This window comes from Peromyscus californicus, unplaced genomic scaffold, assembly GCF_007827085.1.
Source record: "Peromyscus californicus insignis strain IS unplaced genomic scaffold, ASM782708v3 Scaffold_8__1_contigs__length_139910024, whole genome shotgun sequence".
Classification (NCBI taxonomy): domain Eukaryota; kingdom Metazoa; phylum Chordata; class Mammalia; order Rodentia; family Cricetidae; genus Peromyscus; species Peromyscus californicus.
This window is the reverse complement of record NW_026294606.1, coordinates 60,593,824-60,665,912: the sequence shown is the minus strand read 5'-3', so window position 1 is coordinate 60,665,912 and position 72,089 is coordinate 60,593,824. Positions and strand designations below refer to the sequence as shown.

Sequence of the window (72,089 nt, the reverse complement as noted above, 5' to 3'; positions counted from 1 at the left end):
AAGAAAAAACACACTCCATTTTAAGACTTTTAGTTAACGCTTATATTTTTGTCTCTGGATCATTTTGAGTTTATTTTTACATATGATGAAATTAAGGAAGACTGGCTATTCTTTCATATATGATATTCAATTTACACAGCATTACCTGTTCAAAGAACTGCTCTTTTCTGTTGAATTTTCTCAACACTCTGATCCAAAGTCACTTGATAATTAATTAAAAGCCAATTTTCTAAAAACTAAGTTCCATTTCTTTGTGCCCATACTCCACCATCACACCATCTTAATTACTTCAAATATTCATTAAATTGTACAGTCACCAAGTATAAGATATCCAACTTTGCTCTTTTTAAAGATTGTATTGGTTTTTCTTAATTTCTCTCATTTTCATATAAATCTTGCACATTTCTTGTAAAATTCCATTTTTACAAAAAACTTTAGATTTTGATAGAAATTACATTGAGTCTGGAAGTCAATTTGTGAAATATAGGCTCCTTTAACTCGTCCTCGATTCCAAAATTATGAGTGCCAATTTTTGCTTTTTAAAAATTTAACATTTCAGCCGGGCGGTGGTGGCGCACGCCTTTAATCCCAGCACTCGGGAGGCAGAGCCAGGCGGATCTCTGTGAGTTCGAGGCCAGCCTGGTCTCCAAAGCGAGTTCCAGGAAAGGCGCAAAGCTACACAGAGAAACCCTGTCTCGAAAAAAAAAAAAAAAAAAAAAAAATTAACATTTTTTATAATAATAATTAGGTTTGTCTTAATGCCTTTCAGTTATTTGTCTAAAGTTGTTTCTATATATTTCCTTTCTGTTCTATTGTAAATAAGAATTTCTTGAGTTCTATTTTGGATTGTCCATTGCTGCCTTCTAAATCAAACTTAAATTTGTGTGTGTTGAACTTTGACCTGGGAACCCTGCCACATCCATTTAGTAGTTTTCCAATGGTTTCTTTATATATGATCATGTCCTTTATAAGTAGAGAAATTTCCAATATGGAATTTTTTTCTTAACTATTATTGTCTATATTTCTTGTGTAGATTTAAATAAAGTGTTGAGTGGAAATTCAGAGGAAACACTTTCTTGCCTTGTTCTTCACTGTGGAGTTCAGCACTGAACAGGATGTTAGAGCCTGGATTGTAGTATGTCAACTCTTTTGCATAGCTGTGATTATAACAGGGAAGAATTGTGGGGGGGGGGGGTGAGGGAGTGCTTATTGAGGGGGATCATGATTTCAGAGGTTTTAGGCCACCTTCATGAGTAGGGTATGGTGAAGTAGATCAGTTTCACAAGGACTCAGAGAAAAAAAAGATCCACATAGGGTAGATAAAAAGTCCAATACATGTCCCCAGTGACCCACGTACACAAACAAGTACTTACTTTTATCTGTCACAACTCCTAATAATATCATTGTATTATGAGCACATTGAGATATTAGCTTGTTGATTATATCAGAGCCCTTAGGGTACAATTCTTCATGGAATCATCACTATAGACATACCGAGTTATACTTTATTGATCTCTTAGGCATTTCTTAATACAGTCAAGTTGACAGTCCAGATTAACAATCATTCTGTTTCCTTTCTGAAGGCCTCATCTCCTGATACCATTACTTTGGGTGAAGACTTTTAATCTAGAAATTCCGAGGAGGGAGTGCACATACATTCTGTTTATAACTCAAGGAATTGCATTCTTCTCAATTAATGTATTCTTTCCAGATTGGTTTTAATAATTTTTTTCTCTTGTTTTTCAGTTCAGATTGGGTCTATTGTTCTAGACCCAAGTGTTCAGAGAATTGGTGGTTCTAATTGTTAAAAAAAAACCACACAGCCTATACCCATGTGTTATCCAGGAAAGAACTTTCCTGAGCACTCAGAACAATCACCAAGGCCGGCTAAGGAGAACTTCATTTCCTTTAACTAAGGCAGGAACTAGAGTTTGAATAAGTCACTTGGGCATGTAGTGATCCAACTAGGGCTTAGCAATAGCTCTTTTGATTCTCTATAAGATTGTTAGCAATCTCATAGCTGTTTATCACAGTAAAGTACTATTAGTATGACATAAATTCTCATAAACTTCTTAAAAGTTTGTGATAATAAATACAATTTCTTTTATTAAACTTTAAAAAATGTATTTTTTAACAATTCACCTATATTTCCTCACTTTCCTTCCCCACATTATTCTTCCTTATTCTCATTCTACTGAATTCATTCTTTGAAAGCCTCTTCCTTAGTTTTTTAATGACTCACTGAGGTTAAACAGAATCTCTTGCATAAGTATGGGTTTAGGGTTATTTAATGGAGGGTGTGCGACTTACCAGCTACTATACAACTGAAGAAAATGACTCCCCTTCTTTAGAAGTGATTAACTCACAGTGGCTCTCCACCTGAGGCAGGGTTTCATAACCTGCCCCCTCACCCATGATGGAATGTTGATAGGCTTACTCTTGTGCAAATCTGGTGCAGATTTTCAGAGCTGCATTGTGAGTCCAGGAATGCAATGGCTACTTCACAACCAGAAGACATTTCCTACAATTTGCTTCCATCCTCTAGCTCTGACATTCTTTCTGTTTCCTCTTCAGCCATGTCCCATGAACTTTAAAGGGCTGATAGAGACATCCCATTTAGGGTTAAGCACTCAGCAGTATTTATTCTCAGCCCTTTTACTAGGTATACGTCTGCGTTACCCATCTACCACTGTGGTATAGAAACTTAAGAGGACTGAATTAAACACACAGGAACAGTCATCAGAATACTTAACATGTGAAGGATATTCGTCATGGAGGTAAGGAGGTACAACAAGAGGTTGTCTTATCTTTATTTCCAACAGAAATGTCATTTGCTTCAGAGATGTAATAAGTACAACACTCAGATAGATATTTAAAACTGGATGTGCTCACTTCCTTAATTTTAGTCCTGTTTCCACAGTGGTATCCATGTGATATAGTAAATGTGTCTTTTATGTTCATCACCTCCAATTTACATTTTTTTCTCCTGTGTTTCAGCTATTTATTTTTTTAGTGCAAGCACTATTCCTTGCTTCATAGTTACCAAATCTTGCTCCGAACCTCCCAAAATATTTGTTGATTTTAAGAAAATAACGTTAGGCATTAATTTTCCAGACATATCTTCATTTTAATAGAGAACTCGTTGGAGAGTAAAAATAATTCAGCCTATGGGAAATGAATTACAATGTGGCATTTCAAGCATCATATCAAATGGTGGAGAAAAGGCTTTGGAAATGAGGACTTTTAAGATGCTAGAAAAGACACAGTATCCAAGCTACTAGTTAGTTGGTTACACCGGTGACTCACTTTGATGCTCACTGGAATTCCAGGATTCTGGATTGGCCATGGCCTTCTCCAATACAGAAAATCTGACAAATAACTAATGAATTAGGAAAAAGGCTTAGAGCCAAAAATATGCATTTTAACACAGAAGAATAATTGAAAAATATCTTGCCCTGTCATCCAGTCTTAAATGAAAATCATTGCCAGTAGTTCTCAAATGTGTGGTAAAATGGGATAAACATAACAAATTTTTTAGACTCTCAACTGTTGTGTCTCTCTCTCTCTCTCTCTCTCTCTCTCTCTCTCTCTCTCTCTCTCTCTCTCTCTGTGTGTGTGTGTGTGTGTCCACCCTACACCCTCTCTGTGTTTGTAGGTGCATGGATATGTGAAAGCCATATTTCAACTTGAGGAGTAATCCATCTTGATTTGTGACACAGAGTCTCTTAAAGTCCTGGGGAACAACTGATTTGTCTAGACTGTCTTGCCAGTGAGCTGTGGGGATCTCCTATCTCAATCTCCCCAGTGCTGGAGTCACAAGCATGTGCCAGAATGCCCAAATTTTTCCACGGGGTCCTGACACCAGGTTCTCATGCTTGCGGAGCAAGAACATTACCACTGTAGCAACTGAACCATTTCCCCAACCCCACCCATCCTTTGCTTTTTGCGACACAGAGTCTTGCTATGCACTAAAGCAGGCCTGGAACATACCTGTAGCTCAGGCTGGTCTCAAACTAGCAATCATCCTCTCTCTGCTCCCCTATTGCTTAATGTTGGGATTGCATACATGCACCACTACATTGGACTAAATTTACTTAAGAGTAAATACTTTGGTGATGTGAGTAGCAGACAATTCATCCTTGTTTCATGTCTAGTATCTTGCTATGAGTGAGTACATACCATGTTTGTCTTTCTGAGTCTGGGTTACCTCACTCAGGATGATTTTTTCTAGATCCATCCATTTGTCTGCAAACCTCATGATGCCATTGTTTTTTTCTGCTGAGTAGTATTCCATTGTGTATATGTACCACATTTTGTTTATCCATTCTTCAGTTGAAGGGCATCTGGGTTGTTTCCATGTTCTGGCTATTACAAACAATGCTGATATGAACATAGCTGAACAAGTGCTCTCATCACCAGGGAGGCTACCCGGACAACAGGACCCCAAGAAAGACACAGGGATCACCCAATGACAGAGAAATGGAATGAGATCTACATGAACAGCCTGGACATGAGTGGGGGTAATGAAAGGCGAGGGTCGAGGGAAAGAGAGCTTGCGGGAGCGGGAGATCCCAGCTGGATCAACAACAGAGAGGGAGAACAAGGAATAGGAGACCATGGTAAATGAAGACCACATGAGAACAGGAAGAAGCAAAGTGCTAGAGAGGCCCACAGAAATCCACAAAGATACCCACACAACAGACTGCCGGCAATGGTCGAGAGACAGCCCGAACTGACCTACTCTGGTGATGGGATGGCCAAACACCCTAATTGTTGTGCTAGAAACCTCATCCAACTACTGAGGGATCTGGATGCAGAGATCCATGACTAGGCCCTGGGTGGATCTCTGGGAGTCCAATCAACGAGAATGAGGAGGGTTTATATGAGCGAGAATTGTTGAGACCAAGGTTGGATAAAGCACAGGGACAAATAGCCAAATGAATGGAAACACATGAACTATGAACCAATGGCTGAGGGGTCCACACTGGATCAGGCCCTCTGAATGGGTGAGACAGTTGATTGGCTTGATCTGTTTGGGAGGCATCCAGGCAGTGGGACCAGATCTTGTGCTCATTGCATGAGTTGGCTGTTTGAAACCTGGGGCCTATGCAGGATTGTTTGGCTCGGCCTGGGAGGAGGGGACTAGACCTACCTGGACTGAGTCTACCAGGTTGACCTCAGTCTGTGGGGAAGGCTTTGCCCTGGAGGAGATGGGAATGGGGGGGGGGGCGTTGGGGGGAAGGTGAGGGGGACGGGAGGGGGGAGAACAAGGGAATCCGTGACTGATATGTAGAACTGAATTGTATTGCAAAATAAATTAAAATAAATTAAAAAAAAAAAGAGTAAATACTTTAACATTTTTGTTTGTTTGTTTTTCAGTGCTGAAGACCAAGATAATCCAAGTCCCAAATTTTAGTTCTTAATACAATTAAGTTTATTTGTTTGTCTTTTGGTTTCATTCCTTGGGAATAAAATCTTTGCCCTTAAGAATAAAATAAGCAGTAGCTCCCGCCAACAATCTAAATTCAAAGACTGTTTCCTTTATGGATTTATTTTGAAGCAGCATCTCATCTATTGCAGGCTGTCCTCCAGCTTTCTATGGAGAGGGGATGACCTTGAACCCGTGTTCCTCCTGCCTCCAGCTCCAAAATGTTGAGACTACTGGTATTTGTGCTAACACAGGATTTTATGAAGTGATAAGGGTCACCTCGGGTCTTTTACATAGTATGTTTTTCTTTCTCAAGACTTAGTACTCTTACAAAGACTGTGATTGTATGACCATGACATTGTGAAGAACTCATCTTTTCCAAAGGCGGCAACAACCTTCACTTAGAGAACGTTCTGGTCAGAGGACTAAGAGTACTTCACACAAGGCTTTCAGACAACAATTTCAAGAAAGCTCAAAACAATGCAACAACCGTGATAAGCTTAGCATGCACCAGTCAATGTAGAGAACTGGAATTCCTTATCAGGATGATAAATCAGTGTCTCAGATTTGTTAAGTTTTACAAGGTAAATGAAAAGCCCAGAACTTTCTGGGTTTAATTAGGAATTTCTCTTTTGAGTCATTGAACAGTTAAGAAACACTAGTTCAATATAGCCTACCATTCTTTGTTTCTGACATAAGGCAAGGATGAGCACTTTAAAAATATAATATATGGGCAACGCCACAATTCTAAAATTGACTATTGTAAACCACCCTATCTATCTAGATGTTAAATCTGTTCAAGTTTTATTTCCTGAAGGGTTTCTGGTTTGTTCTGTAATGATGTTTCTGACTGTCTGGTAGTTTTATTTCCAGACATGACTACTTTTATTAGCTTAGTTGCATCTTCAAAAGTAGGATTGGAGTCCTAAGGGTGTGTGATATTTTAATTCTCATCCAATTTTCAGCCAGAGGCATTGCATCATAGTTTTCCTCATTCTTCTGGCTTTTTCATGCTTTCTTTCAAAGAGCTTGAATTTGTAGTGAACTCATGAGGCCATGTATTCCACCGTGACCTAGCTGTGGAGTCCCCCTTGGCTTCTATGGAAAATACTACTGGAAAAGTGAGAGAAATGTTGGCCTAAAGAAACCCTCATAAATGGACCAGCATGTCCATTTGGTTTTGAGAGCACCATTAGGACCCTTGATAGAGATGTTATTAAATGCAGACAAGAGGGAGCATCAGGAGGATTTTCTTCCCTTAGATGTGGCTAAAACAAGAAAAGAACCAAGCTGCCTGTTTCTTGCTTTAAGGAACGTTAGCAGCAGAATGGGAAAGATTTGAAGGAATTTCTCAGCTGCAAAATTTCACTCCAGGGACTATTTCTTTGACTCAACTCTGGCTACTTAAATTGAAAATGAAATTAAGCATTTTCAGAGAATTTTCTATTCCTCCCCTGCTAGCAGCTCCCAAATGCCTGTACTAGCAAATGAGAAGCCTGGTAAAATATGGCCTTCAAAGGCCTGCTACCATCTCTCCACCCTTCAAGGGACAGTGGCTATATATTAAATTTTACTCAAGTCTGTCACATACACTTTTTCTCCTATGATACAATTCAAATACATAAAAAAATAAAAAAAACACATAATAGTTACTGATGGTGAAGATGACTCAGTTGAAATATTTAATTGCTGATACAGAGGCCTTGGTTAGTGACAAACAATACTTAATTTTAGAACACATTATTATACCTCAGTTTCTATCTAATTGTGATTTGAGTAAATGGTCTCATTTAAGATTTTTTTTCCAGACACCTTCATGGCTCTCAAAGCACCCACTAGTTGACTAGAGATGTTTATCTGTATAGAACAAATGTTTTAAGAAATGGCAGTGTCTAATTTTCCCTTCTAAGCAGAGCTAGAATACCACTATCTTGATGACGTGAATTATTATGTGCAGGAACCCTCTTTTCCCATGAGTTTTCTTTACTTTTAAATTCCTTATCACACTGCTCAGGTCGAGATCGTGGCTTTTTCCTGAAGGTCCCTGGATGGAGCAGGGGAGGAATTTTAGGTTGCTGTTGTTGTGCCCTGCAGAAGAATATTGGAGCCTGCTCTCGTCCTCTCTTTTGCTTCCTGGGCATGAGGTATCATTTTATCCTATCATACTTCTATCATGGCATGCTTTTTCATGACAGCCCCAAGGCAAAGGACCATCTCATCATGGATTGCAATTGTCAAAACATTAAAACAACATTTTCTTTTTAGACAGTGGTTATTTTTGGAATTTTGTTATCATAACAAACAACTTAGTAACACAGATATTATTTGTGGCCTGATTTATGTGACTTGGTTCCTAGTGACCTCACCCAAATATTTTCTACTTCCTTCAGTCTGTTGCAATTAAGTTGACTGTTGGTTGGTCTCTCAGTATGTTGAAGATGCTCAGATTTTATCTTTATGGCTCCATACCATTTATTTTAGATACTTCTTACACATTATTTCACTGGGAGAGAAATTGTGGTCTAATGGTCTAGATTAAGATATTGTGTTCCCACCATCTCATCAGTGTATGTAATATTTTTCAGTAAAGTGATAAGGGAAACTAATACATGAGTTCTGTCTGCACACCCAGGTAGACCCCACACAATATATACATAGTGACTGATATGTAATTTTACAGAGAATGAATTAATAAAAAGAAGTTATCATTCAATTATGTCACAACCTGGATTTGTTCATGTTTTCTTGTAATTCAACTCCTAGTGGGAGCATTTGAGAGGGAGAACCCTAGTTGTTAAGACTGAGTTTTCAATGTATCACAGCAGGTGATAAATGATGCCAGTGACCCAGTGATTATTAAAATGGTGACTGTTAAAACTTTCATGTGGAATGAACTCTTTCAACATTATTAATAACAACAAATGAATGGAATCTGCTTTTGAGGTTGCTTAAATACTGGGTTAACTCAACAATCTCCATCCAAAATATTGGCATCCTTTGATAACCCCTGACTAAACAACTTTAATATTTGTGTTTGCAAAGTATTAATCTATGTAATTTTATATGTTTTAGCTAGGTTTAGAGGCTTTCATCTTCCACATTTTTCTTCTTTTTGATATTTTACCCTTTCCTCTTGAGTTTTTGAAAATTACTGAAGACTAAATTCTTTTTAACATATATATTTAATTTATCCTTCATTCCCTTTACCCTCTTTTCTTTATTTGCACAACTTCCTAGCACAAGTTCCTTGTGTGCTGTCTCTAATGAGGCTCTGGCCTTTGCTTATTGTTCATGGAGCTCCATATTAATATAACACATACATATATTAATATTACTTTCCTTCCCAACCTTCTCTTATTTCCCTCGTATCCCTGTTACTCTGTCCTCCTCGACAATGGTACTTCATAACCAATGTCTGAGAATTTATTGCACTTGCAAGTTGACTATTTCTAGGCAATTTAAATTAATTATTTATGGAATATATAAAATCATACTTGTAGTTAAAATACAGCAAAAAGACTTTTTTCCTTTTCTTCTCATTTTGGCTCATCCATAAACTTAGCAGTATTCATTCATGATGAGATGCCTGTCTCCTTATCAATATCTAAGCACTTACGCAGAAGAGTCCTGCTCCTATGGTGGCCATTTTATTGGCTTCTAGTTTACTGATGAGTCCCTTTGTGAGAAAAAGAAAGTCATGCTCTTAAATATACTCTCATTTCTTTTCTTTGTTAAATTCACTATGCTCTGTTTTCTTATTATGTATCTTTATCAGTCCAATTCAGCAATATCCTCTAGTGTTTACATTCTTACAAATATATCAACAAATTAAAAATATGTTTTTAAAATGCATCATTATTACTGTGTGTTTGTGTTTACACATGCATGTACAGCGTTGTGAGTGAAGGTCAAAGGGCAGCTTTCTCTTCCTCCATTCATGTAGTTATATTTTCCCCCAACCACGATCTGCAGTGGAGCACTAAGGCTGCTTTCTCTAAATTGAGGTGTAAAATATCACGGTAGTGAATAACCTGGTTCTTGTATCCTGTTTTAATAGGGAATGTATATCTTCAAAGTGAACAGCTAGAAATTGAGATAGTATGAACTTTTGTTATGTATCACTAGTAATCTTTTTTTTTGTAAAAGAGTTTACATATTATCAAAACCTATGTGAGAAAAGATTAGATATTGTGTAGTTGAAATACAGTGTCTTCAAGGTCCCATGTTTGATCACAACATTAAAAACTACTGTCATTTTTTTCTTGATCTATTTTCTTCTCATTCTTTTCATTTTGTTTATAAAGTAGTATTTATTTCATGTTTAATACCTCCTGTTTTATAATTATTGTTATATTGTTCTTTATTTATTCACTTCACATATATCCTTTCAACCTGTTGAACTACCATTCATTCTCTCAAAATTATTTTTGTCTATATCCATAACAGCAAATGTTAATCAGAGAACATATGTGTGTTTGGGGTGTCCATTTAGCCATTCCGTTTGATAACAGCAGATCAAGAATTTAGTAGCAATTAAGCATGTGGTTCTGATTTGAATATTCTCTCCATTTTCATCCGTATCTTCCCCAGCACCATGAATGTAAATGACATGTTTAATCTGAAGGTTTTGAAAGGGCTGTACTAGCGAAAATAATAGAACAAATATACCATGTATTGTAAAATGTTCCTTCACTTACTTGACAATATTGTTAAAATCATCCACCCATGAGTGTTTTCTTCTGACACATAGGAATGAAGTAAAAGTCATAAGATAATAAAATATTTTAAACATTGTAACTTTGTCCTTAAGATGACCATGTTCATCATAGTATCACGACCCATTTCTAAGACCAGAATTTAAATATTAAGTTTAAAAATGAGAACATATATTATTATTTAATAAGAATGTATAGTATAATAATACATTCGCATTTAATATTATCATATATATATATATATATATATATATATATATATATATCCAAGATCATACAACAACAATCCAAGAACTTTAATCAGAAATCACCAAAATGAACACTGCTTAAAGCTGTTCATTTTCTAGGCACACAGAAGGATACATATTAAAACAGTGGGGCCCACATCACAAAGCGTTTGCTCTGGGAAGTTAACAGTGATACCACAGCTGGCACTCCTAAAGTAAGCAAAAGAACTATTTTAAAATGGTACTTTTAAACTTCCTTAATGTCTAGACACCAGGGCTCCATACATTGTTGAAGTCCATCTCCTCCAGGAGCTTCCTATACACTTCTCAGATTCTCCTTTGAATCCTAACAGAAAAAAGAAGGCCATTAATAATGTTATCCTAGCTATTGCCAACTGACCAAGACTAAACCAGCATTTATAGCTTTATGGGCTGGGGCTGGCTGCAATGGCCACAGCAATCATGGAATACATATTTATGACAGAGCACTCGAAAGGTCTTTCATGAGAACATTGGTTTAAAAGCTATTTTAAATTTTATCACATAATGTGTCAATCCATGTGACAGTTCACATTTAAATACTAATTGATGGGGTATGCTCTTAGGAAATGTTATTATTCATGTCGGCTAATTCACAACTAACCAGGTGGCACAAATTCAGATTATATGTTCAATTACTTTAGAATGCTGTTTGTCTTCAGTTTCTGTCACAAGCCAAATGTTTCTTTGTCTTATATGTATAATGAATTTTTATGGCGATTATGGGACCATAAATCACCATGATTTTGACCTTCTGCAACAAGATTTCCCTGACTGATATCATTTAAATCATAAATATATAGTGCCCAACCACCACCAAATAATTTTATAAGCCAATACTTTAAAAATAATTTATGTATTTTCTACAGGTATATATAATTCAAATTTAAAGGATGGGGCAAAATTATGTTCTCATCAATAAACTGAATCAGCATGAAAGTGGGTGGTGCAATGCCATGTGAAACAATGCAGAATTATTTCCATCTTCATAAAGATATTTTTGTTTGGGATAATAAAGGACATTTTTTTCCATGAAAAATTTTCTCAGTAAAAAGGCAAGAGATAATTTTTATTATAATTTCCTTCCAAAAATACCAACCTCACTGACATTTTACTTCACATTTTAGCTATGAATTTAGATCTTAGAAGTGAGGCTTTGAAAATATTCTGTTTCAGTGGAAAATATGACTCTAATGCTGAATGGATTACCATGCCTTGGGCAACAGCTCCCTCTATGCTCCATCACCCAGATAATGACTGCATCTTCAGCAATACTGTGGGCACTTTCTTCTGTGACAAATAGTCTTTTAGAAACAATACTAAGGTGATTCAGAACATTAGCAATATTGGTTTGGGGTCACTGTTTTTATTTTTTCCTTCAAAAGTGCCTCATATTGTTTAAACTTGTCTTCTGTTATTTTATTTTTAGTTTTGATCTATTCAATTTTAATTTTAATTGTTTCTCATACATACAACTAAATATTAGCATAATAAAGAACCAGGGCCAAGAAGCAGACAGGGTGACGCATAATCACAAATTGGATAAATTTCTTTTTCTCTGAAATCATGGATTTTCAGTTGTATTGATGTTTCACTAATAGGATAATATTAAGCTAGCTAGAAATTTTGAAATAAAGTACAATAAGGGGAACAGTTTTTAAAAGGGAAACAAAATGTATGTACTAGCAAGAAGAATGAGCTGAGGATTCACTCATGCTGGCAACTTCTAACATAACTAAAAAATTATGAAAGGCTTACAGAGTTGTACGGGGAACTACATGAAAACAGTGGCTCAAAGCAGAGTTCCACAGCTGGCTTTGCTTCTGTTTAGGGAGAGCAGAGCCATAGCAACAGAAGAACCAACATACTCCTTATCTGAGGCCTACGTCATTCATCACTGTGGATTTAAGATATGACTTTGGTATCTTCAAAACTATAGTCCTAGAAGTCACAGGGGCAGCATGTTAGACAGAAGTACTGTCCAATTATGTTACTATTCTTCATTGAGTTACAAGTCCGTAAGTTTCCTGGTAATAGATGGATTCTTTAGACTTGTAATGATTGTGTTGAAGAGTTTCTTATATATAAATGTAGTTTTTCTTGAATTTACAGTTAAATTTTATTTTACTCTGAACCTTTATATCAAATTTATAATTCAAGTTCTAAAAAGAGACTTCTAAAGAACAAATATGAATCAAATATGAATACATGGAGAGAGGGAGAGAGAGAGAGAGAGAGAGAGAGAGAAGGGTGGAAGGAGAGGGAGATAGAAAGACATTATCAGAGAAGAACAAAATTTGAATAAAATTTTATTATAAAACAAATATTTATAACCACACTGAAAGTAAATTAATGCATTCAGTTTCTTATTCAACTTATTTCCACAACCATCTAACTGAATTAAATATGTTCTATCTTACTTTATCATCAGATCCCCTGGAGCTGGAGTTACAGGTGGTTGTGAGTCCCATGTGAGGGTGCTAAGAGCTGAAGTAGGATCCTTTGCAAGAGCTGTATTTGCTCATAACCACTATGTTATCCCTCCAGGCCCATCTCTTTCTCTACTTTTATAACTGAGAAACCATATACATATGCATATATACAAACTATATATATAGTTTGTTCAATTTATAACAAACAAAACTGCAAACAAGAACTGCCTGGCTCCAAAGATTTTGCTATTTCTCTTTTTTTTTTAGGTATTTATTTTTAATTTTTATGTGTGTGAGTGTTTTGTTTGTATGCTCATATGTATATCACATGAATATGTTCCTGGTGACTGCAAAGTCCAGAAAAGGGCATTAAATCCATTAGAACTAGTTCCAGATGATTATTAAGCCATCAGTTGTGTGCTAAGAACCAAACATGGGTCCTCTACAAGTATAACTAGCACTTTTAACTTCTGACCCATGTCTCCAGTCCCAAAGGGATGCTGCTCTCAACCTTCCTGTGACATTGTCTTCTTTTTCTTGTGACACCGCCTCCTTTTCTGTTTGAATTGGCTCCTAAGCAAGGCACTCAGAAAATGCATTGCATATGTTCTATGTGAAATATCACACTTTTATGATGAAAGAGACAGAAAGAAAAGAAGAGAGAGAAATCTTTGGGAATTTGTAAATACATTTTATCTCAATATTTTCCAGTGATTATTAAAGCCTCTCTTTTTGTAAGAACCTATAAAAATTGGTTAAATTTTATAAAAAGTATTTTAAGAGGCACTGATCATCGCTGTCCATGGGAAAGAATAAGTGGAGTCTACAAATTCTGGTGAACAGCCAAAATTTATGTCAGGGAAAAATGAGAGTTCACATCTCATTAAAGAATAGAATATCATTTCATTTTCAAACATTAATTATAATGACTATTGTCAGGTAATAAAAACTACCAATGATAAAAAGAATGAAAAATTTGTTTACTTTAAATTCTATTTCTGTGTTCTTAAATACGTATTTTTTTATTTGTTAAAAATAAGAAAGCAGCTTTTCAAAGAGACAGTACTTTTTTTGACTGGAGAATTGGATTTGGGTAACTTCCATTAAAAATCTAGAGTGGCACTAATGAAAAGAATAGAAAGTCAAAATAAAGTAACAAATTTGATGGAGTTTTCAAGGATTCTAAGTCACATCTGCTTATATGTAAGATTATAACAACAAAACAAAATTAAGTTTAGAAAAAAATTATGTGTGCATGAATTTGAAAAATGTGCTTCTCCGTGATCTGAAACAATTGGCACTGTGTAGTTAAGGACGGTAATTTAATTCAGACCAATTTAAGAAACAGACTTTTTTGCAAGTAGAAACAGTGTCATCTCCCCCACAAGAGAAAACATAGAATCATAGCATTGCAGAGAAATTCAGAAAAAGGTAATTTTTGAGGTACTGTCATTAAAAGTCAAAGCATAACTTCACTGCAAAACACATGAAGGTAGTGCTAGATTTTGTATATCTCTCCTTAGTTTTGTTAATGTCTAACATTCCACTAAAACATGTTTTCACTCACTTAAGTCCCCCAGATTTGCTCAAGAAACTCCCCTGCCCCTAAAAGACCTTTATCCACATTTAATTATTCTATTAGTAGTATCCCAACTCCTCCTGGCTCATAAAAACTCAAAATCTCAAGACATTCTAATAATATTCATTTATTATATATGGTATCATCACATAGCAAGTCTGACTTAACCTAGGAATCATCCTATCTTTGCTCCCAATGTGCTGGGATTATGTATGTGTGCTACTATCTCTAGCTATGTATATGTGGTGGTTTGAATTTTGACTTGCCACATAGGCTCATATGATTGAATACTTGGTCCCCAGTTGGTGGAACTATTTGCCAAGGATAAGGAGGTACGTATTTGTTGGAGGAAATGTATGACTTTGAGATTTCAAAAGATTCATAACATTCCCAGTGTTATCTCTGTCTCCTGCTTATGGTTCAAGATGTAAGTTCTCAATGTTCCTATCATCATCTCTTTCCTCTGCCATCATGGAGTCTACTTCTCTGGAAACTTCAGCCTAATTTAATGTTAATGCTTTCTTTTATAAGTTGACTTGGTTACAGTGTTTTATCACAGCAATAGAAAAGTAAATAAACAAAACCACTCCATGGGGGTAGTGGTTCAACTTCACTTGTTCTGGTACTCTGGATGTTGAGTGTTATAACACAGATGACATAGAATTTCAGCTACTGGACTGTAAGTATTGACACTTTCAGAGAAATGCTCTTTTCAGGGTTGATGGCTAGAGCAAAAAGGTTCCAATTCAGACAATAGAATTTAAAATTTTGCTCTGGTAATGCAAATGATCATTGGATAAAAATTCATCCTATGACCCAAAAAAACATTGAATAGCAAAGTATGAAAGGAATTGAGGACAGTTATAGTTGAAAACATACTAGATAATGTCTTATAGTCAGTGAACTATAATAGAGCAAGCAGGGGCTGAAGAAAGAGCTCAGTTGTCAAGAACAATTTCTCTTACAAATGACTCAAGTTCCCCCTACCCCGCCCCAGGGCCCATATTGTAGAGTTTGCAACTCCCTACAACTCCAGGGAATCCAAAGCACTCTTTAGGACTCTACAGGTACCAGCACACATGTGAGTACACACACACACACACACACACACACAAACACAAAAGCATAAGTAAAATTAAATCTTTAAATAATAGAACAAGCTAATCATATCTTGCTCTCTTACTTTTTTTCAGTCCTCTAATGAAATACATAATCCCAGAGATCAAGGTAATGTTTTAGGCAGATAAATCTCACCAGTATGCATATGCATGTATGCAAATATGCACAGAGTCAATAATCAATTATCAAGAGCCCATTTCCATCTTTAGCATGACAAGTATGTTGAATAGTGAACAGTCAGTTACCTACAAGAAAGTCTTTTATTTAAACTGTTATTAATATTAACTAACCAAACAAGTATTGAATTAGCTTAGTTTATTGTCAGAGGATTTAGAAATCTTTTGAACAGATATTATCTTTCTTGAATCCAAGTTGTTTCAGGCATGGTTGTAAATCCCCAGCTCCAATTATTTTCAAATACATATTTCTTGATAAATATCAGCATTCTTCCATTTTCAGTGTGAAGAAACTTGAATATTCTGTTGATAACTGAATTACAGTTGTTAAATTGAAACCTGTAAATGTAAAAGGTATTGGGGAGAAGTTTATGAATGGTATTCTGGGATTACTATTTTAAGTGACATTTCAGTTGTAAACTTGCATTTCTTCACCTGTTTTACCTAAGCCCAATGACCTGAGAATAGTTATAATTCTAAGAAAAGAGATGTAAAATGGCTCAAACAGGGGATATGGAAAAATTCAACATCTTGAGTTGATAATTAAGTAATAAAAATACTTAAATAAAAAGGAACCATGGAGGCTGCAGAGATAGCTAGCTCATCAGTTCAAAGCACATGGTGCTCTTACAGAGGGCTCAATTTCAGTTTCCAGCACACAAACATATACACATAATCATAAAATAGGAATAAATATAAAGAAAAGAATTATGATAAAAATTTGTAAGTAAAGCTAACTTTTTTATTTGCAGAACTTTAATATTAAAATATATTTACATAATCTCTCCTCCATCTTTTCCCTCCAACCTTCTATATAGTGCTCCTTCAAATTATATGCATAAATATATAAATACAGCCTGGCAGGTCTATTTAGTGTTGTTATATGTATATGATTTCAGAGATGACTATTTAATATCAGATAACCTAATAGAGGGTTCATACCTGGGAAAGACTAGTTCTTCTTCAGTCAGAAGTTGTGAATTGCCTATAACTCTGTCTAAGGGAGGGGCTCCATGACAGTCCCTCTTCTATGTTTGCAAGTCTATTGAGTTGTCATTGCTTAAGTAATGTAGGTATCCATTTTGTTGAAATTTCCATGTCATTTCTAGGAGACACAGTCTCACAGCAAGCCTATTCTGTCCTTTGGCCCTTACAGTCTTTCTGTTCCCTGAGCCTTAAGTGTTTAAGGAGTTAAGCCTTAAGGAGTAGTTTGTAGATTCATCCACTGGGGCTAGGCACTCCATAGTCTGTTGTTCTCTGTATTTTTGACCAGTCATAGTTTTCTGTAATGGTCTCTGACTGCTGAAACTTTTAAAGGAATCTTCCTTTCCCCCCTCTCAGGAAAAACTGCAATGAAAGGGAAGATTTGGGGAATAATGGCAAATCACGGACAATATCAGTCTTCTCTTATTTTTCCCTCAATGGCTTTCTTCTACTATGTTGAGAGTTATTTTTTTATTTATTTATTTAATTTTTTAAATTTTTATTTTGCAATACAATTCAGTTCTACATATCAGCCACAGATTCCCTTGTTCTCCCCCCTCCTGCTCCCCTCACCTTCCCCCCAGCCCACCCCCTATTCCCACCTCCTCCAGAGCAAAGCCTTCCCTGAGGACTGAGATCAACCTGGTAGACTCAGTCCAGGTAGGTCCAGTCCCCTCCTCCCAGGCCGAGCCAAGCGATCCTGCATAGGCCCCAGGTTTCAAAGAACCGACTCATGCAATGAGCACAAGACCCGGTCCCACTGCTTGGATGCCTCCCAAACGGATCAAGCCAATCAGCTGTCTCACCCATTCAGAGGGCCTGATCCAGTTGGGGACCCCTCAGCCATTGGTTCATAGTTCATGTGTTTCCATTCGTTTGGCCATTTGTCCCTGTGCTTTATCCAACCTTGGTCTCATCAATTCTCGCTCATATAAACCCTCCTCATTCTCGCTAATTGGACTCCCAGAGATCCACCCGGGGCCTAGCCATGGATCTCTGCATCCAGATCCCTCAGTAGTTGGATGGGGTTTCTAGCACGACAATTAGGGTGTTTGGCCATCCCATCACCAGAGTAGGTCAGTGGATTTCTGTGGGCCTCTCTAGCACTTTGCTTCTTCCTATTCTCATGTGGTTATAATAAATTTTGTAAGTATTTGGCAGCTTTCTGATATGTATTTTAAATAGAAGTGATTGAATTAAGGTAGCATTAGTTGTCCTAAGGTTTTATTTGATAGTTATTGATCACTGGGAGACAACTAGGAAACTGTCATGGAAATTAGAACGAATGTGCTAGACCCTTCTTAGTGGAGCTGGTGGCAGATATGAGAGGTCTTCAGACTGGTAGATGTAACCACACAGACATGAGCAAGGGAAGCAGCTGAGGCTGGACTTCTCTATGTGTATCTTCAGTTTTGGCCTGCTTGAGAGAGGAGCAAAGTCTTCCTAGATTATAGAGAAAGGGGAAATAAGTGGGCTGCAGTTGACTTCAGTGACTTTATTTTCGGAGTTCTTCCCAAGAAGCACTGTAGTACAGCTGAACCCTTTCCAGATACTTCCTCACACAAGTCTCATGACACAATATGGGTGAAACCAAAGTCAATGGGGCAACCTGAGATTCAAGGGACTTCTTGCATTGCAATTTAATATTCAAATGAAATTAAAGTGTTCAATGTAAATGGCAGAGCCATGCTACTTAAACACCAAAAGCCAGCCTGAAAGAAACCAAAAGAATCCAAAATGGAAGGTTACAGGTAGAACTTTAATGACTGCATGATTTGTGGAAAGTACAGTTCACTTCTCTTGGGCTATTTTTATGAAACATTTCTAAGCCTGAAATACCACCTATAACCAAACAGAAAAGCTATATAAGAATTGTTGAGATTTCCTTTCAACAGTTTAGAAGGGGTGATTCAGATAGGCACAGGCATAAGTGGATTGAAGAACATACTTCACTTTTAAAACTGAAAAAAGGAAATAAAAAAACAAGCATAAAATAAGTGAATGCAGGATGCCTTTCTGGAATTTAAAGAGATAAAAGGAGCCTTTACTCTTCATGTGAGGTTGAAAGCATGCTTTATATTAGACATTTTGTTACAAGAGCTAGGTTTTATAGTAGAAGGGACTTGAAACTTACATCAAGAAGAAATGGATGTTAGAGGAGATTTGGAGGTAAGGTAGTATGTGTGTTGATAGAATGATATCTTTATTTTGTCTTTGCTGCTCTTTAGATCAGAGATCATCAATAGTACTTTACTTGGCATTGCTCTTCTGTCACAATCTAGGACATTTAGTTCATCACTAAATATTATCAAAGCTATCCCCAAAATAGATCCTGCTGCTAGATATGGTGGTACCTGCTTTTAATCTAGTACTAAGGAGGCAGAGGTCAGCAAATTTTTACCTATGAGAGCCTAGCCTGATCTACACAGCAAATCTCAGGCCAATCAGAGCTGCATAGTAAGACCCCATCTCAAAAAACAACCAACCAATACTGTAATGTCTTGTCACAGGTAGAGCTGACATTTCAAGCATGGGAGCATCACTTCACACTAAAGTGATGTTGTAACTTCGTAAATGATGCCCACTGTGGTGATATTGTGTTCCCCCAAATATTGTGCACTCTAATACACTTATCTGGGATCGGAGAACAGAACAGCCACTGGATACAGAGGCCAGAAAATGGTGGCACACACACCTTTAATCCTAGCATTCCGAAGACAGAGATCCATTCAGATCTCTGTGAGTTTAGAGCCACACTAGAAACAGCCAGGCATGGTGACTCACACCTTTAATCCCAAGAAGTGATGACAGAAAGCAGAAAGGTATTTAAGGCATGAGGACCAGGAACTAGAGCTGGTTAAGCTTTTAGACTTTTGAGCAACATAATTCAGCTGAGATTCATTCTGGATGAGGACTCAGAGGCTTCCAGTCTGAGGAAACAGGATCAGCAGAGGAACTGGCAAGGTGAGGGGCTGTGGCTTGTTCTGCTTCTCTGATTTTCCAGCATTCCTGGCACCAGGTTTGATTTTATTAATAAGACGTGTTAAGATTCATGCTACAGCCCACTTCTTCCCAGTCAACTTTCTAAAATCTCTCCTAGCAGGCACTATTCTTAGCTTACAATAGTTCCTGTTATTCTTTTTAAAGGGCACAGTTATCGCTCACTATATTCCCACAAGGGCTGTGAATTCTCATTTCTCTTCTTTTTCTTTCTTTCCATTTTTTCCCCTTCCTTTTTTCTTTCCTTTCCTTCCTTTTCTTTACATAACTTTCTCCATTTTTCTTTTTTTATATTCACATTACTCTCACATGTTATATTCAAGTCTTAGTAGATTTCCTAATGTCCATATCCATTGACTATGTCAACTACATTTACACAGTCCATTCACAACAAACTACCTTCTACTGAATGACTAGAAGCAACAAGAATTTATCCTTCTCAATTACAGAGGCTATGCATTTTGTTCACATATGGAGCCTTCCTGTATCTTCACATGATGTTAGTGCTATGGGAACTCTAAAGCTTCTGTGGTGAGGGGACTGTTACCCTTCTTGAGGACTTCACACCCATGACCTAATTGCCTCTCAAGTGTGCTAACTGCTAATACCATCACATCAGTCATTAGACTTCTGAACATAAATTTTGAGAGAAACAAGGAATCAGAACATAGTGATATCTTAACTCAGATCATTCCAAAACCATGAGTAGACACACAGGTCACTGTCCCACATAATCAGGATTTTAACAAACATTAGGTTTTTCAGAGATTCTTTTTTACAGTCACACAAGTCATTCACAATCACCTTCCACTGTCTTTCTTTTGTTTAATGTTTTATATATATATATATATATATATATATATATATATATATATATATGTATATATATATAGTATATAATAGATATGTAGTATATTACATATGATAGATATAGTAAATATCTATTATGTAGTAAATATAATATATATTATTTTGGTTGATTTTTACTATTTTAGTATTCTATAGTGCCATGATAAGGGAAAGGCAAGGATTTTAGTTTGTTTTGTATTAACAAATGCTTGATAATTTTACATTATTCATTTATAGAAATAACTCTGTGGTTAAGAGTATGGATTGAATTTTTTTTTCTTTTACACAGAGAGGTGCATGGTCTTTATTTTTTTTTCATTTTTCTTTATTAAGAAATTTTCTACTCACTCCATATACCACCCACAGATCCCACCTCCTCCTGTCTCCTACCCCCAGCCACCCCACATTCCCACATCCCCCAAATCAAGGTCTCCCATGGGGAGTCCCCAGAGCCTGACACACTGTGCCTAGGCAGGGCAAAACCCCTTCCCACTGCACCAAGGCTGCGCAAAGTGTTGCATCACAGGCACTGGATTCCCAGAAGCCTGCCCATGCACCAGGGACAGATCCCAATCCCCCTACCTGGGTGCCCCCCAAATATTTCGAGCCAAACAACAGTCTTCTGTATCCAGAGGGCCTAGTCCAGTTCCATGGGGGCTCCACAGCCACCAGTCCACAGTTCATGGGCTTCCACTAGTGTGGCCGGTCATGCACATCCACCCATCATGATCTTGACTTCCCCCGCCTGCAGAATCTCTCCTGTCTCTCATCAACTGGATTCCTGGAGCTCAGCCTGGTGCCTGGCCATGGATCTCTGCATCTGCCTCCATCAGTCACTGGACAAAGACTCTATGATGACAGCTAGGTTATTCGCTAGACCAGTCACCAGAGTAGACCAGTCCAGGCACCCTCTGAACCACTGCCAGCAGACCAAGGTGGGATCATCCTTGTGGATTCCTGGGCTGATTTTCTAAAGGACCTGAGTTCAATCCCTGCAGCCATATGGCAACTCACAATCACCCATAACTCCAGTTCCAGATGATCCAACCATACTTTCTGGCCTCTGAGGGCTCTAGGCATGCAGACTGTGCACAGGCCTTATAAACATTCACACACATAAAATAAGAAAATTAAATAAATAATAAATATCAAATGCTAACTATTAATACAAGTATTAGAAAATGAATATTTCTTTTAAATGAGGATGTAAATAATGCACTTTGATTTTTAGCTATTTTGGTCAACTTTATTGAAATATTGTGTTAGCAACTTAGGTTGCTGTAACAGAATGCCTGGCAAGAAGTGATTTATGGGAAGAAAGGTGTATTCAGCCTACGTTTTGAGAAGGTATAGTGTATCTTGTCAGGAAGGTTTGGCAACAGGAGACTTCTTTATGACAGGGGTGTAGCTAGGTTACCTCACTTCATATCTTGGTAGAAAAGGAAGTGAAGAGTCAATACCAAGTAGACTCAGACTATAAAGACTCAAGTCTCTCTCTTTGATTCATTGCTATCAGTGAGGCTCCACCCACTGAAGCCTCCACACTCTCTCAAAACTCCAGCAGCTGAAGATTACTGTTCAGATGCTTGACCTTATCAGGCACATTGGAAACCACAGAAGTACGTACTTATGAAGTGTGCCTTTTATTTTAAGTGAATTTTGACAGTTGTACAGTCTTACAGTATTAATCACAGTCACAATGTTGGACATATTTATAGCCCACAATGCCCTCTTCTCCATCTGAGGTACAATCATTTCCTTTGTGCTTAGATCATGGCAAAAGTTAACAGCCTCCACTACTGTCTTCATTTCTTTAGAATACAAATGTCTTGAATTTTGTGTCTTTTTTCTTATTTACTTGATATTTACAACATGAATCTGCATTATGCTATGAATCAAATATACTTTCCTTTTTATGGATATGGCCATATGCATGTAGCACTTTTAAGATTCTAGTAGTTGATGAACATCTGAAAACTCTCATTTTGCAACTGTTACAAGTACCATTTCCCATCTATGTATGGGTCTTTGTATGGATTTAAGGCACATTTCCTTTATTGGAGGACCACTACTTTCCTATATGAAAACTTTAAAATTAAAGAATCATAATTGTCCTTCAAAAGATTGTAAGAGTTTGTATCTGTACTAAGATTCAGGAAGTGTTAGAGTTTTTGACACTCCTCAAAATTGAGTATTTTAAGCATTTTCATTTCTGTCTCTATTAAGTATTGCAGTACCTCATGATGAGTTTGCATCAGTATTTTTTTAATGAAAGATGGTGTTAAACCTCTTCCTTTTGAAATTCTCATGCATCTATTGTCTTGTGAGAAGTACTGTTCAAACTTCTTGACATGTTAGTAGTTAGAAATATAATTGGCACATAACTTTACATTTTATTGTAAGTTTCTCTGCTTATGGCTTGCATCTGCCTCAGAAATTTCTTTTTTTAAATGTTTTTTAATTTTATAATTAATTTAATTTTACATATCAGCCACAGATTCCCCTGTCCTCCCTCCTCTCACCCAACCCCCGCCCTCCCCCCAATTCACCCCCTATTCCTACCTCCTCCAAGGCAAGGAATCCCCTGGGGATTCAGCTCAGCCTGGTTGATTCAGTTGAGGCAGGTCCAGTCCCCTCCTCCCTTCACCTAGGCTGAGCAAAGTGTCCCAGCATAGGCCCTAGGTTCCAAAAAGCCAGCTCATGCCCTAAGGACAAGTCCTGGTCCCACTGCCTGGGGGCCTCCTAAATAGTTCAAGCTAATCAACTGTCTCACTTATCCAGAGGGACGGATTCAGTTCCATGGAGGTTCCTCAGCTATTGGTTCATAGTTCATGTATTTCCACTAGTTTGGCTATTTGTCCCTGTGCTTTTTCCAATCATGGTCTCAATATCTCTTGCTCATATAATCCATCCTCTCTCTCACCGATTGGACTCCTGGAGCTCCACATGGGGCTTGGCCATGGATCTCTGCATCCGCTTCCATCAGTCATTGGATGAGAGTTCTATCATGACAGTTAGGGTGTTTGACCATCTGATCACCAAAGTAGGTCAGTTCAGGCTTTCTCTCGACCATTGCCAGTAGTCTATTGTGGAGGTATCTTTATGGATTTCTGGGGACCTCTCTAGCCCTTTGCTTCTTCCTATTCCCATGGGATCTTCATTTATCCTGGTATCTCTTTCCTTGTTCTCCCTCTCTGTTCTTGTCTCTTTCCCTCTACCCTTGCCCTTCATTAGCCCCCCTCACATCCAGTTTGCTAGTGTAGAACTCATCCATTTCTCTGTCGATGAGCGATCCCTGTGTCTTTCTTAGGGTCCTCTTTACTAGGTAGCCTCCCTGGAGTTGTGAGTAGCAGTCTAGTCATACTTTGCTTTACATCTAGTATCCACCTATGAGTGAGTACATACCATGTTTGTATTTCTGAGTCTGGGTTAGCTCACTCAGGATGATTTTTTCTAGATCTATCCATTTGCCTGCAAAACTCATGATGTCATTGTTTTTCCTCTATTGAGTAGTACTCTGTTGTGTATATGTACCACATTTTATTTATCCATTCTTAAGTTGAAGGGCATTTAGGTTGTTTCCAGGTTCTGGCTATTACAAACAATGCTGCTATGAACATAGCTGAGCATTTGTCCTTGTGGTATGGATTGAGCATTCCTTGAGTATATGCCCAAGAGTGGTATAGCTGGGTCTTGGGGAAGATTGATTCCCAATTTTCTAAGAAAGCGCAATATTGATTTCCAAAGTGGCCGTACAAGTTTGGATTCCCACCAACAGTGTAGGAGTGTTCCCCTTGCTCAACATCCTCTCCAGCATAAGCTGTTTTCAGTGTTTTTGATCTTAGCCATTCTGACAGGTATAAGGTGGTATCTCAGAGTCATTTTGATTTGCATTTCCCTGATGATTAAGGATGTTGAGCAATTCCTTAAATGTCTTTCAGCCATTTGAGCTCCCTCTGTTGAGAATTCTCTGTTTAGCTCTATAGCTTGTTTCTTAATTGGACTGTTGGACATTTTGATGTCTAATTTCTTAAGTTCCTTATATATTCTGGATATCAGCCCTCTGTCAGATGTGGGGTTGGTGAAGATCTTTTCCCATTCTGTACAATGTTGCTTTGTCTTGTTGACCATGTCCTTTGCTCTACAATAGCTTCTCAGTTTCAAGAGGTCCCATTTATTAATTGTTTCTCTCAGTGTCTGTACTACTGGTGTTATATTTAGGAAGTGATCTCCTGTGCCAATGCATTCAAGACATAATTTCTTTTGAAGATATGAAGTTGATAAAGTCAAAGCCATGGTTTTTCTTTTAGAAGTCCGGTCTTTTGTGTCTTATCAAAAAATTTCTCACACAATCTGGTGCTAAAGTAGCTTTGACATTTCCCTGTTTGTTTTAGAATTCTAGTTATATGTATACATATATTTAATATACCTTAATATAAGTACATTTTTAGGTAAAGTGCAGGTTTATTTAATTTTATCTGCTGTGACTATCCACTTTTTACAACACGACTCATTAAAATACTGGTATTTTCTTAAATAATTCCCTAGGAGTTAGTCATGGTTTGCATGTGAAATGTCTGCCCCAAAAGCTAATGTTTTAATGGTTTGATAGCAAGGTGGTAGATCCAGTTACTGAGACACAGTTACATCAGAAGAGCTCTGACATAATGCATTTATAGTTTGGTGTATTGTTGAGAGGTGATAGACTATTTGGGAATTGAAGACTAGCAAGACGCTAGGGGCAAATTCATGCCATCTGGTTCATCTTTGGGCCCATCCCTTTTACTCTGGTTCTTGTCTATTGTGTTTTGTTCTTACACATGCCTGTGATATTCAGCCTGGCCTCAGTGGTAAATGCCTGCAATCAGAGCACTTGAGAGGAAGAGGAAGAAAGATGCTGAGTCTGAAGCCAGCTTAGTAGACTGCAGAGTGAGTTAAAGGCAGCCTGGGGAACATAGTGAGACCTGACTCTGAGAAAGGAAGAAAGAAAGAAAAAAAGAAAGAAAGAAAGAAAGAAAGAAAGAAAGAAAGAAAGAGAGTAAAAAGGAAAGAAAGCCGGGCGGTGGTGGCGCACGCCTTTAATCCCAGCACTCGGGAGGCAGAGCCAGGCGGATCTCTGTGAGTTCGAGGCCAGCCTGGGCTACCAAGTGAGTCCCAGGAAAGGCGCAAAGCTGCACAGAGAAACCCTGTCTCGAAAAACCAAAAAAAAAAAAAAAAAAAAAAAAAAGGAAAGAAAGAGAAAGAGAGGGGAAGAAGACGGAAGGAAGGAAGGAAGGAAGGAAGGGACAAAAAATCAAGGACAAAAACTACAAAGTGTGAAATCACAAGGCTAAAGTAATTATTTCTTCTGTTAGTTGTTTCTCTCAGTGTTTTTCATAGATATGAAAAGTCAACTATTATGATTTTGTTGAAAATCGAGTGTCTTGATAAGCCTATTTCTGGATCTTGTATTCTATTGAGCAATTAATCTGTATTATTATTATTCATACTGTAGTATTCTAGTATTCATTATATAGGAATTCACTCTATAGGAAACTTTGACATTGGTTAGGAAAAACTGACTATCTCCGTCATTTTGAAAGATTTTCTGTTACTATCCATTTAAATTCCAATATTCATTAAAAATCAAGCTGCTCATTATTTGTAATAGCCAGAACCTGGAAACAACCTAGATACCCTTCAACTGAAGAATGGATAAATAAAATGTGGTACATATACACAATGGAGTACTACTCAGCAGAGAAAAACAATGACCTCATGAGGTTTGCAGGCAAATGGATGGATCTAGAAAAAATCATCCTGAGTGAGGTAACCCAGACTCAGAAAGACAAACATGGTATGTACTCACTCATAAGTGGATAATAGATATAAAGCAAAGGATAACCAGACTGCTACTCACAACTCCAGGGAGGATACCTAGAAAAAAGGACCCTAAGAAAGACACAGAGATTGCCCAATGACAGAGAAATGCATGAGTTCTACATGAGCAAACTGGATGTGAGGGGGGCTAATGAAGGGCAAGGGTAGAGGGAAAGAGAGCTTAGGAGAGTGTGAGATCCCAGCTGGATTAAGAACAGAGAGGGAGAACAAGGAAAAAGAGACCATGATAAATGAAGACCCCATGGGAATAGGAAGAAGCAAGGGGCTAGAGAGGTCCCCAGAAATCCACAAAGATACCTTCACAATAGACTACTGGCAATGGTCGAGAGAAAGCCTGAACTGACCTACTCTGGTGATCAGATGGTCAAACACCCTAACTGTCATGATAGAACTCTCATCCAGTGACTGATGGAAGCGGATGCAGAGATCCACGACCAAGCCCCATGTGGAGCTCCGGAAGTCCAATGGGCGAGAAAGAGGAGGGATTGTATGAGCAAGAATTGTTGACACCATGATTGGAAAAAGCACAGGGACAAATAGCCAAACTAGTGGAAACACATGAACTATGAACCAATAGCTGAGGAGTCCCCAACTGGACCAGGCCCTCTGGATAAGTGAGACAGTTGATTAGCTTGAACTGTTTGGGAGGTCCCCAGGCAGTGGGACCAGGACCTGTCCTTAGTGCATGAGTTGGCTTTTTTGAACCTGGGGCCTATGCTGGGACACTTTGCTCAGCCTAGGTGAAGGGAGGAGGGGACTGGACCTGTCTTGACTGCATCTACCAGGCTGAGCTGAATCCCCAGGGGAGTCCTTGCCTTGGAGGAGATGGGAATGGTGGTTGGGCTCGGGGGAGGGGAGGAGCGGGAGGAGGTAGGACAGGGGAATCCATGACTGATATGTAAAATTAAATTAAATTATAAAATAAAAAAAGAATAAAAAAGATCAGGCTGCTGATTTCTAAAAAGAGAAAGAACTGAAGAGTCTGCCAGCATTCTGAAAGGAAGGGCTGTGAATCTCAGGGTTTCTTTAATTATTGAACCTTCCAGTCTGTGATGTAGTACAATAATTTTCCATTTAATTACTACACATTGTTTCATTGTCCATGTAGGGATCACACATGTAGACTAGCAATCTATCATTAAATGTTTAGCAGTCACAAAATTATAAATACTGTTTTAGTTGCATTTTTTTAATTCTTCATTATAAACATCTAGTGACATAATTCACTTTTTCATATTGACTTTATATTCTGTTGGATTCATAGGTTTGTATATTTTATTCTAAATGCCTTCATACTAGGCTTTTCTTTTTAGGATTTTCTACATAAATAGGAAATAAATATAGATTCACTATGCATTAGTTTCCTAGGCTGTCATATCAAAGGACCATAGACCAGATAGCTTAAAACAACAGAAATTTGTCATCTATTTCAGAGTGGAGGACAAAATTAAAAACTTTATTTTGCTCTGTACTTTTTGAAAGTTATGTAGGAGAAATCACCCAGTTCATTCTTGTTACTGCAGTGTATATTTATCTTCACTATTTAAAGGTTTTGATTGGGGGAAGCTAATCAATCCTCCTTGGGATTTAGTATGTCACTAGACATGAAACCTACAATCAGTGTAGAGAAAGGAATAGAAAAGTTTAAAGAATCATTGGCCTGTCCAGTTGTGTACCTAGTGCTAAGTAACATAACGTAAAAGAAGGGAAATAAAAGGAAAACAATGTGTCATTCTAACAATAAGTTTGCTTTTCAAAGGTGTACAAGCATTTGCAGTGTAAACATTTTCTCCCTATAAAACTCAGTCACAGTTTTAAAACGTTGATAAACTCAGTTACAGGAAATATCTAATACCTTATTACAGGCACTGATTCATATGCAGATGCTCACACATTTTATGAAGGATGGAGTTTGTGTTGGCCAGCTTAAGGATATGTAAATGAAATATCAGAATCAATTAATTTATAAAAGGAAAATATTTATTTCAGTTCACAGTTTGGAGGTGGGTGTTTCAGCCCCCTGATTAAATTGTCTCATTGCTTTCTTCCTCTGACAATTGAGACTATGCTAGAAAGAGCTCAAAGGAGAGCAAACTGCCCACCTCATAAACCAGAAATCAAAAGAAGAAAGAGAAGAATCAAGATGCTACAATACCCAGAGAGAGAGAGAATGTTCTGGGTCACCTAGGGGCCTCCAATGGCACTTCAATTACTAAGGTCCATAACATCTCCCAAAGGTACAAATTGCAAACCAAGTTCTTATAACATGTGGACCTCTGGTTGAAACGTATCTAAACCATGAACAGGTCTTACCATTCTAAAAGCCTTTCAGCCTTTGGAAGCATCCCTGCATCATTCTGTCCCAGAATGCATGCATTACAGTATCTTTCACTCTTTGATTGTGAGTCTATTTGTAACATCTCATTCTGTGTTGAGTTTTTAATGTGTTGTTCTCAGTGTATTCGTATTTTAATTTTCTACTCTTTTCCCCTTTATTATATCAGCTGACCTTCATATGTTGGTGGATTGGAACCACTATCCATGCAGAATTCACAGCAATTACTGCTCTGAGTGTTAATAAGTATTTATTTTCATTTTATTAGCAATGATGTTATACTGAGCTACAGAAATGTGTGAATTGATAATGCGCCTCCAAAAAAACAAGCCTTTGAAAAAGTTTCCAAAGGCCCAAATAAATACAGCTAGCTTCTTTTAAAATTCCTTGCTAAAATAAACAAATAGAGGTTGCTAAGGCAATTTTTCAGTTACAGTGACAGAGCATGAAGAATAAAGAAATGTGATACACTGCCTACAATTTGTAGGTGAAGATCATTCTAGGAGATCCTAAATACATTTTTATTGTGTTTACTTTGCTTCAAAAGAATGTCTCAGAGCCCTGACTTAGAATAACTATGATTCTTTTTGTTTTCCCTGGAGATACCAGATAAATGCTTGTAACAGACAGAAGCAGTTTGTCCGATGACCTAAGACCACACTCTGATGTATAGGTTACCAAGAAGGTTATAGTTCTATTCAGGTACAGGCCTTCAAGTCATGTATGTGAATAACAATTGGTCTTGAAAATCAATAAAATGCAGTACTTGTGACAAAGGTGTTGGGACTGTAAGATATCAACATGATGGCTGGCCTTGGAGCACTGAGCTGTTAGATGTGAAAATTTCCTTCCAAATGAACTGCTTGATTATCTAGTCTGTTTTTCCCCCTACTGGCAACAAAGATGCTAAGGTATCAATCAATAAGATGCTTCATGGCCAACGTCCAAAGACTGTGCTAAAAAACACATGATACTTTTTTTGATCATGAAACAGACATTAGTTTTCAAATATAGTTGCTAAGAAATGAAACCTGGAGGGATTTTTGGTTTGCCCTCTGATACCAACTCCTGTGAGGTCATTATTGAGGCTTTTTAACCACATTGCATATTAGTTTTGTAATACACATGATACAAAGGACAATGTTGAACGATTCCTGAGGGGGTGTGATTAACTGACATTTGCGAAATGCTTTAGAGAGAGAGGTGCCATGTGAGAGCCGAGGGTTAAATGTAAACCAACAGGGAACTGATGGGTCCCGCATCTGAGTGCAATGCCGGAGACATGCAAATAGCTCGAAGTGATAACAGTGACAGTTGGAATATAAAAATGAAAGTTCCGTACTCTGGCAACTAATCCAGAACTCTCAGGGCATACACGTAACTAATTATCATAACTTTGTCCTTCAATGCACACTGTAACAAGCTGGAAGCTTTATTTTGATCCTTCTTTTCAGTGGTTTGGCTCCCAACCACAGAGGGAGAGTACAAATCATCCAGTCAATTATCCATAATAAGCACCATACACGGGAACAATTCTTCAAAGCATGTGTTCAAGAGAAACTGAAGGAACACTGGAAACCAATACGAGATAGACTAGACATGCCCCACTTCAAAAGAGAGCAATGGCTTCTTTTTTTTTTTTTTCAAATACTTATTTTTATTTTCCATGAATGAGTGATTTGCCTGCATGTGTATAAGTATACTGCATACATATACCCACAGAGGAAAAAAAAAGGTGCCAGATGCCCTGAACCTGGAACTGGTGGTTGTGAGCTACCATGTGAATGCTGGAAACAGAACCTGGATCCTTGAAAGGACAGCAAGTGCTCTTAATGACTGACCCATCTCTCCCCCTGCCCCCCTTTTTTATGAGACAAGCTTTCTCTGTGAAGCCCTTTCTGTCCTAGAACTCACTCTGTAGACCAGGCTGGCCTTGAACTCAGAGATATGCTTGCCTCTGCCTCCCCAGTGTTGAATTTTAAAGCATGCACCATTGCCACTCAAGCTAATTTTAAGTTTATCTCTGTGTATGTGTGATGAGACATATATATGTGTGTATGATTGTTTGTGTTTGACTGTGGGCACAAACCTGCCATGGCACACCTGTGGAGGTCAGAGGAGAACCAATGTCAGCTGTCATCTTTCTCTCTGAAGCAGAGTCCCTTGCTCACTTCTGTCTATCCCCAGCTAGCTAGCCAGTGAGATTATGAGCTGTTCCTGTCTCTGCCTCCTATTGGCCTGAGGAGCAAGGGCATTTTAGATGAGTGTAACTGTATCTAGCTTTGTGTGGATGTTCTGGGGTTTGAACACAACTCCTTACGATTGTATAGTAAATGATGTGTGTATATCATAGACCTGAAAGCTCTGGAAGTCATTTTTAGATATTAACATAGGCTATAGGTTGGGTATGAAGTATTTCTGAAAAGGTCCTGTATTGAAAGCTTGGCTCTGAGCAGATGGATCTGGTCATAGAGAGGCGATTGAATGGTGAAGGCTCAGACACAATCACTAGACCAGTCCACTAATGCTGTCGTAAGTTAGGGGAATTACTGAGAGGTGAGGGAAAATGTCTGAGGTGCCGGTGGCTTTTACAGTTCAGGACTTAGATCACCAGAGACATATACTCAAGGCTAGATTGCTTGGTGTCCTTCTTCAATGTTTCCATTTTTCTCTGCTTCCTGGAAGCTATGAATTAAACAGTTCTATTCCACCATGTGCTCCCTGACCTACTAATTCTCCTTTACTGCAGGCCCAAAGCAATGGGGCCAGGGAACCATGGACTGCAGTCTCAGAAGCTGTGAGCCACAGTAAACCCTTGCTCACATAAACTCTTGTTTGTCTTAGATATTTGTCATGAAATGTCTAACATAATGAATTAAAAACTGCAACACATTGTCAGTCTGTGTATTAGGTCTAAGTTAGCTAAGGGAGAATAATTTATATGTAGTTCCCAGAGTCTTGAGATAATAACAACTTGTTGCTTTGTCTCTGAGAGAAGAAAGAAGTAGAACAACCCATAGGTCAGTATCATCCCCAGGGAAGCACCATTTGGAAAGTCCATTTGTTGTGGCAGTTAGAGTTAGTTTGTTCGACCTGAGAGTCCCTCCCTCCTGCCTTCTTCCTCGATTTAAAAATGGTTACAGTCATTACAAAACGTAATTCAGGATAGACTGCTTGCCTAAACATATAGGAAGCCCTGTTTAATTCCCAATGCCATAAAAAATATAGTCTGAAATAAAATGGTTTTAAAAAGCACACATGTCAAAATATATGAAATGAATAAAACAACAAAAAGGCTCTCTATAACTTTGGCCATATGCAAAGATGCAGTAAGGAACTGGTTTTGATGAAACAATTCTCCCAAAATTATAGAAGAGACTAAAATATAGAATGACTGAAATACAAAGGACTTGGTAAAGTCAAAGGAGCAAAGTGATTTGTAGACAGGAGATATTTCTAAAATTTTCAAAATACAAAAGACAGTTGCCAACAAAATATATGACTAGGGACATGTCAAGAGAAACCAAAACAATGCAGGAGCAATGAGACAAAGAAGCAAAAATTATGTCGGTTTTAGGTTTCTGATGACCTTGTCACCTGAGCAGAAACTGTATTTTGGACTCAGAGGTTCAGGTGCTACAGCTCTAAACTACTGAAGAAAAAGAACTCGAAGTCTGTATTTTGTACTTCAAGCAAAGTTACTATAGATCCCTTATGCCTGTGTCTCTTTAATGTTCCACTCTGATACCTCCTATTTTACTTTTGTTTTAGATACTCACATTAATATTGATTTTTGATGTATCAGTTTAATGAATATCATAACGGCAATTGTCCTATTGTTACCATATTTATCATTTCACTTCTCCTCAATGTGGGATTCTCTCATAGTAAGTGAACATTCTGTGAACATGATTTTACCTCCTACCTTATCAGTGATTCTTCGATTTACAAATAATTAACGTGTGCTTTAGATATTCTGGTGCACATTTTTACTGACCCAACTTCATTGTGAAATTGGACTACTACATGGCTTCACACTTCGTTTTGTATTTCATTGAATTTAAAACTGACCCATATATTATATTTTTTTCTTTATAAGATTTTGTAATATACTCTGTGGTCATGATAGCTTACTATTAGGTAAAGACCAGTTTTATTTATTTATTTATTTATTTATTTTTATTTATTTATTTTTTTTTTGGTTTTTCGAGACAGGGTTTCTCTGTGTAGCTTTGCGCCTTTCCTGGGACTCACTTGGTAGCCCAGGCTGGCCTCGAACTCACAGAGATCCGCCTGGCTCTGTCTCCCGAGTGCTGGGATTAAAGGCGTGCGCCACCACCACCCGGCCCAGTTTTATTTTTTTCTGAATAATCTACATAGGCATGTCATAATCTTTTATTATTTTTTATACTTTTCTACTAAATCAATTAAAGATGTAATTTATTTTGTGAGACACTAATTTTGATTTGTATATCTATATTTATTACTTATAAATCAGTTCTACTGATATTTACACATATTTTAATTAATTTTAATGAAAGCATTCATTTCATCCAAATCACATGAAAACCAAAGAATATCCTCTTTTTTATTTTGTTTTCTACTTTAGTACTATGAAGTTCAAGTATGTAGTAAAGTCAGATTCTCCTTAGTTGAAAGTTATTTTAATTTTAACAATTGCACTGTAATAACCTGGCACTGTATGACAATTTAATTCACCATTGCATTACACTCACCAAATGAAAGATGATCTGAGATTTATTTACAAATGTACCTTTATTTAAGAAGTTTTAAATGAAGGGGAATGTATACAAAGAGTCTCTCTATTTTTCCTACATGTGTGTTCTAGAGATTAAACTCAAGTCCTTGGGCTTATTGCAAGTGCCAATGTTGCTGAGCAATCTTGCCCATCCTGTCCTCTTCTTACATACCTAGTTTGCTGATAAATCATAATTTAGACACCCCTTTGTTTTGGTCTCATCTCTTTCCTATTTACTTCTTACATTTCCTTTGTTGTGACACAATAACAGCCTAATTCTATGATTTTTTTAACTTAAACTTTGCCACTAATTCAAAGTTAATAGCTAATAAAGAAGAATTTCCAGCAATGTATTGGCATAGCTAACTAGAGAATGTTATTCATTCATACATTTCAGAGAATATTATGTTTGTATAAAAGATAGAAGCATTTCTTCTACCTGCCACAGTCTACTAGATTAGAGATCTACTCATTTTGTTATATTTTAAACTCAAGGCTTACAAGACAGTCCAGTAGATAAAGACAAGTGCTGTCAAGGCTGATGGCATGACTTCATTCTCTTAGACATTCCTTGTGGAAAGAGAGATACAATCTCTACAGATTTTCCTCTCACTCCCATATGACTTCCATGGTATATGTATGGCTACACAAGCACACACATGCACACACACACACACACACACACACACACACACACACACACACACATGCTCACTCACTCACACACACAGTGCAATACAAAATTAGCAAAATTGTTTCCTAGTTGATGATTATTCTCCCTATTGAGAAATAAGTAGCATGTTAATTTTCTTTTCCAAATACACAGATTAGTTGCTCAAGGCACGTTGCTAATTCCCACTCCACCTCATGCTTTTATAACACAATCCAAGAAAAGGAAATATCATTGCCTAATCTCTAGGGGGACTACTTCATGAGAACACAACAAAAATGTGTGGCCTGGCTATTATTAAATATGTATAATAATTTATAAGGTAGAAGCACAAGCTCAAAGAAGTTTTATATAAGCAATAGGGCACCGTTACAATGAGAAAATCTTTAATTATGTTATAAAGGTCTGATATTCCAGGAAAATGTCACTTCAAAATAAACTTCTAACAGTTAATTATCAGTGATATTTAACTTGTACAAAAATTAAATATCACCATATAATCCTGTGATAATTTTATTGCTTTTGTAGACATTTAAGTATTTTAAGCGTTTTCAAGTAACAATGCGGAGGCTAGCCTCTTGCCAGGTTCTTAGTGTTGTATGAAGAACCACATGATGTTCTGGTGGCATGTTTTACAAAAAAAAAGACTTTTCAAAATACATGGGGAATGTGTATATTATTTTCAGTGAACAAATATGAAATTATACAGCATACTTTAAGCTATTCAACCCCTAACACTTAGTTTTATTGAATATGCAATATAGTGCTTACAACAAATAGAAATCTCCAGCTCCTATTACAGCCTTGGAAAGACCATGAACAGTTGTCAGAACTCAGAAAGGCTACTTTAGAAGTAAAACTCAATGACTAACACGGTTGTCAATAGTGCATGTTCTCTTGCTGAAGTGATGGCCTCCACAGATTACTTGAACTTACATGATGGACTTACACTATGCACTGCACTGTCATACTTGAAATGATAGTTGTCTCTCACAGAGGATTTTAATGAAAAGGATGTTCCCATTGTCCAGTAATTCCATGACCAATAGAACATCTCAATGATCACAGGGTCACAGATCTTTTATGTCCAAGAGCCACATCCTTATGCCAATGCTGATGAGAACACTGGTCCACATTTTGAAGGCATAGCTCATAAAACATAGTTCATATGGGTACAGCATACAACTATGCTAAGTATTTGTGTTTAGGTATTTATTGGAGGCCATATGAGGGTCTCTGGACATTATCCTCTATTGCTCTCCATCTTGGTTATTAATTGAAAAATTAGATTTACTTGTTCTCTCTCCCTCCTCTGTGTGTGTGTGCACATGTGCATGTGCTTGCATGCACATACCTATGTGGAGATAAAAAAAATTATCTTTCAGAAGGTGGTTTTCATCTTCCATCATATTCTTCCTGGGAACTGAACTCAGCCCCTTCCTTTCCTGACAATTATGTTTACATGCTGAGTCAGTTCATGAAGGCTTTCTCCATGATATTATTTGTTTATTTATTTTAGTTTTGAAGTTAAAATTTAATTATATAATTTTCCCCATTTATTCCCTCCATCCCCTCCAAAAATGTCTTACTAAACAACCAGATTCCTTATTTTCCTTTACAGCCACGTATAAAGAAATATTTAAAATTATTTTTACAAAGATACATCATACTTCTCATAGAAAATATTGTGGATTAAGAATCATAAAACCTGCTGGGCGGTGGTGGCACACACCTTTAATGCCAGCACTCACGAGGCAGAGCCCAGCGGATCTCTGTGAGTTCAAGGCCAGCCTGGTCTACAGAGCGAGATCCATGATAGGCACCAAAATTATACAGAGAAACACTGCCTCGAAAAAAAAAAATCATAAAACCTAAATATCCCTCATTTTAATATTTATCAATTTCCTTATTTATGTTGAAGATAATTTTTTCCAGCCCTATCCCTATAATTTTGAATATAAATGCAGCAAAGATTAAGAGATAAGCATTCATGACAAGTTAAGCACTATTATTCTTCCAACTACACTGAAATATATTTGACAAACAAATATACTCTATATTTAAGATAAGAAATGATATTTTAACATGAATGAATTCACTAAAATTTTTATTTCTACCATTAAGGATGCCATATGTCCTCACCTCACATAGTTCCCTATCCTGTGATAAGAACATTCACGTTCCTCTCTGAAGATTTTTTTATTTAAAAAACTTTTTTATTCATTTTACATGCCAACCACAGATACCCCTCTCATCCCTCCTCTTGCTCTCCCTACTCCAGCCTAAACCACCCCCCACACCCCTCATCCCCTCCTCCCAAAGAATAAGTTCTCCCATGGGGGGGACAGCAAAGCCTGGTACATTCAGTTGATGTAGGACCAAGCCTGCCCCCACTCCCCGCCTCAAGGGTGAGCAAGGTATTCAACTTGGTAATGGGATCCAGAAAACCAGACCACGCACCAGGGACAGATCCTGATCACACTGCCACCGGCCTCTCAAACAGACCCAGCTACACAACTGTCTCCTATATGCAGAGGATATAGTCTGGTCCCATGCAGGTTCCACAGCTGTTGATATGAAGTTCTTGAGTTCCTATAAACTTGGTTCAGTTGTCTCTGTAGATTTCCCCATCTTGAGCCCCCTTGCTCATATAATCCCTCTTCCTTCTCTTTGACTGGGCTCCCAGAGCTCATCCTAGTGCTTGGTTGCAGATCTCTGCATCTGCTTCCATCAGTTACTGGATGAAGGTTCTACGATGACAGTTCGGATATTCACCAATCTGATTACTGCGGTAGGCCAGTTCAGGCACTCTTACCACTATTGCTAGTTATTTAATCTGGGGTCATTCTTGTGGATTCCTGGGAATTTCCCTAGCACCAGGTTTCTTCCCTTACCCCATAATGTCTTCTTCTATCAAGATCTCTCTTTCATTGCTCTCCCACTCCATCCCTTCCCCAGCTTGACCATCTCCTTCCCTCATGTTCTCATCCCACAACTCCTTCCCTCTATTGCCCCTGCCCATCCTCAGTTTACTCATGGAGATCTTTTCTGTTTCCCCTTCTTGAGGTGATCCCTAAGTCCCTTTTAGGTTTCTCCTTGTTTCCTAGCTTCTCTGGAGCTGTGGGTTGTAGTCTGATTATCCTTTGCTTTACATCTAGTATCCACTAATGAGTGAGTACATACCAAGTTTGTCTTTCTGAGTCTGGATTACCTCACCCAGGATGATATTTTCTAGTCCCACCCATTTGCCTGAAAATTTCATGATATCATTGTTTTGGTTTTTTTTTTTTCTGCTGAGTAGTACTCCTTTGTGTTTATGTACCACATTTTCTTTTTTCATTCTTTGGCTGAGGGGCATCTAGGTTGCTTCCACATTCTGGCTATTATGAATAATGCTGCTATGAACATAGCTGAGCAAGTGTCCATGATTGAGCACCCCTTAGGTATGTGCCCAAGGATGGTATCATTGGGTCTTGAGGAAGATTGATTCCCAATTTTCTTAGAAGTTGCCATACTGATTTCCAGAGTGGCTGTACAAGTTTGCACTCCCACCAACAGTAGAGGAGTGTTCCCCTTGTTCTGCATCCTCTCCAACATAAGTTATCACCAGTGTTTTTTATCTTAGCCATTCTGACAGGTGTAAGTAATAGAAACAGCTTGCTATTGGCATAAAAACCAACATATGGACCAATGGAATTGAATTGAAGTGCCTAACATTAATCCACACACCTATGAACACCTGATTTTTGACAAAGAAGCCAAAACTATACAATGGAAAAAAGAAAACATCTTCAACAAATGTTGCTGGCATAACTGGATGTAGAAGATTACAAATAGATCCATATCTATCACCATGCAAAAACTAAAATCCAAGTGTATCAAGACCTCAATATAAATCCAGCTTCACTGAACCTGACAGAGGAGAAAGTAGGAAGTAGCCTAGAATGCACTGGCACAAGAGGCCGCTTCCTAAATATAATACCAGTAACCCAGGCACTGAGAGCAACAATCAATAAATGGGATCTTCTGAAACTGAGAACCTTCTATAAAGCAAAGGACACAGTAAATAAAACAAAACAACAGCCTAGAGAATGGGAAAACATCTTCACCACCCCTACATCTGACAGTGGGCTGATCACCAAAAGATATAAAGAACTCAAGAAACTAGACAGCAAAATACCAAACAGTCTAATTTAAAAAAAAATGGGCTACAGAGCTAAACAGAGAATTATCAACAGAATAATCCCAAATGGTCGAAAGACATTTAAGGAATTGCTAAACAGCCTTAGTCATCAGGGAAATGCAGATTTTTGATAGTCATTGCAATTTTGTTAGCTATGGTTGTCTTGCTCCTCTTTAGATTGCATTCATAGTTCGGGGATTCTTTAAAGGAAAGCATTTAATTAGAGTGGCTCACTTACATTTCAGCGGTTCAGTCCATTATCATCACGGTGCGACATGTCCACATGCAGGCAGACATGATGCTGGAGAACTAGCAGAGAGGCCTACATCTTGCAGACAACAGGAAGTGGTGGCACTGGGAGTAGCCTGTGCATGGAAGACCTCAAAGCTCAACCCCATGGTGACACAGTTCCTTCAATAAGGCCACATTTACTCCCACAAGCCACAGCTCCTAATAGTGCCACTCCTTTATGAGATTGTGGGGGCCAATTACATTCAAACTACCACATCTGCTGACAATTTTTTTCCCTTTCACTAACATCTTCATGTTTTCCATACCTTCAGGCCCTAGCAAACATTCTCCATTTGTAGAAGTGTGGACCAGTTTTGAAGATTCCACACATAAGTGGTATCAGAGAGCTGTTCTGAGGCCAGCATGTGTACTCTTAGGATATTTCAGTTGTTTCCCTGGCTGCTGTCCCTTCTTCTATTGTGTTTTGCTGCTGCTGCTGCTGCTGCTGCTGCTGTGTGTGTGTGTGTGTGTGTGTTCTGTTTTGTTTTGTTTTTTCTTTTCCAGACAGTGTTTTTCTGTGTAGCCCTGGCTGTCCCTGAACTCACTCTGTAGCCCAAGATGGCCTCAAACTCACAGAGATCCACCTGCCTCTGCCTCCTGAGTGCTGGGTTTATAGGTGTGTGCCACCACTACCCAGCTGTTGTTGTTGTTCTTAAAGAGGCTACTAAAGTAATATGCAGGTTGAATAAAACTAATACTCTTAAATAGTTTGATATTTCTAGATAATAACCAAATTGTACAGAATGTGAAAGACTTAGAGAAATAATTTAATAAGGCAAATGGAAACTATAGACCCAGAATCACATACTGATGATTCAAGAGTACAGATCAAAATTTATATATGTTTCAGACATTTGCTCTTATGAGTCAATCTACATATGACTGATGCCTCAGAACCAAGGGAATGAATAAACATGCTCACTTTTTGGGTATCAGATAACTCTCATATTAGATAAACAAAGTAGATATATTAGGGTGTGGTTCACGGCACAAACAATAAAAATAGCCTATCATACAGAGAAATTATGAAATAATAAAGTTATGCTAACCATGTTGCTGAATTACTATATACAATTAATCTAATAGCCTGTTGAAAAAGATGAAATTGGTTCCGAAACCAAAAACCATTCTCAAGTGCTGTGTAAGAACTAAAACTGATTCCTAAAAGCTATAACCTAGTGAGAATTAAGGAAACACAATTGAAGAATTAGCCTTGAGAACTCGTATAAACAATACTTTGAAAAGAAAATAATGGGAAAAATGATCTGTATAATATGGTTATAACACTAATTTAAGAAATTATATTATACAAATGAATTATATAATACAAGAAAAAACACATAAAAATTTAATGATATCTATGTACCAATAACTACAGTTTTTCATAGTAAGATATATAGTTTTCAATTTTGTAACTTTATTGTAAAATTCTCCACCTCCTGCTATTGTTAGAGGTGTGGAAAATATGTGAATATTTTCCATTTTATTGCTCTACATATATTTGTAGAAGATTCATATAAAATGTATAGGTATATATGTACATATTACATATAATGTACACATACATATATTATATATCATATATAATATGTACATATATATATATATATATATATATACTGCCTAACACTTATAGAGATATTGAATTCTGTTAAAGGCATATTCAACCCTTTTGAATCTCCAAAAACATGGTAAAACTGGCCCATTTATTCTCTCTCAGCTATGAAGCATATTTATGATTTATTAAAAATAATTTCTGTCAGGCAGTGGTGGCACACACCTTTAATCCCAGCATTCTAGGGAAAAGAGGCAAGCAATCTGTGAGTTCAAGGCCAGCCTGGGCTACAGAATGAGTTCCAGGATAGGCTTCAAAACTACACAGAGAAACTCTGTCTTAAAAAACCCAAATAATAATAATAATAATAATAATAATAATAATAATTTCCATGTTGTCAAAACAGAAGGTTTTGTGGTTAAAAAAAAGGGCTGAATATTTGACATCCATTTTGAAAGAGCACAGCAGTACTACTATGCCAAAATACAAAGTAATTCTGTGACGATTGAGACTCACATATTGAAGAGCATAGCCTTGAATATTTTAGAAATGGCACATGGTAAAAATTAAAAGCACTAGTTGAGAAGAGAAGTAGATGTCTGTAGTTCAGGACTCAGGATGCTAAGACAGGAGAATGGCAAATGGAAGGCCAATTAAACTACAACGTGAGATACTATCCTAAAAACAAGTATAGAAAAGTACAAATAATTTTAATTATTTTTGTATTGTATACATGTAGTTGGTATTTCATTTATATCACAAGTTTGCTATTTAAAGCAGAGAAGATATATTCCTGAAAATCCTTTAACATTGTAAAAAGACCAGTATTTTCAAAATGATTTTCATTTTGAATTATCATCAATACCACGTGCAATATGCAATATATTTTTTGATTCTTCAGGCCCTATAAAGCAATGCTTTTCAGAATATATCACCCATCCAACATGCCAATTTTACATATACATTAACACAATCACTTATATCATGGCTCAGTAATATTCTATTTAACTACTATATGAAAGGCCCTGTGTTTCTTCCCATTACCATTAAGAAAAAAATTACTTCTATCTAATTTTTATTTTCCATTCTAACCCCTTTTCCTTCTTCCTCATTTATAATTCTGGTATAGTTAAAGGATGGTATGCATGCAATTTCTGAAAAAATTTATTTAGCCAACATGTTAGATTTACTTGGGAAATTCTGGAATTTATATTTATATTCCAGAAAGTATAGAATGAAGAAATGAGTATCTCAGTATTTAACAGTATTGAAAAGTGGTGTGTGAGTGTGTGTGTGTGTGTGTGTGTGTGTGTGTGTGTGTGTGTGTGTGTGTTATATGATTGAGTATATGGATATACAAAGGCACACATATGGAGGCCAAAATAGAAAGTTTAGCATCTTTTTCCTATTGCTTTCTGGCTTATTCTCTTGATACAGGTTCTGCCACTCAGTCAATCATTCTTTGGGCTAACCCAGTTGGTCAGAAGTTGCTAGTATTCTTCTATGTCCTCTTTCCCAGTGCGGGGATTCAGGTATATGCAGCCATGCACGAGTTGTTTTTTTTTTTTTTTTTTTTTTTTTGTCTTTTTTTTTCGAGACAGGGTTTCTCTGTGTAGCTTTGCGCCTGCCTCTGCCTCCCCAGTGCTGGGATTAAAGACGTGCGCCACCACCGCCTGGCCATGCACGAGTTTTTTTTTTGTTTTTGTTTTTGTTTTTGATTTTTTTCTTCTCATTTTTTTTTAATTTTATTTTTATTTTGCAGTACAATTCAGTTCTACATATCAGCCACAGATTCCCTTGTTCTCCCCCCTCCGACCCCCTTCACCTTCCCCCCAGCCCACCCCCAATTCCCACCTCCTCCAGAGCAAAGCCTTCCCCGCGGACTGAGATCAACCTGGTAGACTCAGTCCAGGTAGGTCCAGTCCCCTCCTCCCAGGCCGAGCCAAGCGACCCTGCATAGGCCCCAGGTTTCAAACAGCCAACTCATGCAATGAGCTCAGGACCCGGTCCAACTGCTTGGGTACCTCCCAAACAGATCAAGCCAATCAACTGTCTCACCCATTCAGAGGGCCTGATCCAGTTGGGGACCCCTAAGCCATTGGTTCATAGTTCATGTGTTTCCATTCGTTTGGCTATTTGTCCCTGTGCTTTATCCAACCTTGGTCTCAACAATTCTCGCTCATATAAACCCTCCTCATTCTCGCTAACTGGACTCCCAGAGATCCACCCAGGGCCTAGTCATGGATCTCTGCATACAGATCCCTCAGTAGTTGGATGGGGTTTCTAGCACGACAATTAGGGTGTTTGGCCATCCCATCACCAGAGTAGGTCAGTTCGGGCTGTCTCTCGACCACTGCCAGCAGTCTGTTGTGGGGGTATCTTTGTGGATTTCTGTGGGCCTCTCTAGCACTTTGCTTCTTCCTAGTTTTTATGTGGTTGCTGGGGATTCCAACACAGGTCGTCATGCTTGCATAATGTGTTTTTACCTCCTGAACCATCTCTCCAGCAGGATTCATAACTTTTTATTTATTTCCACTTTCCAGTCTTCTTCTGAAGAAATCATTCCTATTTTTACACCATGAATCATCTTTCTTTTATTCCTATTTTATCCATTTTTGTCTTCCCTTTATAGCTGTTAGATTTGTCTGTGTTAAAATTCACATAATTTGAATCCTCTGTATATTTTAGTGCATTCTCTGCATTTAAATTTTGTTTGCAAGATTTATTTGTGGTAATACATGTGGTTGTGCATTCTCTTTATCTTTTTCATTTTATAGAACTGAGAATTAACTTAGAGCACTGAGAGTTTACAGCAAGGGCTCCTCACAGGGCTGTATTCTCAGCCTTCTTTCCATCTTAATTTTGGAAAAAACCTCACTCATATCTTTGTGATTCTCTCTGTATATTTATGCAGGCTCATTCTTTTGTATCTGCTTACCTCTTGGAGGATTTACCTCATAATAGCATCACCTAGAATGAGATGCAAGGACAGATTTCAACCATGTCTAAATCAGTGAATTCTTTGCCTATTTGTGCATGCGATATTATTATAACTGGAATGGTGCAGAAGAATTGGATCCACAAATGCATGTCATCCTGACCCTGTCTTGGTCTTGACCTGCACACTGTAGTTAAAGTTCCTGCAAAAAACAAGAGTTAAAAAGTAGGGGACTGCAACATAGCTTTTCCTAAGGAAAGATTAGCATGAGAAGTCCTCCTGTGTACTCATTCTAATATTTATCATCAGAGACATTTTTAGGGAGGCATTATCTTTAAAATGCTATTCAAAAGGGCAATTCCAGTCCCCTTCAATTTCTTATTACAATCAAAGTTTAGATTATGAACGTTGATGTCTACTGATCAACGTAAACAGCAAAGTGCTATTTTTCTCCCCTCATGACAGCCAAAGAAGTGTCAAAGCCTAAGGAAAGAGATCTACCTCCTATCCCTTGTTATGATTATAGCTCAAATTGGAGGCTACATACTGATCTGATAAACTGCCAAATGGTTCTCTCTGGTGTTCCATAAGCTTGCTTCATCATTTCCTGAACAGCCTCCATACTTCCTGGAATTCCACAGCTGCATATGCTCCAGACAAAATTTGGCCTCAGGAAGGCAAACCTTGTACACTAGCCTTCCAACTCCCTGTAATCAAGTTTTCCAACAGGAATTAATTATGACAAGGAAATGCAGCTGTAGCTTATTCAGGCTCCCTGAGATAAAATTTGAAATAGTGTTGGTTTCTTCCATTCAATATAATTCATTCATCCCACAGGACAAAGGTGGATTATTTCCAAACCTTTTTATGATGAAGGATGGTAATATATCAGCAGTTATAAACCAAAACAAGACACAAAATAAAAGCAATCTGAAAATGTAGTTTTATATTTTCAAACAAATGAAAAAAATTAAATGCCTTTGTTTTTATGTCATTTTGGTTTTTTCCCATTATTATAAGATTCATTTTCTTCTATTATATTTTAAGTTCATTTTATCTTTTTGAAAAGAAATGTTGGTATTCTAAATTTCAAGTATAATATTTGTGACTTTATGCAAATTTATTAAGTAAAATAATTATTAGCAAGAGTTTTTTTCTGTATGATATTAGAAGCAAAAATTCTCAACAAAATACTTGCAAATTGACTGCAAGAACCAATTAAGGAGGTCATATATCACATTTAATTTGGTTTTATCCACAGATGCAATGTTGGGTCAATATATACATACTAATAAATATACAACATACAAATGATTTAAGGATATAATTATAATAATAGTTCCAATAGATACAGAAATGCTTTTGATAACATTCATTATCTATTTACAGGAAAATTCTCAAGAACCTAGTAATATAAAAAAAACCATAACATAAAAAGAAATACTATATATGACAAACCTATAATTTATACTATTCTAAGTGGGGGAAAACCAAAGGATTTCCTCTAAAATATGGAATGAGACAGGGTGTCCATTCTCTACTCACATTCAATGTAATGCTTGAAGTCTTATATAGAACAATATGAGAAATAAAAGGCATACAAATGAGGAAGACATCAAATAGTCACAACTTATATATGACATTATTTTGTACTTAAAAGACCTGAAAAATCCCACCATAATACTCTTAGATCTGGTAGCATTTTCGTCAAAGTAGCAGAACAAAAAAATCAACATAGAAAAATCATAAGCTACTACCCATCCCTCCACTGCCCCAGTCTGAAGTTGTTTGGCTTCTGAATCCAGAACTCCAAGGAGTGTTCAGCACTTCACCAATTTGGGTCCACTTTAAACTCAGGGTAGAATCAAAACTGAAGACCAAGCACTTTCAGCTGTCCACAATCTGGCAAATAGTGGCAGCACCAAACAAAGATTTGAACACCCTCAAACAGATATCCACAACAGTAATTACCAAAGATGTTGTGCCTCCAGATGTCTGATCCCATTGCAAAAGCAAACATACAAATAACCAAGACAATATATTTTCTTGAGAAGTCAGTAACCCCATTGCAAAATTCCCTGAGAAAACCAATTTATCTGAAGCACAAGACAAAGACATCAAAATAGAAATTATTAATACATTCAAAGACTTTAAAGAAGCTAAAAATCAATGCTCAAATGAAGACCATGAAAACACAAACAGTTGAAGGAAATAATGAAACCAATTCCAGATACAAATGAAGAACTTAACAAAGAAATAGAATCACAATGGAAAAACCAACTGAAATAAAAACCTAAGTGTGTCAAACAAAAACAGAGAAGAAAACATGAAAGAAACAATTCCAGGTCTTGAAGACAAGGTAGAAGAAATGGATCAATCATTGAAGAAAATGCTAAATCTCAAAGCAAAACAAAACAAAAAGATGCTGACAAAAAACATCCCAGAAATATGGGAAACTATACAAAGACCAATTCTCTCAATAACAGATTTAAAAGGAGGATGAGGAGGAAGAGAGGGAGGAGGAGCAGGAGGAGGAGGAGGAGGAGGAGGAGGAGGAGGAGGAGGAGGAGGAGAAGAAGAAGAAGAAGAAGAAGAAGAAGAAGAAGAAGAAGAAGAAGAAGAAGAAAGAAAAACCCAGGTCAAAGGCATAGAAAATAAGTTTAACATAATCAAAGAAAATAATTTCCCAAATCTAAAGAAAGTGATGTCTATCAAGATGCAAGAAACATTTAGAACACCAAATGGGGCAGAAAATAAATTCTTCATGATGTATAACAATCAAAATACCAATGTAAAAAACAAAGAAGGGATATTAAAGGCTATAGTAGGAAAAGATCAATTCACATATAAAGACAGGCCTATTTAAGTATTCCCTGACTTTTCAATGGAGATTGTGAAAGTCAGGGCCTAGATGGATGTCCTATAAGTTTTGAAAGACCACAAATGCCAACCAGACCACTATAACCAGCAAAACTATCAATCATAACTAAAGGAGAAAGAAACATGTTTCGTGATAAATAGCTTTTCTATGTACAATTATTTAAACCAGGAAAAACTGGGAGAAATCATACATACATAATAGCTTTACAGTACCTAAAAATAAACCTAACCAAAGAGGTGAATGACTTCTAAAATGAAAACTTTAAGACATTGTAAAAAGATCTTAAGGGAGGTACTTGGAAACCTTCCATGCTCACAGAATGCCAGGATAAATGGCTGTATTACTGAAAGCAGTCTAGAGATTTCAAGACATTCCGCTCTCATCTATGAGTGTTTGCCTAGGATATTTGGATATGTATGCTCCATTTGATACATCCATAAAGGTCAGGAAATTAGTAAGGGGTCATAGGAGGAGGAATTTCAGGTAGTATAGATAAAATGCAGCCATATAAAGGGTTAAATGATAATGATGATACATGGAGGGTTTCAATAGCAACAGGAATTGAAGGGCAGGGGAGATAAGGGTACACAGAGACAGATAAATAACACCTTAAACAAATAAACATTATTAATGGTGTTAGACATTTAAAAACCACATGGAAACCTCTTACCATAAAATGTTTCTAAAAATATATGCACACACTAATATAAGAATTTTAAATTGAAGTTTACTATAAGGAGGCAACAATACCCCTCCAGACACTATAGAATAACAAATGAAAATCACAGTGCCAAAAAAGCAGATAAACCTTTTTTGGAATTTTTGGTGAGTTATGTCCTATAGATACTCAAAAATCACATGTTATGGCCAATGATCTTAGTTCCCTTCAGTACTTGATGGCAAGACCTTATTACTGAAGATACCACACACTTGAATCTTTGAACACAGAGGTATCAAACTAGAACCCACCTGGTAACCTCCTGACAAGTTTTAACAGTGGTAGAATGCCTCTGGAAAACAGAAAGAATCACCAGTCTTAATCAGCTGTGATTCCTACAAGCTAAATCAAGATGGCAAGATATGGCCCCTCATGCCAAAATGACAAAAATGACAAAAAAAAAGTAGGTGATCACGACCTTATTGGATTTAGGTTCTGCCCTTCAAATAAAAACCCATACCCAGCACACTTATCAGAGCCAAAAAACTGTGATGAGACAGGTGACTGGTCAGAGGAAGGAACATACTACTATTTCTGTAGTAAAAGTGTAATGGCACTCTTAACAGATTGAATAAAAATATTAAAATTCAGATGAAAACAAAAACAAATAATTGAGAATACCAACCAGAACCAATGCCAAGGGTATCATAATACCTCACCTCAATTTATATAACAGTGCCATAGTGACAAAAATAACTGACACAAAAATATGTTGACCAATGGAATGTGATATAAGATCCAGAAACAAATCTGCAAGGCTAGGCCACCCAATTTGTTTTTGGCAAATGTATCAAAACACACACACACATCTTTTTCAGTAGAAAAGGTACTAGGAAATCTGGGTATTCATACGAAAATGATTGAAATTAGGTCCATATCTCTTACCTATGCTAAAATAAATTCTAATGGTTTAAAGACTTCAATGTAGAAAATGAAGCTTATAGAGAAATATAGTGAAAAGAACTCAAGACACAAGCATAGACAGGACTTTCTGAAAAGATCTCACCACTTCAGGGAATAATCCAAAGAATTCCTATATGGGATTTCATGAAATTTAAAAACTTGTGCATATTATAGGTAACACTCAGCAAAATGGAGACCAAACCTATGGAACTGGAGGAAAAAATGTCATCTATATGTCAAGCAGAATTAATATAGAGAATATAGAAAAAACTACAAAAATTGAACACCAAATCTTAAATTTTTCAATTCAGTAAATGGACTAATGAAATGAAACAAGAGTTCTCAAAAGACAAAGTGGACAAGATATGTGTGTGTGTGTGTGTGTGTGTGTGTTTAACCATTAGCTCTTAGCCTAGGACAATATCTATGTTGATATTGATCTAGAATATAAACAGCATACAGTTCTATGAGGCAGCTACTAGAGTTCACGACAGTATGTGAAGTTGGGATGTTGAAGACATGATCTAAAATATAGGGACAAAGGGAGATTCTTAGAGAGGATGTTCTGGTGCTCCTAATCTAAGTCCAGGAGTTCTTTGAAGGACATCTTAGTTGTTCATCTTCAGGTAAAATGATATAGACTTGATTAATTGGACTGATGGATACTAGAAAACCAACATCATCAAAGACATTTTAGGGGCTGGAGAGTTGCTCAGCTATTGAGAGTGTTTATTGGCTGCTCTTGCAGAAGACCCAAGTTTGGTTCCCAGCATACAAATCAGGCAGTTCACAACATCTGCAACCCCGTTTCAGAAGGATCCAATGCTTCTATTCTCTATAGGCACCTATGCTCATGTGTGTGTTCCCACACAGAGAAAAATGTCCATATGCACAATGAAAAATAATAAAAAAATAAAATGTAGGTGAAAGTTTCTGTCCAACCTGCCAGTTCCCAAATAACTGACAATGAGGCTTAATATTAATTATAAATGCTCGGCCAATAGCTCAGGCTTATTACTAATTGGCTCTTACATTTAAGTTAACCCACATTCCTTATTTATGCCCTGCCACATGGCAGTACCTTTATTAGCGTGGTATGTTCATCTCCTGCTCCCTCTGCAGCTGGCTGGAGACTCCAGACTCTGCCCTTCTTTCTCCCAGCATTTGCCTAGTCTGCCTCTTCTGCCTAACTTTATTCTGTTCACTCATTGGCCAGTCAGATTCATTTTTTAAACCAATCACAATAACATATGAATATATATTACAGTGTAAAGGAATATTCAACATCAATAAAATCCTTCCTAAAAGGAACTTAGGACTTCAAACTACCTGTGGTAGTTTGAAAAAAAAAAAATGGTCCCCATAGACCAATAGGGAGTGACACTTTTAGGAGGTGTGACATTGTTGGAGTAGGTGTGCAATGTTGGAGGAAGTATCACACACCAGGGGTAAGCTTAGAGGACTCAGATGCTCAAGCCATCCCCCAAAAAACTTTCACTTCCTACTGCCTATGGATCCAGAAGTAGAACTCTCAGCTACCTCTCTAGCATCATGTCTTTCTGCATGCTACCTTTCTTCTCTCCATGACAATGATGGACTAAACTTCTGAATTGTAAGCCAGGCCCAATTTAATGCTTTCCTTTATAAGAGTTGCCATGGTAATGGTGTTTCTTCATAACAATAGAAACCTTAACTAAGACAGAAGTTGGTACTAGGAGTGGCATATTGATGTGATCCTGCCTTTGTTTGGAGGAATGTGACTTTGGGACTTTGTATTAGAAGAGCAGTTGAATGATTTAAGTGGGTCTTAATGGGCCATCTTATGAGGAACATGGAAGACAGTGGTGCTGAGTGTGATTTGAGCTGTAGAGACCTTGCTCAAAGGGTTTCAGAGGAGAAGGAAGTTATTATGTAGTCTAAAGACTATTCTTGTGATATTTTGGTAAAGAATGTGGCTGCATTTTGCCCTTGTCCAAAAAGTTTACCTGAGGCTAAATTTTTAATTAATTGCATTGGCGGAGGAAATTTCAAAACTAGAAATTCAAAACTAGCCCAGTATTGACTCTTATAGTTATTAATACTCACTCTTTTGAAGATCTATAATGAAAAGGAGCAAGCACAGAAAGGAAAGTTACAAAATGTACAATTTGAGGAGAAAAGGAGCACTAGGAAGTAGAAAGGAACTAAGTCCTATATACAAGGACATGTACAGAATAAAGTAAATCCTGATGCTAAATGGAATAAAGGTAATACTGACACAGGACAAGATCCCAGCCAGCTAAGCTTCCAACTTGTGGAAAGGAATTAAAGAAAAGCTGAGAGCTGGGTGTGGTAGTATATGCCTTTAATCTCAACACTAAGAAGGCAGAAGTGGGAACATCTCTGAGTTTGAGGTCAGCCTGGTCTAAAAATTGAGTTTCAGTACAGTCAAACTTAGGCAGAAAAGGAAACTATCAAGAAGAGAAAGCTGGTAAAGATGTAATTGAGTGAGGGGACCATGTTACAACCCCAGTAAGCAGGAAAACTTGGCAACATTGGCCACATAGTTCTGGCTTTAGAGTCAAGGATAGAAAAAAACTGGTTATGAGGTCCTCCTCTGTGACTCAGGAAAGCCACTGAGGCCAAGTATATGCCAGGGGTGTCCCTGCATGGAAGTCTAGAGAGGCCACTATGTGAAGCTGTGAAAGTGAAGGCTGGATTGCCTTGGAGACCCCAAGATGTTAGAGATGCCAGAGTCATGGGATACCAGCCAAGGAAAGCTGCTAACAAGATCTCGAACCAGCCCAAGAGAAAGAAGTGTGTTGCATTTAACAAAGCTGAAAGTAGTTGTAGATCTGAAGAACATTTTGACATAAAACATGAAGATGTAGTTTGGAGTTTGCCCAGCTCATGCTTTCTTTGGAATTTCTTCACTTGCTTTGGTATTTCCTCACTAAGCTCCCTTTTGGAATGGTAATATATATCCTGTGCCATTATATGTTTGAAGTATGAAATCAGCTTTACATTATAATTTTACACAGGATCACAGTTAAGAGATAACATGAGTCTCAAAAGGGACTTTGAACTTTGGACTATTAAACAGAGATGATACTGTGATAGGCTATGAAGACTTTTGAAGTTGGACTTAATCATTTCTTCACTATAATATGACAATAAGCCTATGGGGTCAGGAAGTGGAATATGGTGGTTTGGAAAAAAATGGCCCAATAGGGAGTGGTACTATTAGGAGGTGTGGCATTGTTGATGTAGGTGTGACACTGTTGTAGGAAGTATGTCATTGAGGGCAGGCTTTGAGGTCTCAGATGCTCAAGCTATACTCAGAGTGGCAGCCACTTACTTCATGCTGCCTATGGATCTAGATGTAGACCCCCAGCTACCTCACTAGTACCATATGGGTCTGCATGCCATCATGTATCTCTCCATGACAATAGTGGACTAAACCTCTGAACTGTAACCAGGCCAAATTTGATGTTTTTTTTAAAAGAGTTGCTCTGGTCATGGTGCCTCTTCACAGCAACATAAACCCTAACTAAGACACTACTTAAAGTAGAGACAGCATCTTAAATCCACTCCATACATTATAGACATCCAGGTGAGACATCAGGAAGAATGAACTGGAGAGAGCCAATGCTACCAAGTAAGACCTCCTGTAGACCATCCTTAACAAAGTCCTAAACTAAACCTCTACAAATGCCACAAGGAAGCAGAACTTAGACATTAATTCTAAAGTAAAAAGATCACCTTAAAGAATCTAAACCCAGGCACATAGAAAATGAACATTTTTAAGTACAAGAAGAGCCACACTTAGGGAATTGAGGGATTAGAAAAGTTATAAAGTTATGTTTGCAGCCAGTCTTCATAGAAGAATTTCCCAAGAGACTCTGATGAAAGCAAGAGAAAGCAAGAGAAAACCTTGAAGGAGAAATGAGAATAAGTATATATTACATATGGGAGGAAACATTCAAATATTATGTCTGCTCTCTCATCATAGACAGAGAGACTAGGAGAAATTTTATGAAAAACTTAAGTACTAACAGAAAAAGATGGAAATTAGTGACAACTATAATCAGCTATCATAATGAGTGAAAAAGACATTCTGGGATGAGCAAATGTTCAGAGAATTAATTGTTAACAAAATTCACTACAAGAAGTGCTAAAGGATATTCTTCAGGCAGAAAGCTAATGGTAGCAGATGGTAAGTTGTATAATAAGACAGGATGAGGAGAATAAGTAAATAAAAACTGTCATGATTTTTCCTACTTTCAACTCTTTGAAAAAGACAACAGACTATTTAAAGATAAAGCGAAATTAAAAAGTGGATTGTATGACATAAAGAGAAAATATATGATAAAATAAAAATTATAGATGTTAAGGTAAGACACCATCATAGTTTGTTGTGTTTGTGATGGGGTATGAAGTTGACTGTAGGAAATGTCAAATAAGTTGCAAAATGTGTCAAATGTGAAGCAAGCAGTAGGTAGTATGCAGTGTGGAGCAATAACTGAAACAGTATTGACTGTAATAAATCCTAGCAAGTTAAAAAAATGTGTTAGTCTTGAAACACATAGTAATGGAATTAGCTCCACAATGTGCAATTGATAATGAGACTGGGGAGATAGATGCTGAGGATAAGACCACTTCCTGTACTTGCAGAGGACCTTACTAGGGCAGTCTGTGTGATCACTGGATTGAAATCATCTGTTGGAGCATGGCAGGGTCACCAGTGGGTACATAAATGAGGCAATGACTCCCCATCTTCCTGAATTTATTGGTAGCAAATATTTCAACAGGGAAGAATAGAAATCTCTAAATCCCTCTCCAAAACTGTCCCTTTCTTGAGAGTCTCATACCTATGTAGACTCAGGGCAGGTATCCAAAGCTGCTATGAATTCATTGTTTCAGTAGCTGTGACTTGCCCAGAAGATGACATTTTGTAGACCTTTGTAGCATGAATCTTAAAAGTTCTTATTAATAAAATCAAACCCGAGGCCAGTTATTGGGGTCAATGCTGGTAGATCAGAGAGACAGAACAAGACACAGCTATCTCACCTTGCCAGTTCCTCAGCTGGTCCCGTTTCCTCAGACTGGAAGCCTCTGAGTCCTCATCCAGAATGAATCTCAGCTGAACTGTGTTGCTCCAAAGCCTGAAAGCTTAACCAGCCAAAATGCTTAACCTGGCAAATGTTTCTAGTTTCTGGTCCTCACGCCTTATAAACCTTTCTGCTTTCTACCACCACTCCCTGGGATTAAAGGCTGCTTTCTGGGATTAAAGGCGTGAGTCACCATGCCTGGCTGTTTCCAATGCGGCCTTGAACTCACAGAGATCCAGAGGGATTTCTGTCTCTGGAATGCTAGGATTAAAGGCGTGTGCTAACATTTTCTAGCCTAAGTATCTTGTGGCTTTTCTGTTCTCTGACCCCAGATAAGTTTATTAAGGTACACAATATTTTGGGGAACACAATACCACCACAGACCTTCCATTCTATTTTTGTATACTTTCTGCCCTGTCTTCCACACTGTTCCCTGAGACAAAGATGGGGTGGTTCAAATGTTTTCCTTAGGAGTGAGTTCTTAGAAATCACTTATTCTCAGCACCTTGTGAACCCATGAGTTTCTGCATTCAATGCTTTTTATTGCAAAGAGAAGCATCTCTGATTATGAGTGAGAGTAGCATTTGTCTATGACTAGAAACCCAAATATTTAGAAAGCAATTTGATGCTATGTCAACTTAGACAAATAGAGTATTCAGTATACTCCTAAAGGCCTATGGTCTCTCTGCCATTGTATTTTGAGCAGGTATATAGTACCAGGCATGGGATATCTCCTATGGAACTGGTCTCAAATTCAATCACAGCAGTTGATTAACCCCATAACCATAGTGCAACTGTTTGCACAAGTGGGCATGTCTTGCCTGGCAGTTTGTTTGCATAGTTCGTAAGGTTCACAAGTGGGTAAGAACATTAATGCTTTTTCTCCCTTGGTTGCCTGAATAATGTTTTCCAAGTCTATGAACCTAACCAATAAGAAGAGGCTTTCAGCTCAGTTTTAGCTTGATTTCCTAATATCATGCAACAAAAGTGTGTCCTATCTTCATTAATAGGATCTTATCACCTAGTTGTGGTGAGCAACCAATAGGAATTGCAAGAGCCTATTTTATTTAAGAACCTCTGCTTATAATAAAAATGTGATATCTATACACAATAAATTATTATTCAGCTATACAAAAGTGAAATTATGAATATTCTGGTGAATTTCTGGTGAAAATTATATTGGGTAGGGTAACCTAGGTGCACACACACACACACACACACACACACACACACACACACACAAAAAGCCACATTCTTCTTCATAGGTAGATGTTGCCTATAATTTTCTAATTTTGTATGGTCAACTTGGAGTTTCCATAGAAACCAAAGAGACTGGGGGTGGGAAGTTAGAAAGGAGAAGGCAGAGAGGTAATGGGGGTGGGAGAAAGATAAGACAGTATTGAGATGAAAGAATAATCGGCATGCATTATATACAGGAATGAAATTTTAAAAAATGAATAAAAAAGTAAAAACTGGACATGGTTGTTCATTCTAGTAGCCTCAACCTGTGGAGGCTAAGGCTGGACTGTCTGAAGGGAAATTAAGGCCAGCCTGGATTACACAATGAGACTGTATCAGAAACAAAACACCCTTGGGGGGGGGACAGGCTTCTAAGGGATGATAGAATGATATAATATGATAAAACAAAAAACTAACACGTCAGAATTAGACAAAAGAAGTGAACAGAAGAAAGAGTCCAAGAGAAGACATCAGAATCAGAGGTCCAATCATTTGCACACTCAGAAACCTCATAGAAATGCTAAACTGGAAACCATAACATATGCACAGAAGACCTAATGCAGAGAACTCTGCTGGTCTGTGCATGCTGCCGAATAGGAGAAGAGGTGGGAAGGAACTAGGAGAGATGGACGGAGGGGGAACTGTAATCAGGACATATTATGTGAGACAAAACATTTTCAATATAAGTAAAAGAGAAAAAAATACAATTTAAAATATTTTAATATATAAAAATTATAAAATGTGACTGACACAATTTTTTAAAAATTTTTATTGAAAATAGATTCTCTCATACAATACATTCCAACCATAGTTTTCTCTCCCTCCACTCCTCCCAGCTACCCCTCCACTTCTCCTCTCCCCCAGATCCACTCCTGCTCTGTTACCTCTTCAGAAAAGAGCAGGTTCCAAGAGCTACCTGACAGACAGACAGACAAAAGCATGATACAAAAAGACAAGGTGAAAGCCCTGCTATTGAAGGTAGATCGGGCAACCCAACAGGAGTCTCAAGAACAGGCAGAGGAGTCAGAGACACACTCACTCCCACTGTCAGGAGTCCCACAAAAACATCAAGCCAACAGCCATAACATACACACAGAGGACCTGGTGCAGAGCCATGCAGGCCCGGTGCTTGCTGCTTCGGTCTCTGTGAACTCATGTTAGTCCTGTTTAGTCCATTCAGCTGGCGGTGTTCTCCTGGTGTCCTTCACCCCTTCCGACTCCTGCAATCTTTCTTCCCCCTCTTCTGCAGTGTTCCCTGATCTCCAAGGGGAGGGACCTGATGGAGACTTCCAATTTAGACTCTCTCTCAGCATAATGTCTGACTGTGGGTCTTTGCACCTGCTCCCATCTTCTGAGGGAGGAAGCCTCTGTGATGACACCTAGACCAAGCAATGATCTACAACTCCGAGTAATGGAAGATGTGAGTCTGAACGGGCTGTCTTTGGCAGCCAGGTAAGGCTTCCTGCGGTGGGACTGGATTACCTTCATTTGAGTTGCTGATCAAGGTGAGGGGGGTGTCTCATAGAGATCCATAAACCACCGAGGCTGATGCTAGGACAGAAGGTTGCTCTCTGAAAACTGACAATGGGGCCCCACTGCTGAGGACAACATCCACAGAGTTTACTGAATGCAGAGAGGTTGAGATGTGAGGCATGAAGCCTTTCCCCCTATGTTCTAGTCTCTTTGGCAAGAAAAAGCCTCTGCTATGGAAAGAGAAACCTGGACACCACCACAGCCACAAAACCCTCCACCTACAATTTGCCCTGCCTGCAAGATGTGCTGGGGGAAATGGTGGCGAAGAACTTGTGGAATGGCCAACCAATGTTTGGTTTAACTTGAGGTCCATGCCAGGCTCACCCACGGTGAGGGAGCTACCCAAGATGAGGGAGCCTACATCTAACACGTCCTGGATGGCCAGGAACTGGAGACTGGCTAGCCCAGAGACTAGGGTAGAACACAAATGGAAAAAGAAATCAATAAAATGATTATTAAAGATCGTCTATTATACTACAGATCTTCCTAGCCACTAACACAGGTGGAAGAGAATATACCCATTTCAGCTTCTAACCATATGAGGTTAAGGAGGCTGTGTCTGAGGCAGAAACATATTGATCGGTGTTAATATCAAGTTATAGATTGTCTAGGATCTCTGACCTAGTTTTCATTAAAATTAAAAAATAATAATCATTTTTTAAAAAAAAACACCAGAAAAAGAGAACAACAGAAGGAGGAAGCAAGATCACATCCCAGCATGCAGTCTCTCATGATTCATGTAAACTTTCTTGAAAACGAAGACTGTCCAAGGAGATAGTAGCAAAGAGTTTAGTTCCAAATTGCTTTGTGTCAAAGACAAGAAAGAGGGTGTCTCTCTATGAAGCATCCTATCCTTGTAAATCAGAGTGCTGACTCAGGGAAAGGAGTTTAAATGATAAGTGACTCCGTAAATGACATTTTTTGACAGGGACAGCTGTAGGATAAACAGCCAAAAGGAAAGAAAATGACATATTTTCGGTTGTTGGTGAATCAGACAACACAGCCCAGGTGATGAATCCGAAGTCTTTCTGGTGCTTATTCTCCCCAGTAGTTGTGAGCTCTGACATCTCCTCTCACAAACACAAACAAAACCGGGCCTTACTTCTGAGAGGACGGTGTATCAAGACAAATCATGGTATCTTATCAATCTCCTTTTACCCAGAAAATGAGCAAAAGAAATAAGATAAACTTGCCCAAAATTCTTACAGAAAACAACCAGTCCATGAGACTCCTCACATTTCAGTGTCTCCATTCCACTTACATCATTCCCAAAACAATGCAGAAAAACAACAAAAACAAAACCCACAACCAACTTGAATGACAAACTTTTGAAGTAGGAAGATTAATGTACACATTTGAAGAAATGATACTTTATAAGTCAATAAATATGACACAGATTTGAAGCATGAAATAAGGAAGATAAGATAATTTAGAAATGTAACATGATATGGAATTAATATATTAAAATAAATGGACTTCTAGTGAACAGTTGTCAGACATGAGTAAACCCCATTAACAGGAATAAAGTTGAGCAAATACTAACAGGAACTCTGGCAAGTCTCTGAAAGGAAAACTCCTGAACAATGAGTACAGTATCAGATTTGAGCAGGTGGATGGACATCCTTCCTGAACAGGATGACTCATCACCATCAATATGCTAGCCCCTCTTGAAACCAATTAATTTATTTAGCAAAATTCCAACCATAGAAATGCCAATAGCCTTTCTTAATGGAGCTCAGTAAGTTGGTATTAATTAGTTCATGTGGAAAACAATGTACAAGAAGAACCAGAAAATCATTGACAGAGACTAAAATTAAATAGATAGATAGATAGATAGATAGATAGATAGATAGACAGATAGATAGATGTTCCTAAATAAATAAATAAATGTTCCAAAGGGAAATAGTTTGCTTCAAGGCTTTTAAATAGTAAATAGTCTCATACTTAGAACAGAGTTCTATTGGATCATGAATGGACTGATGACCAATGTTATAGAAGAGAGATTCAGAAATAGATCTACACACATATGTATGTGTATACTACATACTACAGGTGGCATGTGATATCAAGGAGGCAAAGACCTTTAGTGAACAGTGTGAAAACATTAAATAACCAGTTTTTAAAGATAAATTTGGATGCTCAATAATTTGTAACAAAGATAAATTCCTGACTCTGCCTTTTGTTATTAGCTCAACATTGGCTTCATTTCTTTTTTCTCTACCTGTGCTGTTGTGTAATCTTTTGGAGTTCTCCCTGTCCCACTTCCAGTGGTTACTTTTCAGTAACAGATGAAATTTCGGTGGTCACTTTTCAGTAACAGCTGTTCCACTTTCAGTGGTCATTTTTTTTATTTACAATATTTGAAACCCTTTTGATTTTCTCCTGGTGTTTTACTTGCCTTGTGAGCATCAACTTTAGATAGTCTGCAGCCAGGCGGTGGTGGCACACACCTTTAATCCCAGCACAAGGAAGGCAGAGCCAGGCAGATCTCTGTGAGTTCAAGGCCAGCTTGGTGTACAGAGCAAGATCCAGGACAGGCACCAAAACTGCACAGAGAAACCCAGTCTTGAAAAAAACAAAAAAACAAAAAAAAAAAATGGGTAAGGGATGACATCGTTCTATTGATAGCCGTTTTGAAAGTCAGTTGCCTCAGTCCTGCATATTCGATCATCCACAAAGATCCCAACATTTCCCTCCCAGTTGCTATTTATTGTCTGTCACCCTATATCTCCAGGCTCTGCTCATTTTTGTTAAACAGATTTTTAGTTTAGGCTCTTCTTTGCAAACCTATTCAATATAGCTTTCCTAACAGAGTATGGTTTGACAGTTTCGTATTATAACATAGAACAGCAGTTGCTAAGCAAATGCTAAGGATAGATGAATATTTTGAAATCTTATATTAGTGTCTATTACTTTTGAGCAGACACTAACTTCAAAAACATTCGATACCTGATATCTTCAGCTAGGCTCAGGTCACAGGATCCTTTACATGGGAATTAATGTCCCTATAATTCCCATCCTCGGCTTTTCTGTAGTCTCAGAATCAACGCATTTGACTCTAGTCAGTTTCACTTGTAACCAGCAACAGGCTCATGGTTTCCCAGGAGCCTCTTTATCTCTTCCTAATGAACACATGTAAAGCTGTATATTTTGTTCCTGGAAGCAAAATAGCATGGTATCAATAATGATCTCCAGATGTAAAATGATATACTTTACAGCTTTTGAGGCAACTGTCTCCATATAGATGCACTCAATTTGTATGATTTCAGAGATTAATGATATTTTAAGTTATTAAGATTTATCTTCAGATGAAAACTTATTATGTGGTGTCATTTGAGAACAGGAAGAGCATGGTGGTGCCTACCCATGATCCCAGCACTTGGGAGACTGAAGTAGAAAGATCACAAGTTCATGGCCATGCTGCTGATTTATAGTAAGACCTAGTCTCAAAATAAAACACACACACACACACACACACACACACACACACGTGCACGCACACACACACACCCCTTAGGAGAGAGAAAATGAACATGAATATAGAATGGGAAGTCTCTGTCTAGATTTCTTAAAAAATAAAAGGTCAAAGAATAACGAAAATGAGGAAAAGGTTTTAAGGAGAACCAAGCTCAATAATATAACTATTTAAGTTAGACTTTTTAATGTGTTTGGAGAATACTGTATATTATGTCTAGCTAATGTGAGGTTTTTCTTTTTAATAAAATAGGTTTTACATATAATTTGAATGTCATTTGTAACACATAGACAGGTGCTACTCAGATAAATAACATGTTAGATTTATACATAGATGGTAGACAGACAGACAGACAAATAGAGACAACAGATGCTTCTGTCTTTAAAATAGGTGATGTCAAACAGTCACTAGTATACTATCATAGTGTAAAGAAGTGATTTTAGGTCACCTTATAAATATAAGGGAGGCAATAATATGGTTCTAATGTGAGACAAGAACAAATTATAAAGCAAGTACAAAGTGTGATACAAATATTTAATATGTCAGGAACTGAGTCCTGCAGGAGTTCTGAGGTAAACAAAAAAATTTCAAATAAATGTGCAGGCTTAGGAAGCAGCCCCTTAGAGTTCCACTGTCTTGACTGGAGGCATGAAATATGCTGCCTCTTAACGTTAACTTGGAAAACCACACCTGCTGTGATTGCTCCTTAATGAACCAACCCTTAAAAAGCTCAGCCCAGTGATTCACAGTTGACTAGGAACCTGGTGTAGAATAGCCCCTCTAATTCTGTCTAAATTTAACAGCCACTAATTGCTCTGTGAGACCCCCTTCCTTTGCTGATTACCTTTAAGTGCTCCATGAGATAAGGTGCTAATGAGATTTTCCTCCTTTCTTTCCTTTTTATTTTTTTAAAATAATTTTAGCAGCACTATTAAGGATGATGCATTATGCAAGGCCTACTCCACTAACTCCAGGTCGGTCTCCGTATGTTTTCATACATATGTGGAAGGTGATTTTGTTTTATGGCACATACCCTCAAGTGAGGATGCTGTATTTATATCATTAACTAACAAATTGCTTTTTTACAAGGCTTGGTTGTATGAGATTAGCTATTCCTTTCTGGTTATTTAGAGGCCCTTCAGGCTTACTTTTGGGATCTCATTACTTTCTACAGCGCTTCAAAAAGAGATTAAAGACTCCTAACGGGCTGTGAACATATACATAAACCTGAATATGTTATTCTTCTTCGAAAGAGAATAGGGAAAGAAAGTGGAGGTGTGTTGTTTGGGGGCCAAATAAAAATGCAATATATTTTGTTGCTGTGGGATTATGGTACCTAATTTTACAATTAAACCCATGTGGATATTTTGCTTCATTTATTGAACTTTTGAGAGCTACTGGAACACAGTAGATGTCACAGAAAATGATTTTGATGCAATTTTATTCAGTCTCAAGTTATGAATGACTATACATCATGCTTCTGTTAATCATCATCTGAATTCTTCCCATGATGATGATGATGGTTAACATTCAATGAGCAATCACTATATCCCTAGAACTACACTAAGTAATTTACACTCTTCATTTTAATTAACATATTGAATAATCTCATAGGTTTAGCCTTTTCGTCCCCATTTATGAAGGAAGAAACTATAGTTCACACAGTAAACACTCAAGGTACCAACGGAAAATTCTGCCTGAGCAGGGCAGCTGTTCTCAACTTTTTGAGATTTAAAACACAAGAATGGGAGACTCTGACGTTAATCTACTAGAAAACATTGATGAAGACTAAAGTCTGCCATTAAACCATCCATTTACATGTCAATTAGTCACAGTTCATGGCAACCTGTTACTGCATTGGTTGAGCAAACACACAGCTTAATTAACCGGGAAGTATTTTCGGTGGTTTCATTTTGCTCAGTTTTAGTGATTCCCTAGCCTGTCAACTGTGACATCAGAACTCCATACTTCACAGTAGATCCACTTGCTCTATAAAGGTGTCTGAAACAGTAGATCCACTTGCTCTATAAAGGTGTCTGAAACAGTCTATGATCTCAGGATGAATCTAGGAAATTATTAGAGAAGATCACTTATTGAGTACTTACTGCGGATAATTTGCTGTACAAAATTACCTAGGTATATTATCTCATTGATTCAGCAACTTCATATGATAATATCAACCCTTTTGATGCAGGTGCTATCTTTTTCTTCTTATTTCTCTCGTGTCTCACATTCAAACCCACAAAAGCACGTATCTGGAGCATCTCTATAACCCTTTCTTACTGTCTCTTCTGACATCATCCTGATTAAAGTTCCACCATCCTCAACTAGGTTGATGTATTAGCTGCAGCGGAGAAGAGGAGGAAGGGGGAACTGGTTGGTATGTAATGGGAAAGAAAAAGAATTTAAGTCAATAATTATATAAAAATACATGAAGGAGTCCATTCCATATCTGGTCTAAAATGTATATCTCTAGTCACATACAGATGAGACCACATTGTCCAACTGTGATGCTAAATTGTTCTGGAAAAGACATAACAAAATTAAATGAGGATTTTCTGCTTAGTGTCAACCTGTTTGACTCTTACCTCACAGAGTGTCCTTTCAAAAGCACTCTCCATATTCAGTCAAAAATCAAAAATCAGAATGCCTTTGAAGGATTTTTGTAATGGCTGAATGCGGGCCATAATGACTGCTCTATATCACCACCAACTAGGGCAATAGTCAGAATACGATGGCGTAATTCCTAATCAAAATTTCATGATATTAGTTCAGCTTGACTCTCTTGTTTGGGGTAGTGCTCTGGTTAAATTATTAGTTTTATGTGAAACAAAAATAATCATTCAAATTTAAAAACCAACCACAGTGTCCAGGGAAATTATATACGGATTATGAATATTTATTTCCTTAAAGTTATATTCCTATTAGCATATTCTTTAGGAAATGAATTGCATCCAATTGACTCCTTTTGGGACCAGGACACCTGCTTTTAAAGATCTGATTCTAATATTTGTCCTATTTCTGCTTCTTCCTGCTTCATTTTCCCAATATGCTCATCACCTTCTATGTTTTAGTCTTTAGAGGTTTCATCTCACAAGGAGTTGTCCACAAAAAATTAGCACATTACCTTGAAGTTTATGATCATGTGATCTATTAGAAACCAGATTACCTAGACCTTTATTAGAAGTCCATAATGAGAGAAATGGGCTTCTGAGCAATTTTTTTCTATTATGTGGGAAAAAACATGGATCTATCAAACAAAGCATATTGTACCTGACATATTCTAAAGTATGAAACTCTCATTTTCAAATTACTTGCTATTGAATTTGATTGTGAATGAGATATTAATGGATGCTTACAGCAATAACAGCATTGTAAAAGGTTTAGATTTCATATATTACTTTAATTTTATATGATTTACTTATGTATTTCCTTCCATTTTCACATTCTATAAGATATTGTTATGTATATCATACATGCTAATTTTTTTAGATAAATATTTTCAGTTAAATGTTTAAATTCTATATTCTTTAATTTGCTTAATACTTATTTTAGACTTTAATGAATCAAATTTAGTGGTAAGACTTTTGCCTTTGTGGTCCTGTTTACAAAATCCTTTTCTGTCTAAATATGATGATATTAATATATTTTTAAACATTCAGTTTTTGCCTTGTATTTTTCAATTTGTATCCTTTCAGAAAATGTTTTATGATATAAACATGAGCTTATCTATTCTTTCATGGACACCAATTTCTAAATTTTCATTTATTAAGTGGTTATTCCTTTTTTATGCTTTCATATATGTACATATCTCCTTATAAGCTTGCTGTTTTACTTCACTAGTAATGGTTTTATTATGTCTATGCTAAATTCTGATGAGTCCACTTGGAAGGTGACTATCTTGTCATGGTCATTATTCTGTATGAATTAAATGGTTGCTTTGTCAAGTTCAACTAACTCCACTCAGTACTGGGAAGCAAGTAATCTTTGTCTTCACTGGATACAACAATCATAGGAGAAGCCATATGTTTTAAATATGCATAAACCAATGTTACATTTTTATTATTTGGAGTAATTTGGATGTTTAAAATATATACATAATGTATGATGATTTTGACCAAGTCTCATCTATCTTTTATCAGTTGTTGCCTTGACTTCTTTTCTAGGTTATATGGCAATATGCTCTGAAAAAAGCAACTTAAGGAAATAAGGGTTTGTTTTCACTCAAAGTTCATGCTAGATTCCATCATGGCAAGGAAGAGAAGTGGTCAAGAGCTTAAAGCAACTGGCTGTATCACATGTACAATCCAAGAGCAGTGAGGGGTGAGTGCATGCATGCCACTGCTCAGTTTCCCTTCTCTATTTATGTAGTCCAGTATCCCAGCCACAGTTAAGACAATGTATACAAATGACCACTTTTTCCTTCTTTTTAACTTAACATTGCATTCAGATTCCTCAGATTTATTGTACCATTCTGCAATGTTAGGTGTTTCCTTTTTTCCAGAATTTTACAAATTATAGTAAGGGAATGTAATCCCTCAGTTGAAACAGACCCAATATCATGCAGTCATCTAGTTTGTTTCACCTGCAAAACTCCAATATATATGGCATCTCATTAAATTCTGTTGATTAAATATCTTTTTCTGATTTCTGTCACAGTTTTACTTAATATCTATATGAATTTAATTATCTTTGTGCTGCTTAAATTGTTCGACCTATTTTATTGAGTTGTTAAAGATAATTATTTACCTTACATTTGAAATATATATTTATTCTTTCAACTACTGGTTTGATAACTTAATATCATTATCAGTTCTCATTCTCCCTAAAAGTGAGGCTTTTGCAAATATCTGAGATCATCATAAGCTTTTTTTCTTGAATAATGAGGTGATTTGACTATCGTTGAAAGAGGAAAGATGTCAGTGGTCTTTCTCAGCATTGGAGCCTGTGTGCTACAACACTGACCTGCCAGTCAAAATGTGTCCACAGGTGCAATAGTGGCGTGAGTGTTATAGTATAACTACTTTCTGATTGGATTTTGGGACTGTTTTAAAAGATGAAAGTCAAACCTACTAATGTACACCTGGTCAAACTCCATAGCTATAGAGTTCATTGGTCCTAGGGTAGACCCTACTAAATGGTCTATTCAAACTGCCTGCCTAATAGTTACGTTTATATCCATATATTGGATTGATCTCAACTTTGGCCTGTGAAGATTCTATTAGTCTACAGCACTCAATGCAGAGACTCATAACTGGCTAAATTGCATAGGCTAAGTGACTAAGACTGCTTTGCACTAAACAGTATATCTGTATCAAGCCTTCCCCCAACTCAGGGAGCCTCAAAGATAAGGAGGAAGAACGTGTATAAAAGCCTCAGGGTAGCGAGGTATGTTTTCAACTGTTATCTTCTGGGTATGACATGACTGTGGCAGTCATGAGCTCATCACAGCTGAGGTTACATATACCAGGGCTGCTCAAGACCAAGCCAAGCAACATTCCACCATAGATGTTGGAGGAACACACAAGGCTATGAACCTGACCGTACAGGTATTTGCAGTTGATGGCTGCTGGTGGACAGAGAGGGATTCATTCTTTCAAGGGTGGCTGAAAGTAGCTTGGCCATGCTCCCATGGATAGCCTCATACCTATGCTCACATGGAGGCACTACATACTTAGTAGTTTATTTAAAAGTAAAGTTGAAGAAGAGGACATTAGGTAGAGGTGAATCTGTAGGAAAGATCTGGGGAGACTTCCAGAGGGGAATGATGGGTAGATGTGATGATATTTCATTTAATACATGTATGAAATTCTCTGATAATAATGAAAGAATAAATCCTGAAAATTAAAAACTAGTCTGAGATTCTCCTTAAAGTCAACAAAAATATTTTTATATTTATTTCTGAAATGTAGATTCAACATTACTAAAAATCGTGTACTTTCCTAAGATTTTCAATTTATGTACTTACATGTTGAAATGTATATTATTATATGAATATTCTCAATTTTGAAGCTTTTAAATATTTAAGAACATAGGCATTTTGTCATATTTTAATTTTAACATGTTTTACATGCAAATATCACATCATCTGCCGAAATATCTGTATGTCTGGGTATCTACATATGTATTCATCAACTCACCCTCAAACATTCATCATCCATCCAGTTACCCATGTATATTTCCCATGTAATTCCTATACAGAAAAGTTTTTTATATAAATGTACTGTGGTAGTTTGAATGTAATTTGTTCCCATAGGCTCATAGGGAGTGGCATTATTAGGAGGTGTGGCATTTTGGAGGAACTGTGTCACTGTAGGGGCGTGCTTTGAGGTATTCTATGTCCAAGCTACATCCACTGTCTCAATCCATTTCCTGCTGCCTTCTGATCAAGATGTAGAATTCTCAGCTCCTTCTCCAGCACCATGTCTTCTTACATGCCACCTTATCCCACCCTGATAATAATGGACTAAAACTCTGAACTGCAAGCCACTCAAATTAAATATTTTCCTTTTATAAGAATTGTTGTGGTCATGGTGTCTCTTCACAGGAACAGAAACCCTAACAAAGACATATACATAAATTTATATGTAAAGATGACTGTTCTTATGCCAGGAGTGGTAGTGCACGCCTTTAATCCCAGCACTTGAGAGGCAGAGGCAGGAGGATCTTAGTGAGTTCAAGGCCAGCCTGGTCTACAGATTGAGTTCCAGGATAGGCTCCAACACTACACAAAGAAACCCTGTCTTGAAAAAACATGAAAAAAAAATTGGTTGTCAACTTGAATATATCTGGAATTAATTAAAACCCAAGTGTCTGGGTACACCTCTAGGGGATTTTTTTAAATTAGATCATTTGAGGTGGGAAGATCTACCTTAAACCTAGGCCACACCTTCTGGTGGCAGCCTATATAAAGGAAATCAAAGAAGGAAATGCTTGCTCTTTGCCTGCTTTCCTTCATGCTCAGTGGCAAGTTCATTTCCTCCCTGGTATTAGAGCCTATTTCTTCAAGATTTTGGTGTATACTGAAGACCAGCTGAGACACTATACCTCATGGACTCAACAATTGCTGAATTCTTGGATTTTCCATTTTCTCCATCCGTAGAGAGCCACTGTTGAATATATATATATATATGTGTGTGTGTGTGTGTGTGTGTGTGTGTGTGTGTGCGCGTGTGTGTGTATGTGTGTATGTATATATGTGTATATATGTACATATACATTCAACCCATCAGTTCTGTTTCTCTAGAGAACCCTGACTAATACTATATATATATATATATATATATATATATATATATATGTATGTATATATGATTTTTTCATAGAAATAAATGCATATATTTAGCCCTGTTTCAAATGTACATATTAAGATGTATGTCAAATAGCATGGTGGTAGAATTTGAAAAAATGAGATGAGAATTCAGCATCTTAACTTTCTTGAATAAAAACTTCTACAACATGGATTAATTTTGTAAGTGCTGTTCTGCCAGGAGTTTTATTTAATAAACAATGGTTTTAGATAGATACAAACTCATATATTCATTGATACAGTAACTTCCAATGAAGATCCACATTCCAGTCAATTTTCTGTCTCATCTTGCTCTTCTGTGGGAGTTTTCCTTGCAATTATGCATCAGTACAAGGTGAAATGTAATATAGATACAGAGGGGAAAAAAAGCCGAGTCATTAGAGTTCCTCTCTGCAAGAAACATGACCTTCTGTTTGAAAGCCTGAAAGATAAGCATTCTAATTGTATCTTTGAATCACAAGACTGTAGAAAACATATTTGCAATAAAGAAAGAAAGGCAATTAAATATTCCTGCTGAACCCACTGTTTGTGTAACAGGCTGTTTTTCTAATAGGGTTCCTAAAGAACAAAGTCATAATGAGAGACGGAGATGATAAAATGTATCATGTCTTCCAGAAAGTAGACAATTATTCATCACTTCTTTTCAGTGTTTTATCCTTTTTATTGGCTTTCTTTTTTTGAATACCATTCTCACATATATAAGTGTTGGGAAATAGGGCATTAAAAGAGTTTATTGATGAATTCCCCAAAATTTGAGGTTGTAGCCACATAACTCTAGAGGAGAATTAAACCCTCTGCTGCAATGAAAGAATCTATACCTAATTATCAATATAAAAATCATTTCCTTCTGTTTCCTCACTAATGTGCTGTTTACATCTGACAACATCATTACAGTGACTTTGATTGACTGCAGTACTAAGAATCTTACGTGTTTGCCACACAAAGTGAACATTGCCAAAGCCTTTGCAGGGAAAGAAATGCAGTCATCTACAAAGACACTAGGAAGGAACCCCAAACTTTCCTCTAACATTTTCAATACCCAACAGAGAATGTTAATTTATTACTTCAAAGACTTTCTGAAGTTTACTTCATTTTATTTCCTGTAAAACATAAAATATCTGAGGAAAATTCAACCAAAGAGCATGATAAAATATCCTAAGAAACAAAGAATGACATGATAATTTTGTGTATCTATGGGGGGGATGGATGTGCAAGTGTGAGTATGGGAGCCTAAGGAGACTACACAGGGTCTTCAGATTTTCCGGAGCTGGTGTGACAGGCAGTTGTGAGCCATCCAGTGTCGGTGCTGGGAACTGAACTTGAGTCCTCCGTGAGAGCGATGGTTGCTCTTTCCCTCTGAGCCATTTCTCCTGCCTCAGTTTTCCCATCTTTATAAAATCTCCCACTTCAGGGATTCTGTTATAACAATGCAAACCAAGAATAGCTTTCAAACAAATTTCAAGTTTCTTTCTTTTTTATATAATTAAGTCAGTTTACAAAGATGTTTTGAGGAGATGACAGTTTAAAAAGAACTCTTCACACAAAAACTTACAAAGTATTTAGGGACAGTGACAGGAGCTGGATCTTATCACTATGATTCCTCCCACATGGCTCAGGAAGTGTTTAAAGTAGGCATTCAAAAATACACATTGAATAAGCAAATGAAGTTAATACTTTAAAATGGTGTAAAATGGATGCAGACTTATTTAACAAGCTGTAACATGATATGTGTGAGGATTATACACATTTATGATTAACTTTGAATTACCAATACTGTGTTGGTGTCACGGTAAACAAAGAAAAATAAGCACTTCCTCTTGGAGTCATTTAAGCAAGAGTGAGTTCAGATTTGAATTTTATACTTCGTACTCCCTATGTCATCCATCCTCTGTCTGTTCTAGGATTCTGACTCTGCCTGCCTAAGGACTGTGTCTGCCACTGTGTCTGATTTGTCTGTTGTATGAACTCTCTGTGTGTGTATGTGTGGTGTGTGTGTGTGTGTGTGTGTGTGTGTGTGTGTGTGTGTGTGTGGTGGTGGTGTTGCTAACAAAGGTCTTCACTATGTATTTGATGAACAGTATATAAAGCATCACATAGATACAGAATAGGATTCCACACAGATATCTTTAACAAAATTTTACAAGGGATTATGGTACAGACTTCAGCTGATCCCAACTGATCCAGGAAATAAATATCATTGTTTATTAACCAATATCCACAAAGGTTTGCTTTCAATCTTCATTGTAGATTTTTAGGAAATTGTTTTCAACTTCTGTATTTTGTGCTTTCAGAAAATTATACACATGCATTACTGTGGGTCAGTCCCATAGAAAAGTACATAATTTAAGATTACAGTAATGCATTAGCTTTGGTTGTAAAACTTGATTACACTGGAAATCCAAGGCAAGTGAGGTTGGTTGTTGCATTCTTCTCTTAAAGACATCTTAAACAAACAGGCAGAGTACACAGAAGGCCAGCAATCTTAAGTCTTAAGTCACTTCAAGGTGTATCATTATCATCTCTGGCTGTGAGATTCAAAAAAGTACTTATTAGTCTCATAAGAGATAATTTTAGAATATTGCATCTCCACAGATATGTTATGAAAATAGGAAATAGAAAAAAATAATTTGCTCATAGGGTATTAAATAATGAACATGGGATAGTCAAAACTTGTGTTTTGCCAAGTCTAGGCACATAATTCAGTTTTAAAACTATGAGTGCTTTAATATCTCATCTTTTTTAACTGAACCTGTTTTGAAAAACAAAAATGCCTCATAGCTTTCTTAGTTTTTTATTTGCACCCAAGTCCCCTAACATTATTTCAATAATGGAGGTTGTATTTCAACTAAACAGGTAAGTGGTAGATGGAGCAACTCACAAGGGATTCATAGTTTTCTTGATAACAGTGTTATTTTATAAATTGCCAAACATTGCTAAAGCTTTTCCATTTTTAAGCTGGGTTGTTTTGTATACTAGGCAAGTCTAACTTAACCCTACTCCTAGCACTAACCCTAACCTACCCTCACCCCTAACTCTGACCCTTCCATTTACAAGCTAGGTTATTGTGATACTAGCTATTGATGTTCTACTAGTAATATCATCACTAAAATTTATCTTTATCTGAATAATAAACCAACATATTAGAAGTACTGTGGCACTAAGTCAGTCATCCCTCTGAGAAGATAAGCAGAGTTAGAAGGTCCTATGCAATTATGCACCACAGCCCCAAACCTAAATGGATGTTGTAGATCTATACACACTAGAATCGAACCACCCGATAAGTCCAGTTCATGCAGAGAATTGTTTATGATAAACACAGAACACCCCCATTTCAACACTGTCTTTACACACTGTAGTCAGTTGAACTCATCTGCCTGGTTTGGATGATCCACCATTTGTGCAACCTAAACCACTGGAGAGCCAAGTTCGCTGCTGAAGGCTTTGATGGCAGGTTACTTACTTATTTTGCATTGCTTATTGTGTTTGCTAAACTTACTTCTCAGTTATGTTAGATAGATTTATTTTAGCCATTACTTATCCTCACTACCAAAATGACAACTGAGGAAAAATAGGGAAAAGCTACATTGGAGCAAATATGAAGAAGTCTCATCTCATGGTGAACATAAAAATATTAAGGTGTCTGTGAATACAGAGCCATAACATCATTTCCTTAAGTAAGGGGTGCATCTGTAGTCTATTATGTTGGAAGACTGAGATATGAAGCTTCAAATGGGGTTGAACATGAATGCTGAATGTGAATTACAAAACAAGAAGCCATGCAAAGCCTTGTACATCTATGGGACTCCCTTCTACCATTGAATTACCTACATTAGTAGGTCAAAAATCTATAGATAATTACCATTTCTGCTCTACACTTATCATTTATAATAATTTGCTGATGACAGTTCTTTTTGGTTTCTCAATGGATTTTTTGGACCTAAGATGAGGTAATTCACACATAATAGATGGTGTGTGTCCTATCACATAACACCATAAATGTGTCACTCTTCAAACTCAAATGTATACAGAGTGTCCCGGTTATGTTCTATCTAATAAGTAAAAATTCTCTATATCCTCTATCTCAGCACAAACATTAGCACTCTGTGCTACTGAATCATTCAAAATGATACACACCTTTTTATACTCACATAAGGAAATTAGTGCCCATTTCAGAAGGATTTTCCAATGCCCAATTCATGTAACTTAATGATAGAAGTATGTGTATAGGTAAAGAAGCTTCAATTGCCATAGGAACACGTGTTCTAAATTCATGAACATGTGCTATATCTCTAGGAAAAGTAAATAATCAAGTAGAACTTTGTTGACTGTCTTCAAACACCTGGATTTGGAAAAGGGCATCAACCATAGCAGAGTAATGCTTCTACTGATAACTTGACCTTAATTGTCGGCTCTGAGTTCAAGTTCATTCAAAAGCACTTGCCTAGGTAAGGAAAATGTTGTATCAGATGAATTTAAATGAACTACACCAATTGCTATTTAATACACACACACACACACACATGCATGTGCACACGTATATACACAAGTGCAAGAAATAAATCTTTAAAGAAAAGCTATGAGTTGACTGCCATAGTTATACAGCATTATATAGCTCTCATTCTATTGTGTGTCAAGTCAACACATCACTAGTATTTAATGTTTCTAAATAAAGGTTCAGTGAATAAAGGTGCCTATCATCAAACCTGGTGTTCCCTTTGTCTCTGGGATCCACACAGTGAAAGAAGAGAGGAGCCTTGATAAAATCATCCTCTAACCTCTACATGTGCTCCATGGTATACACTATGTTCTCAAATGAAAAGAATCAGAAGAAACAAACACCCCCTCAAAATGCCTAAAAATTAACCAGAAAGAGATAATTGATTTGAAAATAACTTATATTCATGATTCCTTCATTATTGGAGATAGCTAAGAGGAATGACTAGTGGAAAATCCAGGTGTCCCCTTGGTCTCTGCTACTATGTTGATGGGATGGGTCATGTGGGAGACTATTGAAGGGCAATTACATTTTAAAGTCCAAAAAATGCTGACACATTCAGAATGGGCCTGAGGGCTTAGTGTGAGCCCTGGCTCTTCATTAAGTCAGGTGCACTTACAGTCAAACAAAAAGATGCTTTACACATACACTAGTCTCATCAAGGCACCCTGAAAATTATTTCTTTTTCAAGAGCATAGTGACTTAAAAGACTATGGAGTAGCCTACTTTTAAATTCTGCTTTGCACATATTTATATATGACAGCAAGCTTCAAATGAGTATTTTACCCTTCTTAAGCTTCAGTTGGCCTCATGCAGCTTTAACAACGTCACTAAAGAACGCAGTTCAAAGAGATGAAATCATGCGCATATATGCATCTGTTTTATGAGTAGGTGAGAGTCACTGCCAAATGTATTTTCTAGATACTTGAAGAGAATTTAAACCACAGGTATTGTTTCGTGCTGAGTCTTCAGTGCAAACAAAATACAGGCATTTGGGAAATCTATGTATTCAAAACCCATCACATATTTTAACTGCAAAATGCATCAAATGTTTACTGTCAAACAAAACCACAAAATGTCCATGAGTCAGTACCCAGACCCTTGAAAAACAGTGCTTTTTCCAAGTGACCCCTTCACCCGGAGAGAAATTGAGTGTTTGAGAAATTTATGATATGAGAAATTTACTATGCTAGATTAAGTCTTTTCCATCCATTGAATTCTGCTACACCCTTACCACTTTAATTACAAACTATGGAGAATGACTAGTTAACAGTATGTGTTTATCAT

General features: G+C 37.2%; 1 long non-coding RNA gene across 1 annotated transcript; it reads left to right on the top strand.

Moving 5' to 3' along the window:
• Positions 1–19,551: 19,551 nt before the first annotated feature.
• LOC128103760 (uncharacterized) lies at positions 19,552–63,677 on the top strand. Its single transcript, XR_008215770.1, has 4 exons — positions 19,552–19,663; positions 55,240–55,442; positions 59,922–59,972; positions 63,165–63,677. It is a non-coding gene; the product is annotated as an uncharacterized LOC128103760 (long non-coding RNA).
• The last annotated feature ends 8,412 nt before the right edge of the window (positions 63,678–72,089 follow it).